Below are 72,089 nucleotides of genomic sequence, written 5' to 3' on the forward strand. Positions count from 1 at the left end.
ACCAGGGGAACTAGAGGGAGCTTCTTTCTTTCCTTTCTGAAAAAAATTGCATGAATAACAACGTCTTCAAGGGAGAGGAGGAATATGATAGGAAAACACTGATCCTAGTATGGGAAAGTGCATTTGAAGGTACTCATGGGGCATCCAGAGGATGGTGAAGCTGCAGTGATGAGTGAGGTGGCCCAGGCAGCAGGGTGGACTCCCAGGAGGGACAGAGCAGCAGCAGCAATGCTAGGAGGGCAGGGCCATGTGGGCTGGGGATGTGTGTGTTCTTGTTCAGGTTACATCATTAGAAATAGCAGAGTCTTCTGAGGCGTTTTCATTCAAGCTTTACTGAAGATTAAGAAAACACACACTTCACTTACTTTTTTCTCTCCTCTTCTTTGTCTACTTTAGAGATGGCTTTGGGAGGAAGCACATGGAGTTTGGGGGTAACCACCCCCTCAGACATCCTTTGGTGTCATCCCTGTTAGGAAACATGTGGATATAGAAGAGACAAGAGGGTGAATGTCAATTTCTAAGGGGTGGATAGAGAGAAAGGAGCTGGGGAGGAAGGCTGAGGGCACATCAGGAGGACGAGTAGGGTAAGACTAAAAAAAGTTTGAGAAAATAAAGGGGAGAGAATGTTTCAAAAAGCACATAGTGAATTTTGAATTTAAGAAACAGTTTTTTGAAAGGAAGCTATGGTTAGCAAGGTCAAATACCTCATCGACCCATCTATCATCTATCTATCATCATCTATCAATATCTTATCAGTAAATACTTAAGACATGCCTGCCAAGCACAAGGCATCATGTTAGGATCTGCAGACGATGTTCTTAGCATCTTACACTCTAGTCAAGTAAAAACGGAAACTAGCTATAAAATATTTAAATAACAGCTTAACCCTGAAGCCAAAAGAAAAAGATTGATAAACCTGACTACACAAAAAATTAAAAGCTTTAGTACAAAGGAAAAATATCTTCAGGACAAACTATAAAGGTATTTGCCATGCATATGACAGACAAAAGGACTAATTTCCTTAGTTAACATTGAAAGAATCATTGAGAGAAAAATCCCAAATGAGCCAATGTGAACAGGAAGTTCTTAAAAATGAAAGCCAATATAAAAGTACTCTCAACATAACTCATAATTAAGAAAATGTAATTCAAAACAGCAATGAGACTTTAATAATTAGCTCAGATCAACATGAACAAATATCAGCAAAATTCCCATTACTATCCAATGCTGTCCAGGGTGTGGGGAAAGACACATCCTCTTACTCTTGGTGACAGTCAACTAATACAGCCTTTTGGGAAGCCATTTTAGGACTATGGTGACATTTAAAATACATATCCCATTTGACCCAGCAACCAGGAATGAGCTCCACATGTGCATTGCAGAGGTTACCAAGTCGTACCAGAAGGGGCACTCATGGCAGCACTGTTTAAAAGAACAAAGATTGCAAACTACCTAATAGCCATCAATTAGGTAGTAATTATATGAGGTATACTGCTTCTGTACTGGGGAATATCATTTGAAGGGATGAGGTATAAGTGGAACCAGCTCAGTAGAGAACAGCATGTCTAACATTATGCCATGTGTGTTGACAAAAAGCGCGCACACACACACACACACACACACACACACATATTATATATGAATTATACTGATTTCTTTGGACGGATACATGTGAAACTAGTAAAAATGTCTATCTTGAGACATTATTTGAGTGGTTATTCCATTAAGTGAGATGGGAAATGCAGGTGCAGGTCTTTGGGTGGAGATTAAGAATCTGGCATTTGACCGTTGAGTTTAAAGTACATTTGGGAGGAAGACTGAGAGGGGCTCCCTGTAGAAAGGAAGGCTGCTATTATTTATTTCATGTTTTCAAGCACAATTTGAATTGTTTAATTATGTGCATGTATTACTTTTATTTTATAATATATTTTAAAATAAAATTACATATTAAGACAGTAATTGAGTAACTGGCCCAAGGCCACAAATGAGGAACAGCAACGATTTGTTCAGCCAACAAGGGCCAGGACAGAATGTGTCTTCGATCACTCCTGTGTACCATGCTGTTTCTCTGTCTTATAAAGTCCCTTTGTCACTGCATATTGTTCCTGGAGGTCTTTTGGAAAAAGCCCTGCCAGGTGGCTGAGATGTACCCCACCGCACCAGCCCCCTCTGTCTTGCCCCAAGATACAGCCGCGACAGAAGTTTTTTTCTGAGCAATTTCCATTTCATTGTGATCCCCAAACACCAAAGTATTGTGTTAGCCAAAGACAGAATGAATCACTAATTTACCCAATTGTGTGTGTTTGTGTGCGTGTGTGTCCATCCCAAGGTGAGTGTCACAGCTTGATGAGCGGAAGGAATCCTAAATTAGGGACCAGAAGACCTAGGTTCTAATCCAGCTCAGCAGTCAACAACTGGGTATCGGGGCCACTCACATTGCTTCTCTGGATCTCCATCACTCATCTCTAAAATGAAGGAATCCAATGCAAGTCATGACGTCTAATGATTCTCACAGGGCAGACATTCTGTTTTTTCTACATTTCTTTTCTAGACCCCAGCTCAAGCCTTGATTATATATTCTTCTATTTCTCTGTTTTACTTGTAGAACCTCTTTAGGGCTGAGCCTACAGAAAGCTGGAGTAGACGGCACTCTGGGGTGGAGAGTGTAAGCCTTAGAGTCAAGTACCCTTGAATTAAATCCCATTTTTGCTTCTCACCAAGAATGTGGCCTGGAATAAGCCAATTATCTTCTCTAAGCCTTGATTTCTCCCTTTATAGAGTACCTTCAAGGTGGTGATAAAAATTAGAGATGCTTTATCTAAGGGGCCTGGCACATAGTAGGTGTTCAATAAAAAGGGAAATTCTTATTTCCCTACCTGGCACATAGTAGGTGTTCAATAAAAAGGGAAATTCTTATGCACCAGAAAGTAATGATGGAAGAGCACGGAATGCTTACACCCTCACCTCTTTCAGGTCTTCTCTAGGGCATTTATGTCACCACCCTTTTGACTGTATGCATCACACCTTATTGGAATTGTTTGTTGATGTCTCCGTCTCCCCCACCATACTGTGAACTCTTTGGGGTCCTAGATCATGACTCCAATCATCCCCTAGTCCCTGGTACCTGGCATAGTGCCTGGCACAGAGAAGTTGCTTGATACGCCTCTGTCAAGCATGTATACCTATGTAGTTTTCTGCCATGGGTAGGCTTGAGAAGCCTGTTGGCTTTGAAAGGTAATTCTGTCTTTGGCCCAAGCTATCTTCTGGCCCCCAAGTCTCTGCTCTGATTGAGCTAACCCAGGGGGTTTCCCTATGAATGGGGGCAAGGAGGGCTCTCTGGGCAAACTGATGTAAGCAGTGATGCCTCAGCCCACTTGCCTAGTGGGGATTCAGCTGTCGTCAGCTGGGAGACTCTGCGAGAGGCAACTCGATTCATCCAGGAGATAAGGAGCCATCAGATGCTGGGGAGCATCTGTAAATGTCACTTACCAGGCAAAGAGGCTCATTTTTAATTAATTGCAGCCTCTTTTATCAATGACAGCAGGGGCCACGATATGTATCAGAGAATCACTTTAATTGCCTTTGAGAACCCTCCACAATTTGGGTGCCCCGGGGGGGCCCTTCTCGGCAGGCCCAGACATCCTTGATGGGTCCCACTTAAACATGCCATTTAGACAGCCAGTCCAGGGGTCCCACAGGTCAAATCCAAGCTTTTTTCTCCCCCAAACGGCCCTTGTCTTGGATTCTCCATTTTGATGAATAGTGCAACTACGCTCCTAGGCACCCCAGCTAGGACTCAGCCTAGAGTCTACCCCGCTTTAGGGGTATCAAGGGCCCATCCCATGACCCTTGTCTCTGTTTCAGCCTCATCCTCTCTTAGCTGAACTGTGCCTGTCTCCTCATTAGTTATGTTCCATATATATCCAGTTCCCATACCCCATTCATCCAGCTTCCTCTCCCTAGAGTATTTTCTCTCTGCCCTTACTCCCTTAGATGCCTTAACTTATTCTCTCTGCTCAGATAGGACTTCCACAAGAAGCTGCCTATGACTTCCCTCACCCCCGGTGAGTTCACCATTCTCCTCTGTGTCCCTGGACCCCGTATTATGTCATCTAGTTGTCTGTTGATTGGGTCTGTCTCCTCAGCTGGACTAAGAGCTCTTGTAGCTCCTCTCCAGGCCCAGCATCTGCTGCAAGGCCTGGCATGTAGAAATGCCTAGGTAGGGTTTGTTAGAATGGAATTAAATCCAAAATACTCATAGGAGAAAGAGTCCAAGGTGAGAGACATCTTCTAGCAAAGAAAGATGAGTTGTCAAATGCTGGGGGGCATCTCCTGATGCCAGAGGGCATGGGACACAACCAGGGAGCCCACTGAGACGATGAGTGAGCACCCACTGGTGAGAGCATTTGCTTCCCTGCTCCCCTGTCCTCTCAGACCAACTGGCCACCCTCTCAGGCAGGCCTGATGTGGGGGCACTTTGGGGGGCTCTGGTCCTCAATGTAAAAAAAACCCAGTCCCCACTTCACAGGTGGCATAGCTCTGAGACAGTTTGCATGAAAGTCCCTCTTGGGTCCCTTCTTCCTCATTGGCCAATGCTTGGAGGAAGCCCTGGGTCAGGAGTCCTCAATGTACAAACTTTTGGAGATGCTGGGGAGCTTTGGAGTGACCTAGTTTCACCTCTTCTTGTTCAAATGAGGAGTCAGGCTCTGGAGACTAAGTTCACAAGCCAATATTTGACTGAGTAAAGACTAGAACTCGGGTCCCTTGACTATGTCGGTGCTTGTCTATTATAGAATTCTGTCTCGCTCTTCAAAAGTCCCTCCACCACACCTGCTGAAGTAGCCACCTCCTTCTACCTCCAGTTCTTTACCCTGGGATGTGAGCATGGGAAATGAGTGGTAGATATTGGAGAAGAGCATAAGCTTCTGGGTCAGCTTTGGTTTGGACAATTAGCTCTGGTGCATATAAGCTCACTGTGTGGCCCCAGGCAAATAACCTTCCCTCTCTGAGCTATAACATCTCATGGGGTTGTCTGAGAAATCAATGTAAATAAAAACCTCACACAGTACCAATTCACAGTCAAGGCTTAATAAATAGGAGTTTCCCTACACCTTAAGGGAATGTGCCCTTTTGAATGTGTTCTGTCCAGGGGCAGCAGTAAATGGGTTATTACCGGGGATCAGAAGGAGAGTATGAGCAGGGCATTTAGTGGAGCCCGGCCTGGGCATGGTGGAGGGGGTATATTTCTTCTGAGACCAGGTACGCTGGGTCTCAGCACCCGCCCTGGAGACTTCTTGGATGTACAGCCTCTCCTGGTCTGGACGCTAGCAGAGCCTGGCAGAAACCGAGGCTGGCGGCTGGCAGGCTGAGCAGGCCTGCAGCGCCCCCGTGTGACCAGAGACAGAAGGCAACCTCCCAAACCATGCCAGAGACCACAGGTAAATGCAATCCCAGGCCTCGTGCCCTGAAGTTTTTTCCAGCAGTTAGGCTTGGAGTAGGAGGTAGCTAGGGTATGTCTGTGGACCGGGGAGCCCTGAAACCCACCCTTCCCCAGACCATTTCTCAATAGCAGCACTGCCATCACCAGCAACGGTCAGTCACAGCCCAGTGTTTACCAAGTTTTCTCTGGCTGTCAAGAGCCTCTATGTACCAAGCACCCACTATGCTCCATGGCACACCTGCTATGTTCTTTTCAGTGCCCACCAAATGGGGCAGAGGACCAGAAAAGAGCTCTCCTCAGCTTATTATTGGAGGGCTGCAGTTAGAATATCCAGAAAAATGCCGTTTTAACACACATTTTAAAAACATGCCAATTTCTTTTGCATGATTTTGAGTGCACTTAATGTACTCATTAAGATTTTCCTGTATAAATTTGAGGAGCAGGGATGAGGAAAGGAATCTCAGTCTGGCCCTGAGCTTGGTAGGGGTTCAGAGTGGAGACCCTGTCGACCCCCACATTCGTGGGCCAGCCCAGCCCATCACTCTGTACTAAGACTGTGTTCGCTTGTGGTTTCCCCATGGACCCTGAGCTCAGGGAATGGGCCCTGGGTCTTTAATCTTTGCAGCAGCGATGCACAGTGTGGCGCCTGGTGCATAGAAGGCACAGATAAATGACCGATAAATTGCAGGTGAGGAAGCAAGGGGGAGATGATGAGGATGGGAATAGGATTGTGACAGGTGGAAAGGAAAATAGAGGCAGTGCAAGATTAAGGTAGTGAGGAGCCCTATTTAGAAATACCCCTAAACTCTCCTGGTATGACATTAAGCCTTCGGCAGCCATCAGTGTATTAGAGCCCCCAAATTTGCTAGGCCCTCAGAGAAAGAACTAGATCAGCAGGTGAGCCATGGCATGAGGTGGTACCCAACTGGGCAGAATGGGAGCAGGGAAGTGAAGACTCAGCAAAGCACCTTGAGTAGAGCATGTGGAGGGCTGCTCCCCTCTGTCATTAGACACACCTAGTTTCAAATCTGGCCTCTGTCTCTTACTAGCTATGTGACCTTGAACACACAGCTCCTCATCTGTACAGTGGTCCACGAATCCTTACCTTGCAGATTGTTCGGACTACTCCTAATGTTTTCAATAAAGGCAGTAGTGCAGACCTCCACATCCAGTGCTGGATCCTTCTTCCTTGACACCCCCTGTATCAGCTTCCCCAACCCCCGCTCAGCTGCTGCCCTCAGCTCATGTCCTTTGAGAAAATACAGGCAATCAGATGAGAACTACCCCGTCCCTTATCTTTCCACCACCAAATCCACCTGCTTCTGCATCTTTATTCATATTTTCTCCTTCCTTCCTGCTATCATGGAAGGATTGTTTCTGCTCCCAGCAATTGCTCAGAATCTCTTGCCCTCTAGTTCTTGTAAGGACTTGGCTCCTGAAATTGTGCCCTCGCTCCTGAATTATTAATTTCTCCCTCTCTACTGGGTCATTCCCATCAGCATACCAACAGGTCTTATTATATCTTGTTATAAAATACAAAGTCCTTCCCTGAACCCCACCTGTCTCCCTCCAGAGGCAGCCCCATTTCTCTTTACAGCCCATGTAGCAAAGGTGTTCTCGGAATCTGTACTTCCTGTCCTCTGAGGGGCCTGCACATCAGCGACACACAGGGGACCAGGACTGGAAGTCTGAGCTCAGGAGGGGGAAGATTCTGGGCTTTTTGATAAGGCATATTCTACTTTTATTGTTTACTTTAAATAACAATTTCTTTTCTGCTTATTAATATATACTCAAGGTAGACAACCCTCAATCATGGAAAAATATAAAATAATAAAATAAAAATCAATCATAATCCTCCTGCCGAAGAGAGACATTTTGGTGTATTTCTTTCGAATTTTTTCCCGAAGCATATACATTTTTAAAAAATTATTTATTAAAGATGTGTGTGTGTGTGTGTGTGTGTGTGTGTGTGTGTGTGTGTGTATTACATATGCTCAATAATGGGAGTGCAGCAAGACACAGTTCCTACCCTAAGAGCAGAGAGAGGCAATGAGTAATTCTCCTAAATTACACTAAGTACTGCCATGCTGGCTGAATTCAGGTGTGTGAAGCTCAGAGGAAATAGGTGGGAGGAAAGGTGGAGGGAAGGGGAGATGAATGAACACAACTGTTCTGATAGACTGAATGAAGTTCCTCAGGCCAGAGAGTAAATTCAGGCTGGGTGGCCAGTGGCAACTCCAAGGCTGAGAGGTTGGCAGGGGCCGGATGACCAAGGTCCCCTATACCATGGCTGGGAGTGGGGACCTCCTTGTAATGGCAGTAGCTGGTCTCGAACGGGTTTGAAACAAGGAGAAGGACAAGTTCTAAGACTACTCTGGCTGTTTTGGGTGAATGTCTAGGAAAAGGTAAGTCTGAAGGAGAGAGACCAGCTATGGGGCTGTTATAATCATCTAGGCCACTTACAGTGTGACATGGGCCATGGTGGAGGTGGGGGTGGCAGGTGGAAAAATAGTGGATGCACCCAAGAGGCATCTGAGGGGGAACTCACACATCTTTAGCGCTCGACTGAATCTGGCGTGGGAGTGGTGAGGAGAAGGAAGAAACTGTATTTATTAAATTGTGGTCTTCTGTTCATGCTGTTTTATAACTCTTAAATATAACATGAACACTTTCCTAAATATCCTCTCTAATATGGTTTATAATGGTTGAATAGTCTGTAATTGCATGTTATGTACTGTCATTTAGTTAACCAAAACTGTCCCTTTGGATATCGGATATTTCCAATTTTTCTTTACAAGAGAAGAAAATCTCAGCTCGAAAGGTGGAAATCACTTATACTCAAAATACCTATGAAACCCCTTTAAATCACCCATGAAGTACAGTCTTCACTGTTTTATGTATACAGCCATGTATAGTAATGTGTGTGTATAAATATGTAATGTACAGCATCTGATAAAGAAGATATGTGCAAATATAACTTTAGACCACTATTTAAATTGCCACTTTTCTTTTAACTTTTCTGAATTTACATAAGTTAAAGGCATATCTGTGTGACTCCATATCATTCTACACAATTCTTTGAAGAACTTCTGTGGGCTGGGAGATGCCCAGTTCTGTTCCCCTCCCTCACACGCCCTTTGCCCCTTTGCCATCCTCTCACTAGAGCTGGAGGGAACTTTTCTACTCTATGACTTTGGCCAGCCATGTGACTTGCCTTGGCTAATGAAATGTGGGCAGAGGTGATGCTGATATCTCTGAGCCTAGGCCTTGAGAGGCACCGTGTGTTCCTGCTTACCCTTTCAGGCTTCTGTCTTCACCAGGAGGCAAGTTCTAGAGATAACACAGGAGGAACAGCCTAAGCCTGACCCACAGCGAGGAAATGAACCCAACTGGAGCTGTAGTTTAAAGCAGAGCTGCCTAACTGAGCCCAGCAGAGATCAGCCAATTTCCAGCCGACCTGCAGATGCATGAATGAGCATAAATAATTGTAACCTACTAAGTCTTGGTCTGAATTGTTATGCAGCAGTAACCAATCAATGCAGCGGGCATTTCTAATTATAGCAGATCCTTGAATGGGGGTTAGGGGTGTTGACTCCCGACACATTTGAAAATCTGCATGTAATTTTTGACTCCCCCAAAACTTAACTACTAATAGCCTATTGTTGACCGGAAGCTTTACTGATAACATAAATCATCGAATAACCATATTTTGTATGTTATGTGTATTATATACTGTATTCTTACAGTAAAGTAAGCTAGAGAAAAGAAAATGTTATTAAGAAAATCACAAGGAAAATACTTTTGAAAAAACTTGGATATAAGTGGGCTCATAAACTTCAAATTCATGTTGTTCAAGAGTCATCTATGGTTCCTTTTTCTGCTTCAAAAATCTCAGGTCAAATCTTGCCAAATCCCTCCCACTCCCAGGAAATCCATCCATATTTTTATTCTTAGTGGATCACAGAGCTTGGTTCCCTCCTGTCTGACCAACATCAAGGATTTTTTTTAATTGCCAATTTGACATGCAAATAAATTATCTCAAGATTTTGCAATTCTTTTGTTATAAGTGAGGATGAATATTTTTTAATATGTCTACTGGCCTATGATCTCCCTTTTGTGAATTGATTAAATAATTGTAATGGTTTATATTCCTGGGACTTGATCTTACTCACCTCTGATTATCCTGCCACAGAGGGGAACTGAAGAGTGTCTGAAGAGTGTTCTGATCCCCTCCTCAGCCCCACAGACTTAGAACAACCCTATCAGGTGAGTGCTGTTTGTGTACTATTTTAATAATGCAGATTCCTATGTTGCAACAATATATACTTTCTGAATGCTTCCTGAGTCCATCATGGTACAAGTAAAAAAGTATTCAGAACTAGAAGACCTGACTATGAGTCGTAATGACCAAAAGAAAGTCATTTTTTTTTCTACCAGCCTCAGTTTTTTTCAACTATGAAATGGGGATAATAATGGAACCTTTCATGCAATGTTGCTGTGGAGAACAAATAAGACTAAAAAAATATAATGCACCTAGCATTGTGCATACCACATAGTAAGCCCTTAAAAAAATCTTGGATTCTGAAGTGAATTTTCCCTTCCTTACATGAATGGGCTATAGGGATTGAGAGAAAGGAAAGATTTCTCTGGAGTGAGAGCAGCCAGGAAAAATTTCCTAAAAGAAGTACAATCTGAACTGTGCCTTAAAGGGCGGGGACAATTCTTGAATGGTAGACAAAAAGGAAGATATTCTGAGTGTGGAAGATATTCTGGGAGGCTAGAACAAGGCTTGGAGTCAGAAGCTGTTCTCATAGATGCTGCTGTTCTTCAGTCCCCGTTGTGTGTCAAGAGCACAGCAGTTAATCCACATAAGCTAGTATTTTATTTTTATCATCATCCTCAACATCATCATCATCCTCCTCATCACTATTATTTCCGCTTTAAAGATGGGGACACAGAAACTCAGAGAGGTTATGTGACTTCCCCAAAGCCACACAAAAATTGGTCATTGGTGCTGGGATTTGAATCCCAAATCCCACTCTCTTTTCAGCAAACTATCTCTAGCAGCCATGGAGGTGTTCCTGGGTCTCTGGCTTTAAGAGAAAACCTGCCATATGGCTGTGGAAATGCAGGAGTGTCCACCTTCAGGATCCACCTCCAATTCCAGGCCAAGGCCATGCATTTCCCAGGCAACCCCCAGCCAGGGCCTGAGTGGGAGGAGAGGGACTAGAGCCCGGCTATTCCTGCCCAACATGGGACTCCACTGAGGGGAGAGGGACTAGAGCCCGGCTATTCCTGCCCAACATGGGACTCCACTGAGGGGCAATCTCTGCTCTGGATCTCCCTGTAGAGCTGGCTGAGACTTTACCATGTCTGTGTGTTTTTCTGAGGCCCTCCTGCCCAATCCTGCTCCCTCAACCTTTTATTGTTCACAGGTGTTACCCTCAATAAACCTCTTCCAGTCTTGATTCCCTCCATGTTGGCTTCTGGTGGACCCACAGACACACCTTCCTAGTCCGTCCTACCCCCAGGCCTGGTGCAGATAGGAGGGCACTAAGAAGACTTGTGCAGAGGGCTTGGTGCAGAGGGCTCAGTGAGGCAATGCTGGGGGGCAAGGAGTGGACTGTGAAGGGCCTTGAAGGATCACAATAACACACAGCATTTACCATGCACCAGGCATTATTTTATATGTTTCCTTTTAACTTATCAGTTCAATTAATCCTCACAAGAACTCTAAGAGGGAAGAACTGTTACTATATTTTACAGACTAGGAAACCAGGCCCAGATTGGTTCAATAACTTGGTTGTCCAGGTAAAGGCCTGGTACATGGCAGTATTAGGATCCTAACCTGGGTAGTCTGGCTCTAGAACCTTCATTCTTACCTGTGCCTCTATAGCTGGATGCTGGAAATCTCTCTGGGCAGGGTAATGGTCGTCTTGTGCACAGAGGGTTCTTTGAGGGCCCCGCCCAGCCAGTTGTTCAGTGCTGGTATCTGTCCTGCTGGCCTCGTGCAGGTCACGCTGTCTCCAGGAAGGGGAAAGAGGAAAGAGAATTATTCCAAGTAGACAGCACAGCTAAGCTGTCTACAGCAGTGTTACGCAAAGGTCAGGAGGCCATGCCCAACATTCAGCAGCCTCAGCCCCACCACAGCCTGCTTCCTCGTAATTGGGGCTGCTGTCATGCTAATTTTATCCAGTTCTTCTTCAGCCCCACATCAGTCACTGACCAGCCACAGAACAAGCCTACACTTTGCGGCCATGTGCTATGGCCTCCGTGGGTCTGAAAGGGGAGCTCCCTCAGCTTAGGGCTGCCTGAGAGCTTATCAGAGGAACTGACCAGCAGAGGTACAGGTGGCAGCAACTCTCTCTCCGTTAATCTTACTGATGTCAGACAGACCTGGGTTCGAATCCCTCTCTGCTGCTTACTAGCTGTGTGTCCTCAGTCAGATTAACTTTATCAGAACGTCAATGCTGTATGACAAACCACCCACAACCATCTGTGACTACTCATTAGTTTATGGGTTGGTTGGGCAGGTAGTTCTCCTGATATGGGCCCAGCTTGACTAGTCTTGGCTGTGTTGACTAATGCAACTGTGGTCAGCTGTAGGCCAGGTGCTCATATCCTTGGGGGGCACCTGTGCTCTGCTCCACATGTTCACTCATTCTCCAGTGGGCCAGCCCAGGCTTGTTTCTATAATGTGGCAGGAATTTCAAGAGTGGGAGTGAAAGAACAAGAGACCTGGCTTGTGATGAGAAGAGCTGCAAAGTCACACTGCAAAGGCCATAAATAGAAGGGTGAGAATTGAAGCCAACCTTCCACATTACTTCACCTCTTTGCAACTCAGTTTGCACATTGATAAGATAGGAGTAATCTCACTTGTATCATGTGCTGCTCTAGTGTTGTGTTCTTTTAGAGGATGGTCAGTCAGGTGCGGCCACAAGAGGGGGCACGGGAGAGGCACAAGAAAACAAAGTTGATTATACTTACAGGTCCTCGAGAGACTGGGTCACTGCAGGCCAAGAGGGGGCCATACAGAGAAAGTGCCAAGGGCGTGGGCTCAGCCACACAGACCCAGACCTGACAGAACAAGGATTTGTGGAGAGGGCCTTTACTAGGAGTTGGCGTAGGGTACACAAGCAAAGGGTGCAAGGGGATTTCATTGGTGACTTTGAATGTTGCTAGGTCACAGTCAAGGGAAGGTAGGAAGGGGAGCTTGTGGCAGGGGCCCACCTTCTCACCCTGGTATATCTGGTCATAGCCTGTTCATGGGGATGTTGAGACAGTGGGAAGATACAAACTTAAAAACTATATATTTTAAAGAATATACATAGTAAAACATGGCCCCCATGATTTTGTTTTAAAAACTAACCTTATAAACTGTAAAAAGCTGAGCATTAAATTTGCCTTCAGAGAAAACGATTCCTTTGTATCTGGGGAACTATTTGAGTCGGGGTCTTTAGTCACAATGGAATATGATAGACGGCAAGAATGCAAATCCCGTTCAAGGAAAGACCACGAAGCAATCCCAGTAAAGAGAAGCTAAGGGCTCTGCTTAGCATTCCTTCATTTGTTCATTTATTCAGGGAGTCAATCAGAAAATATTTATCAAGACCTATCGTGTGAGAGACATCACATAGGAGAAAGGAGAAACTATATAAACACAGAACTAGAAATGAGAGAAGAATTAAAACATAAGGTTGCTGGAGTGCTATGTGAGATCAATTGTCAGGGTCATTTCCTCATAAGCCACAGTGATGAATCTGGCTCACTGCCTAAGGAACTGGGGAGCCACTGAAAGCTTTAGGCAGGGAGTAGCGTGGTTAGCATTGTCATTTCTAAAGAGCTCTCAAACTGCCATGCGGCAAATAAGTAGGTGACAGATGGAGCATGGTGGAGGGCAGCAGGCATCCAGGACAGCAGTGCTTCGGCCTGGGCCACTGTGGTAGCAAAGATGGGGAGAGCTGATGGACTGGAGAGACGTTGAGGACGTAGAATTAGTGGGACTTGGTGCCTGGTGAATGAAGGGGTTTTGGAGCGGAGGCATGATGTTTGACACTCAGTTTTTCTCTTGGGCACTGGATAGAGGGAGCCACTGGATGAGCTGAGGAACACAGGAAGAGCAGATGATGAGTCAGGCTTTAGCTTCCTGACCTTTGGGGTACCCATGTGGAGACAGTTGGTAGACTTATATATAATCGGAGCTCAGGAGACAGTTCTCCACCTTGTCAACAGTTCAGAGATGAAAACCAAAATTATGGAAAGGAAATGTTGGTTGTGGCTGAGCCACAGCCATGTCTCTGAGCTTTGTTGCTGTGATGGCATGGGTGGTCCATTCTCTGCAAGGATTTTACTACTCTGTACCTATAAACTGTTGCCTCTTCCTATGTGAAGGTGTGTTTGTGTGTATGTGTGCATGTGTATGTGTGTGTGTGTGTCTGAGAGAGAGAGAGACAGACAGACAGACAGACAGACAGACAGAGACAGAGAGAGAGACAGAGAGACAGCGCACAAGTACCAATAGACCCCTAATATGGCAGAAGGGTCCCCAGGCAGGAACCAGTCCCATAGTTCATCATTCTTGGAAGAGGTAGATCCTGGGATAGAAAATGAATATGGGGGAACTGGGCCTGAGACTGCCAGGAGGACCCCCACCCCTCTATTTCTATCTCCTCATTTTCTTTTCCTACTATCTACTGGGCAAGGGGGTAGGGGACTTTCATCTCATGCCCTTATTGTTTGCTCAGGTCAGAACTCTTTACTGAAAATGTTATGATCGAGTCAGCCAGACTTGGCTTTTGATAACTTAAATGGAAAAAAATCAGAAAATTGTTTCTGCTTTCAACTCTATTTTCAAGGCACTCATATTTCTAAAGAGGTTCATGAAGCCAGCTTTAAGAGTCAGATGGGAGAAATGGCATCTTTGTTTCAGTGAACAAATTTGAGAAATAACAAGTGCTGATAAGATCCTTTAGTTACACGTTTGCAAAATATTATATCCCAGAATCCCTGATATGGCTTAAAATATCTTCTTTCCTCCCTGACTTACCACTCCCCTATCCCAACATGCCAGAAAAAGGTGCATCATTATAAAGGGTTCAGTCAAATTGAAACAGCCAGCTTTCAAGGCCCCTCCCTATCAAGCCCCTGCAGCTCTCATGCTTGTTCTAGGATGGTGTGGCTGCAGCCTCTGAAAGTGCATTGGATTGTGGGTGGCTGGTTGAGAGCTCCCAAGGGAAGCCCCAAGGTGTCCCGCGGAGGCTGCTCTCGCACTGTGCCAGTGCTCGGCGGCAGCAGCAGAGCTTTGGCCACTCTGTACCCCAGTCCTTCCGTTGCTCCTCCTTAGGTGCCAGGCTTAGCTTTACCATTTACAATTGAGTCAAATGTGAATGATGATACATCACAGTCACGTACACATGCATCTCACTCTCCCAAATTTAATATTCACTGGAACTATTTACATTTACGAGAGAGGGGGGCGGGCAATGTGATTGCACTCGGAGAGAGTATATATCCCAGGGAAAGACTGAAAAGGGAGAGAGAAGCCAAATTCCTCAGAGAATATGAGCCACTCTATCATCTTAGTTTAATTCACTTTTTCATTCAGTAAATATTTACTGAGCCCCTATAGGGATGGATAAAATAGACAAAAGTCCCTGCACTGATGGAGCTCACATTCTAAAGAGAACTAATTTTCATGCTTAAAGTTACAATTCCTATTCATCATGCAATATGGTGCCAACTACATGCCAACCTCTTCATTTGCTGGTGAATAGCTCCGGAGCTGGAGGGAGAACTCGTTGTGAGAGATGCCACATCTCAATGATCGAAGGGATGGTCATGACTAATTTTGACTACATGTGATCTTCACTTTCTGCATCGCATTTAGATCCCCCTGTACCTTCACCCTCCCCCTGGCTATAAATTGAGACTCTAGTGTCCCTGTGTGCAGGGGAATGTGAAAACTCAGTGAAATGTTGTGTGCACTGAGCAGGCACACCAAGAAGGGATGGTGGGTATGAACCAGTGATTTCAGCCATGGCCAGTGATTTTGCCAGGTTGTAGCATTTTGAGCTTTATTAATGACTCCACCCCAGAGGCTGCTCAGCCTCTTCCTGGAAACCCCTCAGAGAGCTGAGTATCTCTGCCTGCAGACACCTTGGGGACAGAGCAGTACAAAGGCTGGGGAGGGTCATCTGCAGTCCACGCCAGCATCCTCATTGTGGTTGCAGTTGTGGGAGCCCCAGTTATTCTTGTTGCAGCTCCACAGAGTCATCTCTGTTCCACGACAGGCAACATTATCCAGCCAGATGTTTCCAGCGCCTAGATTCAGAAAAAGCAAGGAGAGAAAGGAGAGTGAGATTAGGGTCCAAGCACAGTAGCCCATTTGTGCTCAGGGGCTCTCATGTAGGCTAGATGACATTTCTCTCACATCCACTCAAGCCCAAGGTGCTGACCACCTCTGTTCTGCTTTCTACTCTTTGACAAAAGTCTCATCCAAGTATTTAATATTTAATCCATGCATGATTTGAAGTCTCCTCCTCGAGTTCTAGCATTCATCCACTACAGCTATATCCATCTTCCTCAAATGCCTTTTTAGCTCGGTCATCCCCTGGCTCTAAAGCATTCACATTTTTCTCAAACCCCCTTCCTTCTGATACAATTGACTTCAGATGAAGAGTTCAGAGGAAAACGGTTGAATTATTTGAATACCGTGTTTGCACTATAGTGTGATAAACTATATAGTCTTAATCTATTATTAAGGAAAATGTATATTTTAAAGGAGTTTTACAATCTAACTGGACTCAGATTAAAACATAAGGTGTGCACTTTGCATAGAGTAGAGCAGAGAATATTTAGGGGTGGAAGCAGGAAAAAGTGGCCTAATGCAGGGGTCCCCAACTCCTGAGCCGCAGACCAGTACTGGTCCATGGCCTGTTAGGAACTGGGCCACACAGCAGGAGGTGAGTGGTGGGCAAACGAGTGAAGCTTCATCTGTATTTGCAGCTGCTCCCCAGCGCTAGCATCACCGCCTCAGCTCCACCTCAGATCATCAGGTGTTAGATTCTCACAGGAGCACCAGTCCCTGGTGCCAAAAAGGTTGGGGACTGCTGGCCTACTGTCCCTGCCAGGTCAGCTCCTGTAGCCAAGGAAACGGTCCCAGCCTTGGGATTCAACTCCTTTGTTGGAAGTTTGAACTTTAAACTGAAAGACACGGGCTGAGTCTCTAGCACCCAGGACATCATTCCGAAACTGATTTTAAGAAGTCCTCTCTCTGATTTGCTTCCTCTTCCCTTCATATCTTCTTCTTAAAGGTGATTACAGTGCGGGCAGGGTCCAGGCCTCTAGGCTTCAGACAGCTGGAATGAACACCTATGTTTGCCTGCCCTGAGTCTTTTCTCTGTTCTTCTAGCACCAGCACCTCAGCTGTCACCCGGAGAGCCATGCCTCATAAACACTCTCGGCTGAGTGGTATTTTGGCTCCAGGGCTGGCTGGACATTGACCCAAGCCAGGCCAGCCAGAACCCCAAGCTCTCACTGTCACTCTTGGGAAGAAAGGTCATCTTTTTCCTGGGGCTGCCAAGCTAGAAGGATGTAAGCCTCTGGCCCTGAGCTGCAGAACTTTTCAGTTGCTTGAACCAACACTTTTCTTTTAAGCCAAACCACAATGAGTCGCTTGAAACTAAAGAAAGGGTGTCAACATCCCACCAGGGAGAGAAAGCCCATACTGGCCCCTCAAGGAAAGAGGATGCTGACTGAGAACTCACCAGCTATCATATTGAAAAGGGCTGTTCCCGTAGAGTAGCCCAGCATGCGGCAGAATACAGTGGCATCTGAATTGTCCCAGTCATCATCGCAAATTGTCCCCCAGGCACCATCATGGAAAACTTCAGCCCGGCCTCGGTTCGCAGAGCCAATAATCCTGACGGATACTAGGGATTCACCTGGGTGAAAAAAAAACATGTAGGAAAGGCAAGGAAGGTAGCCTAGGACTTCATGTGAATGCAGGCTCTGCCTTTTAACTTTTGGAAGTTCTATAGTTAGGTAAAAGATATCCCTCTACTTGACTGTCGCCAGAGCTGGGAAGATCCCACATTATGGCACTAACACTCCTGACAAGCAGCCTCTGTGTCCCTGGACCTGCGGGCATGATGCCGTAGGAGCAGGTTTCTCTATGGCTGGTCTTCCAAATCTGGATGACCGTATTTTGCCTTGGGTTGTGGAGAGGAAAAAAAGAAAGATTGAAACAAAAAGGGAGGAAGGAAGGAAAAGAAGGGAGGAGGGAGGAAGGAAGGAAAACTGTTGCACTGTGGCTACACATCACGAGCAGGCTTATTTAAGGGAAGAGCCCATTAGCTTGTCCCTAAAATAGGTAATTTTTCTGAGCAGCAAGCCTCTCCCCCTACCACACATATAATTTTCAAGAACAGAATTGACTCTAAAGCACAAATTGAAAAGAATAAAATTAATAATTACCTTTTTGACCTTTTTCTCCCTTTACTCCTTGTGGCCCAGAAGATCCTGCCATGAAGAGGAAAAGCACATGATTTCAAGGAAACCAGGCCAGGACCCCCTGGCCCTCCTTTGCCAGCAGTGGGGTGGTGGGAAGAGGGATGAGGAAGAGGTTGGATTCTCTCTCCAGCTGTGCTGGTGACCTGGCATCATGGGCCCCGACAATTGAGCATAAAGAAATGGGCCTAAGCCACAGCAGGAAGGATTTAAACTAGCTCAGCAAGAGACATTTAATAGGTAAGAGACATGGAGTGGGGAGCATATCCTTCATGGAAAGAATCAGTCATGGAAACTGTTTGGAGTGGCTGGGGGCATGGCTGGGTATGCTGCAAGCACATGCTCATTTGTCTGCCTCTCTGAGTGCCAAGTTGTGCCTTATTCACATCTGTATGCTCAATGAAGAGGCCCATCCCAGCTCAGAACTTATCCACTGAACCAAAAGACCTTGACTCTTCTGATTCTGAAAACTCCCAAACTCTTTACAACAGGGCCTCTCCTTCAAACCCACAAAGGAGAAACAGGCCTTACCTTTCAGTCCTGGGTCTCCCTTTTGGCCACTTGGTCCAGGGTTACCCTTAGGGCCTGCCAGGCCTGGGCTTCCCTTTTCACCCTTCACGCCTGCAGAGCCTGGGGAGAGGAGAGAGACCACTCTCTCAGATGCTCTGCTCGGCTTTCCAAGGAGCACCAAGGGCCTTGGTGTTTCACGAACGAGTTGTCCCTAACTAGCAGGTTCCATCCCATGGATGGGCTTTTTGGATGTTCAGCCAGTGTCTTTAGTCCAACTGGGAAGGAGGGGTGCTGCTTTGATCTCCCGACTCCCCTGTAAAGGCTGGTTGAGGATGCACAGATGAAAATTGCTGACAGGATTCCAGAGGTTGTTGGTCCTCATCAGACTATACAATTGCATAGAAGTTCTAGGCATTCTGGGAGAATTTGCTAGAATGTTTCTAGGCCTCAATTTCTCCTTGATGAAGTTAAAATAGGAACAAAATATCCAGTTCATGAGTTAGAAAAACTGCTCAAGCAGTTTATCTGAGAAGTGTTGCCTTAGCACTCGTTAGGGTTGGGCTGTTAAGAAGACTAGGAATGGTGTGTGGAAAGTGCCAAGCTCAGGAACCTACTATAAGCAAGGGCTCACTGAACGAGGATGATAATAATAGTCTAGTGAGAAGAATGAGGAGAGGGGAGGCTTGAGGCACCAATGGAAGATAGTGCTGGACCAGAATAGATATGGGGAAGCAGAGACCTGGCAACCAAACTGGGACTAGAAAAGAAGACCGCACAGCCCCATGGTGGCTGCACACCTGAAGCCACTACCTCACCCCTGGCTCTCCTGACATTTTTACCCTTCACTACCCATAGCCCCTGCCCCTCTTCCTATACCCCTTGGTCACTGAGTTCCTGTCATTCCCTGGGTTTTCCAGGGGAAGAATCTGGGGCTTGATTGACAGAGCCTGGAGTCTTAGCCTCACATAGTCTTGGGCCCAGGCCACTTTGAGAGAAGGTCACAGCAGTGTGTTCAAAGTCAACCAGACGAGCTATCTGAGCATGAGCCTTTCCAGTCATCATGGTGAGGAATTAAAATGAAGCCAGCCCTTTACCTGGAACTCCTGAATCTCCTTTTGTTCCTTTCTGTCCTTGAAGTCCTAAGATCAAAATATGAAAAGGGGGAGAAGATAATAAAACTTGGATATTAAACACATTTAATCTTAGACAACCTCTACCTTTTGTCTGATTAATGCAGATGGAAAGATACATTGGTTCTTCATGATTGTTTAAAGCCTCTCCAGCACAGCATAAAAGGATACAGACTGCAGATAAATGGAGACCTATGTGTTGGAGTGAAATAGCAACATATTGGACGAAAGTCTAAGTTAGACAGACAGACACTGGACTTACTGGCTAGCCTTCTTTGCCAGTGATAGCCTGACTTGGTGTCTAAATCTAATTCCATTCCTCCTTGTTGCATTTTATTGGAAAAGAATTTAGAGATATTTTGAAAATAAAGTTATAGTTATTTCCAAAAGACTGTGGAGGGAACTCACTGGCCACCAGCAGCTTTGGGGGCCCTTACCCACAGTAGATGTTTACTAGCTTTGTTGGTTTATTTCATTGTGCCCCACAGTGTGGCTAAAGATTCATGTGGCTAATGGGTCTCATGTCCAGAAAATAAAAAAATAATTACTGTAGTTATTGGTGATGATACTATTTATAGTTCTAATGCGAAAGACCCTCCCTTCTTTCCTTCCTTCCTTCCTTCCTTCCTTCCTTCCTTCCTTCCTTCCTTCCTTTCACCCATTCATCCTTTCATTCACTAACTTCCATGGAAGATCCACTGTTCCCAGAACCAGGCTTGGTCACTGAGGGATAATAATTTATTTGTTTAGTAATATCATGGTCTGTTGATTTTAAGTGCCAATATTAGTTTTAATTCAGAGAAACAGGACTCTCCAAGTCAGTTACACAAACCTAGGGAAATAAAAGCTCATTATTAATGTGAAGCAACAGTTACTAGAAGGTAACATTAGAAATGCAAACAGTTATCTATGAGTGGCTGTGCTCACCACCTTGCCCTTGACTGGTGTCCCTCCCATGGTGAAAGCCCAGCCCTAACCAAAGGCCCACCCCTTTAATGATCACTGGAAACTACAGTTATCCTCATTGCCAATTGCCTAGGGAAATTTCCTACCTGAGGAAGTTCCTGCTTTCCAGTTTCTGATTTTCCTGAGTACCTACTGTGTGCTGGTCAATGGAGGGCAGGTGAGAGGCCTGGCAGGTCTCTTTAAGACACTTGGAATAATGAGCCAAGGAAGTCCTGGCTCCTGGTAGCCTTTCATATGTCTTACCTGAGGCTGGGCATTGCCTGGAGAGTAGGGAAAGAGGGCCAAGGAGCCACGAGCTGCCACTACACACCTCAGCACCAAGGGAAGCAGGAAGCTCTGGAAGGATCTGAGAGGTCAACTGCTTTGGTCCCTTATTTTAGGGATGGGGACAGGATTAAGCCTCAGAGAGCTTTCTTCTAGGAGTTGGAGGTACCTGACCCTGGGCTTGTGTCCATCTCTGTGACCTTAAGCAAGGTGACCCCCTCTCTGAGCCTCCTTTTCCTCATCTGAGTCTCCTGGCTGCCCCAAGGGGTAGCTGTGAGACTTAAATAAAGTCCTCTGTGTCAACTGCTGAGCCTTGTGTCTGGCAAGTGCTCAATAAATGTTGCCCTGTGGAACCTGTTTGCATGTGTCTGTCTCCCCCCCAGGTAAAGAGAACCTCAGACGTGGGGTCCATAGCCTCCTCATGAGCTCTGGACTTGCTTCCCAGCAAGGCCTCCTAACTGCTGTTGACTAGAGGTCAACCAGCAGAGGTGGCAGATGTTTCCTGTGCTTACCTGCATCTGAATCACATGTGTCCAGGTTAGGGCAGTGGAACTACATTCGGAAACACATCTTTGGTTGTTATTAAATAGAAAAATGCTCCACAGCTAGACTCTTGGCCGTCTCTGTCTGCATCCTACAGGGTGCCTTATTTGCAGAAATCTCTACCTTAAGAGCTTTTCCCTAGAAGCAAGGTTCAGGGACCCCAGGCACTGTGACCTTCCTTTATTGTCCCCCTCACTTTCCCCTCAAAGAAGTACCCCTCTCCAGCTGTCTCTAAAGCATTGAATGACAAGCACTCTGTACAGACAGGAACCATAGGGAAGCCCCTATTCACTACATCCGTGGTCTTTGTGACCTGACCCTCCCCACTTCATTTCTTACACCCTCCCTCCCAACCTCTCTCCTCCTGGGGACTCAGCATCCGCTGATGCCTGCACTGTACTAGGCACCATGCCAGGGGCTTTACCTACATTGCTTTTTCCCATCTCTCAGTCGCCCTACAAGACAGAGCCATTTCCTTTTTTACAGAGGAGGAAGCCAACACTCAAGAGACATGAGGGGATTATCCAAGGTCACACAGAGAGTGGTGAAGATAGAGTTGAAACCCATGGTTGGCCTCCACTGGGCCTCTCACTGGGCCTGTAGCTGCCAGCTCACTGCTTTCTTCCTGGAGTTTCACTCAGGCTGTCCACCTGATCCCAAAGACAGTCCCAGCCACCCCTTTTTCTTAAACAAGTAATCAAATAGGAGTTTGCCTCAGAATAACCTGCATAGGGTTTGTGAAAAAAAAAACAACTTGCTAGACCCAACCCAGAGTAGAAGATTCAGTGCATCTGGGATGGGGACTTGAGACTGCATTTCTAACAGGTTCTCAGGTAATGCTGATGCTGTTGGTCCAGAGACTGCAAATACATCTCATTCAGTCTTCATGGAACAGTTCACAGCCAGCCTCCTGTGAACAGCCTTCTGGTCTTTAAGGAACTCCCAGCCCCTCCCATGTCTGAGTGCTCCCAAAACCTTCTGGCCCTTGAGGAAATGCCCTTTGATATGTATATAATGGGCAACATTATATACATAATGTTAAAACTCCCCTCTTCAAGTAGAGGAAACTGAAATTGAGTTTTGTGTGATTTCTCTCCAAGTCTCATTGGTTTCTAGAGGACCATTCGCTGAGTGCCTCGACTATATTCAATCAAAGGACTAGGAATTACACTATAAATCAAGGCAGTGTTCTGATTGGAGAGAGAGAATGGCTGAAAAATAGGATCTAGATGAGGATGTTGTAAAACTATACTAAAAAGCAAACAAATGCTAAGTTTTCCTCTTAACAACAAACAAACTGTGTTTCTCTGGGTATCACAAACTTATCAAGTCGAGAGAGCCCAGAATATTTGTTTGCAAAGTGTTTACTTAGAGAAGAGATTTCTCCCACAGAAGCAGTTCATTTAGAGAGCACATTCCTTCCTATTGTTTAGTGTTGAGCTGGTGTACTGCCTAAAATCTTAGTATGTTCCTGCTCTGACTGAAAATTGCCTATTTCAAACCCAGAGTGCTGACAAGCTGGCAGGAACCCAGATATCATTCTAGGTTACTCCTCTCACCCCACAGAGGAGGAAACTGAGGCTCAGGAAGGTCATGTACTGATCCACTAAGATCATGGGACTAAAGCACAATGTCTGGCCCAGAGGCATCATTAACAATAAACAGACTTCTTCCTTTTTGTAATTAATGCATAAAAATGAGATCTCTCTGTTATCTAGGTCAAGCCAAGGCATGGTGGTAATTTCTTTCACTTCATCCAGTGCAGCTAGATAATCTCTTGAGAGATTAATGATTTTATTTACAAAATGGGAAATAGACTAGTTTGAAAAACTGGCTTAATATAATGAAAACTGGACAAACATCGTAAGACCTCTAGTTTGGGGAATACCAATGTCCTGACATTGGAGAGTATGTATTATCTCCCATGGCAAGATCTGACTGCCACTCACCAATCACCCTTCTTTCTCCCACTTCAAAAATCTAACCTCTCCCAAAGTTCATTAACCTTTTACTTAAGGATGATCTATAGACCTGGCTGTGATGAGCCGGATTATCATTTTATGAGAAATCCCTTCTGAGATGTTCACATGGACCATTGGCTACTTGATCAAGACAAGCATTTGGGTTTTTGCGGGGAACCTATGCAAGTTGTATTAAGTTGTAATTATCACATGCCCCAAACTGAAAATGCAATTCACTACCAGGTTTACTTGGGCAGCTAGAGTTAAAGAATCATCCTTAGAATTTTCCTGGTTGCTATTTGCCACTAGGCCTGTCTGATGGAGATTCCCGTAAAGGTGCCCAGCAGATAGACAGGGACTTGATGATGGGGTAAAAATGATGCCCAGACTGTGTGCTATAATGGGGGTGGGGTCTTGGATAAATGAGGAAAAGCCATAACAGGGCATAAGAGCTCTGTGTTTCCTTTTAAGAGTGGAATAAACAGCTGCAGCTTCTGTTCTCATCCATCCTGCACTGGGATGGAGGGAGGGGTGTTGCTCATCAGTGCTCTGATGGGGGCAGGGGAACTTTCAGGCTGCCTGGGGTAGAAGATGGCCTAATGGGGTATAATGTACAAGGCCAAGCTTTGGATTGCTCAGGTCTGGATTTGCACCCGGGCTCCATCTCTTACTGTGAAATAGCACTAACAAGAGTGCTTACTTAGCTCATTGGGTTGTCATGAAAATGCTCATTGTCAAGAGCTGCTCTTATTATAAAACTCTCCCAGGATGCAGCATGCAGGGCAAGATTCCCTAACCTCAGACAGTGGGAGATACAAGCTGGGGCCTGAGGAGTCAGCACAGTGCCCTTTTGGGTAAAATCATGTTTTACCCTTAATATTCTAGCTTAGTCTAGCAATGGTGGGGTGGGAATAGAGAAGGAGGGGACCTCACTGTTTATAACTGAGGGGGGAAAGTTGTCATCTCCATGAAGCTAAGCAGGAAACTTGGGGGCGAGACAGCTTCAGGCCCCTAAATCAGACACCCTAAGAACTGGGACCAGGGAAGAAGGAGGTATAAGATGAGAAGAGGCAGCTGACAAGTTGGGGCCACTTGGCCACCATACACAGGTGGAGTCTTTGTGGAAGGTGAGACTTTGCTTGTGGCCTTCAGGTGGCACCTATATGGCATCAGGTAGCAGAGCCCTTGCCTACACTGACACAAGTTGCGAAAAAGAAATCAACTCCAAGGCTGCCAGATTGGAAGAACAGTGGCTATAGGAGCTACCCGCACTACAGCTCTTGACGACCTTCAGGAAAACCCCAAAAGTCAAAGGTCTAGATTCCAAAGCTGGCTAGGAGGTGGCCCCACCCACCCCTCTGACCAGAGCTCCTGACTTCCCCACATCCCAACCCTAGACACCAAACACGTGCCAGGAACACTAACCTACAGAGTCCTCCCTCACTCCTCTGTGACTTCACCTGCTCTGTTCCCTCTTTCTAGACTTTTCTTCCCCTCCTGCATGTGGCTAAGCTCTACTCATCCTCCAAGACTCAGCTCAAGCTCTTACATCACCCTTGCACTGGTCTGCCTTTTACTACCCCAAGCAGACCCAGGCCACTGAAATCAATCAGTCAACCACTTGTTCAATGACAACTGAGAGGACCTGCCTCTGGTGTGTGTCTGTAACACAGCTCTTGGGTGAGGGCATACAGGTTGGCTAACACCAGCATGACCTCTGCTCTGATAGAGGAAGAGGCTGTGGCACATTGCCCACAGACATCCCAGGCAGATACACAGCCCTTTTCTCACAGCCCTGCATTGCCGCAATACCTTCTGGCCTGTACTTTGCTTCCTAAATGGCATGTGGCAGTTCTTTGTATAAATGCCCACATCAGAGTGTGCCTGACAGTCTGGCAAAAGTCTACCTGCTTGTCTACTGCACCAACCTGTATGTCTGAGGACAGAAACCAGATCTTGTGCATCATAGGGGCTCAGCACCCACCATGGTAGCCTACACTTTCTAGACCACTGCAGGTGCCCACACTTTTGTAGTGACTAGATAAAATTGGCGTAGTGGTTTATAAAGTATATCAAATCAGAACGACGGTTTATAACCTAGGCTGAGTTCGCACAGTGGTCTAGAAACTGGTCTCTGGGAGCTAAGTTGCTGCAGGTCACTCCTCCCAGGCTGAGCACCCTTGGAAAGCATGCGAGAAGGGGTTTCTCAACCCCCCTTCCCAAACCCAGAGCCCTGTCCTCTGAGGCCCCATTGTAGGCCAGAAGAAGAGTGGGGCAAGGTGCCTTGCTCTTTTTGATGTTGGAGCTTTGGTCATGGTATTTGAAGCTTTTCAGAGACCCTGGGCAGAGGAAGAACAGCCCTAGGGCCTTAAGGCTCAGAGCACAGGAGACCCTCTACCTCCTTCTGGTGGGGCCTCAGGGAGCCAGTCCTCCCCTTTGTCCATCCCTGACACCCAGCAATGCTGCCCACCCACCTACCCACACCCTCTGTTACCTGTGTCTCCTTGGTGGTCCTAGACAACAGGCACCATGGTGGGCATAAGGGCTGAGCTAGTTGGATCTTCATGCATCAGTCCCTACATCTACCATAGGACCAAGGAGCTCACCTTTTGGTCCGGTGGCTCCAGTGCTTCCAGGCTCACCCTTGGCACCTGGGGATCCTGCCGCACCCGGAGGGCCTTGAAGTCCCCTTTCTCCAGGTTGTCCTGAAAGTTAAGTTATGACTGCAGGGCTAGGTGGTTGGCAGAGGGCCCGGCTGCCCCTCCCTCAACACATCTATGTTCTCAACATCTTAACATCTAATATGTTCCCTGGGCAGCTTTAGAAACCATGAAGTAGCCCTAATAGCAGGAATAAAATTACATTCTCAGCAATCTACCAATCTTTTCTATTCACTGCTGCAGTTCAGGGCTTGCAAACTCAGTAGGAACTCTGGGTTACAAATGTCCAGCTCCGACCCTGGGTGGCAGAGTAAGGTAAAACTCTACAGAGGACTATCAATTAAGCATGCTGCTCTTTTCCTCTTAGGAGGGGCCAAATTTTAGAGACCCTAGATGCTCTAGATTAATCCTATAATGAAATGAGATAATGGAGTCAGGTCCTGGACTTAACTTTGCTCAGGGGCAGTGGGAACTTGAATGATGTCCAGATTCCCACAGTTCTTACCTTGATGTCCTTTAATTCCAGGAATTCCAGCTACACCTAAAAAGAAGAAGGACATTTAGAGATTTTTTCCCCCTCTAGCTCTGCCTGACAGAAGAAAAAGAATATCACAGGCCAGGAGACCTGACCATGAAGCCTCTTACCTGGGGGGCCTGGTTTCCCCGAGTCGCCTTTACTCCCCTGGGCTCCAGGGGGTCCCATGACTCCCATTTCTCCTTTCACTCCCATGCTTCCTGAAAAACCAAGGAGTCACAGTCAGCCATGGGAGGAGGGCAAACCTGAGCACCAGGTCCCACTCTCACACTTCCCGTTTCACCCAAATTCCAAACTCAAACTCCTTGAGTTCCTACTTGGAGCCTAGAAATAGAAGATATGATGGCTGCCCTCAAGGAGCATACAACTCTGCCCCAGAGACAAAATGGAAACTCAGGAAATGTGGATGAGGTGACCTGGCCTGGCCAATGGGCAGTGTAAGACCTGGAAGCCAGACTCTCAGGGCCCAGATCAGTGTCTTAGTCCCCTTGGGAGGAACTACAGCCCAGGTTTAATCAGTGCTGGATCATTTTAGTGTCTGCATTTGGGGAATTATTTTTTAAGCCTCCCAAATTGAAATCTGAATATTCTAGACAGCAGACCTCAAATGCTGAGAAGAGAAGCTTTAAGGCATTGATGGAGAGAAAAACATTGCAGCAGCTCATTTTCCTGCCAGCATTTTAGCCATAGGCTTTCTTGGTGCCTAAGGTTTCAAATTTTCCACTTGTCATCAGCATTCAAGGCTCATCCTGACCTGTACACTTCTCAGTCGTCCTTTGCTCTCTCTTCTTTTCTGCCCCTGCTTGGTGCATATAAATTGAGGGCAGCTCCTCACAGGACAGGACTCACCAACCCCTTCTCACATTGCGAGTTTGGTTTGGGAATAAGTTGCATGGCCCTTCCCAGCTGTACCATGTGGGGCCTTCTCATTGGCAACCCACGGGCTACCTGATATTCAAGAAGCTGCTGAAGTCCCACCGTCAGTAAAGACCCACCCTGAGCAACTTCCTCAGGCCCTGGGGCTGGCTTGTTAGGGTGGAATTGGCTCAAAGTCTCCATTCTATTAATTTCCTGATACAGAACTGGGATGGACTCAGAAGGCCACCAGCATCCTCTTCAGTGAATGAGGAAAGGACCAAAAAATGGTCTGAAGAGAAGGGAGAGAAGCAACTGTCGTACAAACCCGTGTCTAAGCTTTGAGGCAAGGCTTGGGAATTAGGTTTTTGGAGATGGTTTGGACACTCAGAGGATGATTATTCCTTGACGGAAAACAAAACTACCATAAAGAACTTGGTTACAGTTGAGATCTCTTACAACAGGTACAAACAGTATAGATAGCAGTCCTTAGTCATTCAGAGTGTTCATTTCAGCAGAAGAACCAAATGTCACTTGAAAAGACTAGGAATTATTCCCTGGAGGAATTTGTTGGTGCCCTACTGCTCTGGGCCAGCCAGGGCCATCATGCTATGGCAGCTGTGTGGTCATATGAGGTTTCTTGAGCATGGCCCGGGCCTGAGTCTGTGTTGTTATGACTTCTGTGTCTCCATCAGAAGGGACAACCTTGGAAGCAGAGCAGTATCAGCGAAAAGATCAGAGTCTAGCACCAGCTGAGGAATCACAGCTGCGTCTGACTTCAGAACTTTCCAGTCAGAGTTAAAGGTGAACTATGTCCCTGGAAACTTCACCACTGTGGCATTACCTACTGGCTGGGACAAAGAGCGGAAAACCTCAGTACGACAGGGGCAGGTCGCACTTGGTTAGCCAGCCCTGTCCGCCGGGTTGGGCAAGCAGTGGCTAAGAGAGATTTTGTGATCTTGAGAGATCTTGGGAGGGGAAATTTGAGAAGAGGAGGGGAAGGTTGGAGTTCTGATTTCTAAAGAACTGAAACTGCTACATTTCCCCTCACTAACCACAGCGTTTCTGGGCCTGAGACTGGGTGTGGACTCGATATCTTCCTATGTGGCAATGGGTGAGTGTGGGATGAAAAACAGTATGGCTCAGACTCCATGAGAAAGGACTAGAGGGCAAAGGCCTGGCCATTGTTCCCTTCTCTGGGGCTGGCAGGGCCACCCTGAGAAAGTTTGGGCCTCCCTTTTCCATTGCAAAGAGACCTCAGTGTTCTACTTTGGGAGTCATCCTCAGAGGCCAACTGTCTGCCTGCTGCAAGGATGTCCCTTCAGTCCTACCTGGGAGGATTCTGCACCTTCTCTTTCCCTCCTTAGTGGTGAGCTGCTCCCTAAGACCTTCATCTGCCTATTTCACCATGGAGCAGTCTTAACTCGTTCTTCCTCCCTTACCATGGCACAATTGGTTCTCCTGAAATCTTTGTCTATTGTTCCTAATTCTTCTGCTGGGCACTACTAGAGTAAGTCTATTTTCTCTTCCACAAGTGCCTTTCTAATATCTGAGGATGGCTGACACATCCCTGCTAAGGGCTGTCTTCCTGAAGGCAAGTGTACCTAGTTTCTTATAATCTAAATAATTTCAATTTGCAGGTACAGTATCATACTTCTGTCTTATATTCCCATTATGATTAAGTCTCATTAAAGATTACTATTATTATCTTTCATCTATAGGTGAGTAAATTGAGGATCAGAGAGGTTAAGTCATTTGCCCAAGGTCACACAGCTAGTGAGCCAAATTAGAACCCAATTCTATCTGATCTAGGAATTGGAGTCCTTCACTTCCTACCTTACAGGATCACTAATACTACTATTAATAATGGTTGTCATTTATTTAGTGTCAACCACGTGGTAGAGTTTGAAAACATGATCTCTAACTCTTATAACTATCTTGCAAGGTGTGTATAATTTATTATTTTAGTTACCATTTTTTTTCTGAAATGAAGAGCTCAAATCTTATCAGGCTAACTCATGTGCTAGTCACACAGGTGAACAGGTGCAGGGCAGGGATGGCAACTAAGCCTGCTAGCTCTGCAGCCTTCATTTCCCATCTTGCACCCCAGAGCTACCCCAAGAGGCCACAAAAGAGGCCAAGTGACAAAAATATGAACACACTCAGTCATAGCCAGATCTTAGGACAGTGTTCCTCAGAACAAGCTCCCTGGACTTCCAGCGTCAGAATCATCCAGGGTCTCTAAAACGCAAACTGTTGGGGCTTACTTTCATTTTGAACAAGCATCCCAAATAGATTTTACTCACGGCCCCCAGCTTGAGAAGCAGTGCTTTAGAGAGAGCATCTGCCATCGAGGGAGGTTCTGAAGTTCCCCTTCTAGAATCAACCCCTTTGCCTTCACTGCCAGCCAAGCTCCCCTTCTTCCTCAAGCCCACCTCAGACCCCTGCTTCAGTGCCTCACTTTTCTCTCCTCCAAGCTCCTAGCACTGCCTATGTCCCCAGTTGCCACCAGTTGTGCCTGGCATAACACTGTTGCCCCTCTTGCATTGCTCTTAGCTTTTGTATTCTTGTCCTTTGCTCATCTGAACAGAAGGTACCACACCTATACTCTTGGGATGCCAGTCAGCAGAGCATATCCCTACTCCTTAGTGGATGTTGAACAGACACAGTTGCCCAGAGTGGAGGCCCAGCCCTGCAGGCTTCCCAGCAAACACTGACACACTAATATAGTCCTTACCTGGGAGGCCCAAGTCTCCTTTGTCTCCCTTAGCACCAGTTTCCCCTTTGGGGCCAATGAGACCCCCATCGCCTTTGCTGCCCTTCTCTCCTTGAGGTCCTGGGGCGCCTGAGAAGGGAATGGCTGGTGAGGTGAGCTCCCATCATCTTCTTGGAGACAAGCTCCTAGACAATGGGGGCATTCTGAGGAGAAAGAAAAGGGGTCTCCAGAGGAAGTCTGGGAGTGTGTTTCCTCATTTCTTGGTTGATCTGACAAGGTACAGTAAGACTCAAGAGAAGAGGACTATATGAGGATGTTAATGCTCTGGGACGGGGTGGGGGACACTGGGGACAGCTGGCACAGTGCCTGGGTCAATGCATCACTGATCCCAAGCAGAGGAAGCACAAACTACCAGTGGCTCCTTGCATCCCTGGAGCACCCTTGGGTCCTTGGAGGCCTGAAAAGAAGAAAAGAACTCAGTCACTCCATGGCCTCAGCTTTAATCATCTGACATTCTAGAGCTCCTTCTGTGGGCAAGGCATCCCGCAAGAGATTTCTGTCTCTCTCTCTCTCTCTCTCTCACACACACACACACACACACACACACACACACACACACACGCACATGCACATACACAGAGACAAGGGGAGTATGAGTGTAGGAGTGTATGTGCACATGTGAGCATGTGCACGAGTGTGATAGTGTGTGGGAGAGGGTTGCATAAATGTGTGTGCACACATGTACATGTGTGAGCATGTGGGTGTGCAAGTGTCTGTGAGGGTCCTTCACTGTACTATAAACTCTCTTTCTATTGTTTGTCCAGCCCCCGCATTGAAAATCTTCCTGGAAAAACCCCTGCTGAAGACTTAGAACAAGACACTCTTTGGGATCCCTTCTATTAAATTCCTCCTCAAAATTAGTTCCTCCAAAAAGATTTTCCCTGCTACCAAGATTCCTTTCTATAACTGCTGGTGTTTTCTTTCTGCCTCAGTGGCCCAGAGGCTTAGAGACTGTTGGTTTGTTTATTTGCTCCTTCCCTGTAAATCCTTTCATTCTGCTCTTTCTCTAGGCTCACCTTATTGTCCTTACATTGTTACATCTCAGTAGCCTCAGGCCCAACAGGGATCTGGAGGCTGGAGAGTCTAAGTGGAGAGTGGACTGGACTTTACAGTCATGGGCTCTGACATTTGGGTCTCCCCCCTCCCCTGGGGGTTGCAGCTGAGCTCTCACATTCTCTGCCCTGGCCATGCTGTAGCCATTTGTAAGATGGCTGGGCAGGTTTAGGCTACAGCCTTAAAGAAACAATCATGGGCTTTTCATCATTATTGCTAATTCCCCCAGTGACCCTCTGCAGCATTCTTATTCCCATTTTGTAGACAAAGACACTGAGGTTCAGAAAGGTAAGGGAATGTTACCAAGGTCAAGGTCCATGATGAAGGTAGATGGGTCAGATCCTAAACTTGCTGCCCCACCCATGAGCTTGACTCTCCCAAGTGATACTCACAGGCTTGGCCTCCTGAATCCCAAAGAGTAGATTGGAGCATCCAAACCCCTCTGGTGATGCAGAGTGCTTCCCTGAATCCCCAGCCCATCTAAGGCCTCACTCCAGGCTGGCCTCCCTCACACACAGACATCACAGGGTATTTAGACACTGAAGTGGGCTGTCTGTGTCTGCAGCCATCTGCAGCCTCTCTGAGAAAGCCTGCTATACATGTCAGTACACATACCCAGCCCCCACTTACCTGCCTCTCCCTTGATTCCCGGCAGCCCTTGGTGTCCTGGGGGACCTAGAAAGAAAAGAGAATTCAGAACATAACCCGGACAAGGAGGAGAAAGAGGATTACAGGGTCAGTAGATAAGCGGGAGGTATTAGTGGCTCCACTGTATCCCTTGGCCCCCTTCTCAGCCAGGGATGTCAGGCCCCCTTTGACCTGGAAGACCTGAGGACGAGGAGCAGACACACCAATGAGCCAACCAACAAGGTGGGGTGACAATGCCACCCACTCACACCACTGTTCATTTAACAAACCGTCACTGAATATCAAGGACCATCCAAACTATGTGGAAGGATAAAAAAGAAAAAAAAAAGAAAGAAAGAGATAAAGAAAGACAGAGCTCCTTCCTACAAGAAGATCATGGCCTAGCAGGCAAGACACAACTATATAGATGATGTCTTCTGAGATAGACCAAGTCAGACAGACCTACTCCTTTACCTGGGTGACCTTGTGCAAGTCAAATCATTTTGAGCCTTGGCTTCCTCGTCAGCAAAGTGAGATTGATACACCAGTTATTAAGGGCTATCCTGAGGTGGCTATGTGGAAAACATGTGGCAGTCTCTAAATAAATGGCATCTATTATTGCTGCCACTCGTATGCAGTGCTCTACCTTTCCAAGGGCCGCTCTGCTGTGCAGACTCGAGTCTCACAATGACTTGCGTGGGCAGGAAAGGGCTCCTTATCCTGTCTCAGTATATGCTGGTTGCTGTAACAAACACTATACACTCGATGGATTATAAACAACAAAAATTTATTTCTCACAGTTCTGGAGTTTGAAAGTACAAGATCAGGGTGTCAGCATAGTCAGGTTCTGGTGACAGCCCTCTTCCGGGTTGCAGATGGCTGACTTCCTGCTGCACCCTCACATAGGAGAGGGAATTAGGAAGCTCTGTGGGGTCTCTCTCACTCTTTTTTAAAATTTATTTTTAATTAATTTTTTTTTGGTGACATTGGTTAACAAAATGCAGTAAGTTTTAGGTGTATAATTTAACAGTAAGGCATATATATATATTGCATTTCGTGTTCCCCTCCCATAGTTAGATTTCGTTCTGTCAGCACATATTTGGCCCCTTTTACCCCATCTATCCTCCCTCCTCCCCTTCCCTCTGGTAACCACTAGTCTATTCTCCACATCCATGAGTCTTTGTTTGTTTGTCCTGTTCGTTTGTTGCTTTTAGGTTTATATCCCATATACAAGTGATATCATGTGGTTTTCAACTTTTTCTGTCTGGCTTATTTTGCTTAGCATGATTATCTCGAGGTCCATCCATGTTGTCACAAATGGCAGTATTTCATCTCTTCTTAAGACTGAGTAATATTCCATTGTATATATGTACCACAGCCTCTTTATCTAGTCATCTATCGTAGGACACTTTGGTTGCTTCCATGTTCTGGCCACTGTAAATAATGCTGCTATGAACATCGGTGTGTAAATATCTTTTTGGATATGAGTTTTCAAGTCTTTGGGGATAAATACCCAGCAGAGAGATTTCTAGATCATATGGTAGATCAATTATCAGTTTTTTGAGGAACCTCCATACTATTTTCTATAGTGTAATAGTACCAATTTGCAGTCTCGCCAGCAGTATATGAGGGTTTTTTTTTCTCTGCATCCTCTCTAACCTTGTTATTACTTATTATTACTTGTCTTGTTGATAACAGGTGTGAGATGATATCTCATTGTGGTTTTGATTTGCATTACCCTAATAGCTAGCGATGTTAAGTATCTTTTCATGTTTGTTGGCCATTTGTATATCTACCCATTTTTTGATTGGACCATTTTTGCTGCTGTTGTTGTTATTGAGTTATATGAATTCTTTGTATATTTTGCATATTAGGCCCTTATTGGAGGCATTGCTTGCAAACCATCTCATTTGGATGGTTGTCTCTTTACCTTGCTGATGGTTTCTTTTGCTGAGCAGAAGCTTTTTATTTTGATGTAGTCCCATTCATTTATTTTTGCTTTTACTTCCCTTGCTTTTGAGGTCAAATTCATAAAATCTTCTTTAAGTCCAAGGTTCATGAGTTTAGTTCCTATGTTTTCTTCTATGCAATTTATTGTTTCAGGTCTTATGTTCAAGTCCTTAATTCATTTTGAGTTAATTTTGGTGTGTGGTGATAGAGAACAGTCTAGTTTTTTCTTTTGCAGGTAACTTTCCAGTTTTCCCAGCACCATTTATTGAAGAGGCTTTCCTTTCTCCACTGTACATTTTTGGCTTTTTTGTCAAAAATTGTTTGCCCATATAAACATGGGTTTATTTCTGGACTCTTGATTCTGTTCCACTGGTCTGTGTGTCTGTTTTTCTGCCAATACCATTAAGTTTTGATTATTGTCGCTTTGTAGTATAATTTGAAGTCAGGCAGAGTGATGCCTCCAGCCTCGTTCTTTTTTTCTCAGGATGGCTTTGGCGATTCCGGGTCTTTTGTGCTTCCATACAAATCTGACGATTTTTTGTTCTATTTCTTTAAAAAAAATACCAATGAGAGTTTGAAGGGATTGCATTAAATCTGTATAATGCTTTAGGTAATAAAGTCATTTTAACTATATTGATTATTCCAATCCAAGAACACAGAATATCTTTCCATTTCGTTGTATCTTCTTCGATTTCTTTTAATAGGGTCTTATAGTTTTCATTATATAGGTCTTTCACATGTTTTGTTAGATTTATTCCTAGGTATTTTATTCTTTCTGTTGCAATTGCAAAAGGAATTATTTTTTCCACTTCTTTTTCTGACACTTCATTATTAGAGTATAGGAATGCTATGGATTTTTGAACGTTGATTTTATATCCAGGGACTTTACTGTATTTGCTTATTGTTTCTAGTAGTGTTCTTGTGGAGTCTTTAGGGTTTTCTATATAGAGAATCATGTCATCTGCAAATAGTGACAGTTTGATTTCTTCATTTTCTATTTGGATGCCTTTTATATCTTTCTCTTGCCTGATTGCACTTGCTAGGACATCCAATGTCATATTGAATAACAGTGGTGATAGTGGACAGCCTTGTCTTGTTCCTGATCTTGGAAGGTTTTTAGTTTTTCTTTTTTTTTTTTAATTATTTATTATTATTTATGCCTACAGCACTTGGTCTTCCCAGGTGGTCTCTCATTTAAGTACTAACCAGGTCCTACCCTGCTTAGATTCCGATACATTGAGCTTGTTCAGGGTGGCATGGACGTAGACCATGGACCATGGCTCTACTGGGGTGCAAACCCAGGACCTTCTGCATGTGAAGCAGATGTGCTAATTGCTACACTATGAAACCACGTCCTAGTTTTTCACAATTAAGTATAATATTGGCTGAGGGTTTGTCATATATGGCCTTTATTATGTTAAGGTACTTCTACACTGATTTCGTTAAGTGTTTTGATCATAAATGGATGCTGTATCTTGTCAAAGACTTTTTCTGTATCTACTGATATGATCATATGATTCTTATTTTTTAATTTGTTTATGTGGTGTATCACATTAATTGATTAGTATATGTTGAACCATCCTTGTGCCCCTGGGATGAAGCCCACTTGATCGTGGTATATAATCTTTTTAATATGTTGCTGTATTCGGTTCGCTATTATCTTATTTAGGATTTTTGCCTCTGTGCTCATGAAAGATATTGGTCTGTAGTTTTCTTTTTTTGTGTTATCTTTACCACGTTTTGGTATCAGAGTAATATTGGCCTCAAAATGAGTTAGGAAGTGTTGCCTCCTCTTCGATATTTTTGGAAGAGTTTGAGGAGAATAGGTATTAAATCTTCTTTGAACGTTTGGTAGAATTCATTATTGAAGCCTTCTGGTCCTGGGCTTTTACTTTTTAGTAAGTTTTTGATGGTAGTTTCAATTTCCATACTGCTGATTGGTCTTTTTAGTTCTTGATTCAGTCTAGGAAGGTTGTATCTTTCTAAGTACTGGTCTATTTCTTCTAGGTTATATGGTGTCATATACTTTTTCATAGTATTCTTGTATGATCCTTTGTATTTCTGTGATGTCTGTTGTAAATCCCCCTCTTTCATCCCTAATTTTGTTTATTTGTGTCCATAGATATTAATAAGTGTTATGTCTTCTTGGTGCATGATTCCCTTTATCATTATGAAGCGTCCCTCAGTATCTTTACCTTTTTTATTTTGAAGTCTATTTCAACCTATATTAGTACCTTTTTTCTCTGAATGCCATTGCTTGAAATATCATTTTCCACCCTTTCATTTTGAGTCTATATTTGTCTTTGGAACTGAGATGTGTCTCCTGGAGGCAGCATAAGGTTGGGTTTTGTTTTTTGATCAATCTGCAACCCTATGCCTTTTTATTGGTGAATTCAGTCCATTTACATTTAGGGTGATTATTGAAATATGAGATTTTCCTATAATCATTTTATCTTTTGCTTCTGGTAGCTCGGTGTTTCCATTGATTCTTTGTCCTTGTGTGTGTTTTTATTTTTTTTTTTTCTATTTTGGTTGGGTTTTGTGGGTGTGTGGTCTCTTTTACAGGAGCACAAATCCCATTAATTAGGGCTCCACTCTCAAGGCCTACTCATCTTCCACAGGCCCTACCTCCTAATACCATAACCTTGGGAGTTAGGAGTTCGACATATGAATTGGGGTCAGGGGGGACACAAACATTCAGACCATAGCATCTCCTCACATCAGCATGGAGAAAAGTGACTTTCTGAGAGGCATAGGCGTTGCCTGAGGTGACACATTTGGAGAGAGGCCAACAGATTCTGGGTCTCCTAGTGGCAACACCTGCACTTGTGCCAGGGTATCAGGTGGAGAAGCTTTCTATAGTCATTCCTCAGTGTCTGATGAAGATTGGGTCCAGGATTCCATGGATACCAAAATCCAAGGATGCTTAAGTCCCTTATATAAAATGGCATAGCACTTTGAATATAACCTATACACATCCTCCAGTATACTTTAAATCACACTTCCCTCTCCACTTCCCCCTCGGCTAGACTACCTGTAATACCTAACATAATGTAAATGCTATGTAGGTAGTTGTTATACTGTATTGTTTAAGAATCAACTTTTTGAAATTTTTTAAAAAATATTTTTGATCCACGGTTGGTTGGATCTGTGGATGCAGAACTGCGGACACGAAGGGCTAACTGTATTTCAGAATAGAATTGCTGTCTTTATATACACAAGAATGGGGACCGGACTGATGGAAATAGAATTGGGTACTGGAACTCCTTACTTCAGCACGGGGTCTCAGAAAAGGTCACTGTTGAGACTCAGTTCAGGATTTGATAGCTAGGTGTCCCTGACCCCTGTGTGACCTGAATAAGGGCCCATGGGAGAAGATTGTAGGAAAGACAGCATGAGTCATCATGGAAATGAACCCACCTGGAGCCCCGCGTTCGCCTTTGATCTGGAACAGCTCTGCAAGAGAAAGAGAGAGGGTATGTAGGCTGAGCTAGTGGCACACACCCAGAGCTCCCAGCTTGGCCCAGAGAGGCAGTTCCTCCAGGATGAAATTGGACAATGGGAGCCAAACACCTTGGAATATTTTAGGAAAGAGCCAGATGTTTAGATGTAACTAGTCATCTATATCCAAGAGTCGTAGATCCCTGGGAGCCCTAGAAGTGTGAAAAGGGGATTGAGACCCTGGACAGCACTTCACAATGTCAGAAGACTATGAAACCAAATCAGCTGGGCAAGTACCTCAGATTAAAGGAAGGGCTCTCATGTTAATCAAAACCAGCTCCCTCACCTCTCAGAGGAAAGAGTAACTCTCGCAGTGTCTAACTGTCTGAGCCTGGACTCTGCCTATCTGCCACACTCTCCCCTCTCTTTGAATCCAGACTTGGCCTTCATCTGCGCTCATTGGGGAGGCGTCAGCCTCTGGTGGGATCTGCCCTCTTGGAACCTGCGTCCAGCATGTGCTTCAGTGGGCACAGCACCCTGGCTATAAGCTCACTCTTCTAAGCCTCAGCTCACCCCAGACACAGGGGTCAGAGCAAGAACCCCAGGCTCCATATAACAATGCGAACCCTGCAACAGTCAGGTCACACCTAGGAGCTGGTTTTGCCCAAATTAGCATTCTTGTCTGGGACAGCCTGAGAGTGGTGGGTACAAGACCCAGAGGGGATCAAGAGAAGGAGGAACCCTGGTGTCTTCACCTTTGGCTCCATTTTCTTCTGCTTGCAGCCGTACCATCTAAGCCACTACATTTTCCCATCAGGCCCTCTCACAATTCCTGCATCTCCTGAACTAGCATGGTGCTCATCATGATTCTCTCCTAGTCATAGGCTAATGTTAGTTGGCTGCATGGTCATGTTCCTGGGAATTGCCCCAGGTTCTGCATCTTACCCATTCTCCTAAACATTCTGGATCAATCTGAGAGCTTTGTGTCTCAGACCTGGCCTTGGGCTCGTTGCTCCAGTTCCTGGCTCTTGAAGTCACATACACATGAATGCATGCAACCCACACTTCCCTCTCCACTTCCCCCTTGGCTTGGACAGAGCCCTATCTGTGGCACCCATGGGACATGTAACTTCATGCCCACCCCACATGGCTCATGCCCTGTGTCTTGGCCCCACGGTCCCATACTGGGCCAGGGTTTTGGAAGTCCCCCCTTGCCCAAGAAGGAGATTTGGGCCCAAAGATCCCCCTGCCCCTGAACAAGCAGCTCTCTCTCTCCCATCCTCCTCTGAGGAGCCCCAATCCGAGGCAAGGGGGCCAAACCTTGGTTCTTAGTGAAGTTGTCCACCTGCTGCAGCAAGTGCTTCTGCCTGTTGTGGACCTGGATCAGCTGGGCCTGCAGGACTTGCAGCCTTGGTGCATCTGCAGCCGAGTGAGGGAGGTACTCCGACCAGAGTAAGGAGTAGGATGGATGATCCTCGGAGGCCAGTGTCTCATTTTCAAAGTGAATCTCTAGGACCCAGAGCCGCTTCTGCAGAATCCGAACTGGACACCCCAGCCCACCCAAAACATCCTTTTAGGGACCTCATTAAAGCCAAATGCATTTGAGTACATCATGACATTTTTGTGTCAAATGTACATAACTTCTATGGGTCCTGAATATATAAACACAGCTCATGTGCTGTGAGGACCTAGTGTGAGTACAGAGCTCTTCCTATATCTTGCACATGTGCACTTCACACTCAGGCATAACATTACACATCCACAGAATATTCCTGCGTGGCCTAGAGATGTACCCACTGTGTCACAATCAAACATCAACTTTCATACAGTTAAGACTGTGCATGCTCTGGGCATGAATGCATGACAACTAATGTGCTGGTCTGACTTATTCACGTGTGACCTTAATAAGCATTTGACATATGTTTATGTCAGCTGGGCACATATTCTTGAGTGACTTTGGTGTCTGCTGATAGAATTGCTTCATGACCTTCACATTTGGACTGGGAACACTTTGAAAAGTAAAGTCATGTTAAAATGAACACTCTGATCAACAATTCCCCTTCCCATTCAGAGGCTGAAAACCTTTGATGTAAGTAAGATGCTCATGGCATACTCATGTGAAATAATGCTTTAGATACACATAGGCTCACATATGCATTCTCTCTCTCTCTCTCTCTCTCTCTCACACACACACCACACACACACACACACACACACACACACATACACACACAAATGATACATTGACATACACATGCACGCATGCAACCAACCCACACTTCCCTCTCCACTTCCCCTTCCTACCCCCATCACTGTGGCCACCGGGGGACTGAGAACTCCCTCCCAGCAGGTAGGCAGCCATGGCCCCAGGGCTCTCCATTCAATCTAAGCCCTGTGTCATTCAGGGCCATGTTCAGTCACCCCCAGAGGGACCAGACAGGGCCAAGACTGCTTTACCTTCCATCACCAGCAACCCAGCGCCTATGGAGAGCAGTATCAGGTAGATGACCACCATGACCATGAAGCACTTCACCCCATTTCTCTTCTTGGGCTCTGTATCTGAAATACAATGCAGATAGAAGGTGGCTACTGTCAAAGATAGGGAGAAGGGGGCCTCAACCTGGGCAGGAATCCCCTCTGTGTGGGCAAAGGATGCCCTGCGAAGTCAAGTGGAGAAGATATCAAAAGCTCGCTACCACTAAATTTTCCTCCAATCTTGCCACAGAGCAAGAAGTGTCATTGTGGCTCATTCATTTGTGTGGCCAGGCAAACAAACAATTGTGCCACATATCATAGTTGGGAGGGTGTGGTTCTTAATGCAGGTGTCACTGCCAAAGCCACGGCACAGTGCCTCACCACAGGGGGCTCTCAGTAGATGGTTAGTAAATTGATGTGTTTGTTTCAAAATTCTAAGAAGAGGATGAGTGTTCTCATTTTATAAACAAGGAGAAGGGTTTGGAGAAATTGAAAAACCTTTTAGGTTACAAGACACAGATCTGGAATTCATGTCCAAGTCTTTGTTTACTTTGTCTTCAGATTTTTAAATTATAATAGTAAAACATGCTTAATATAATTAAACAATATAGAGAACATTACAAGAGTTAATGATCTTCCCTCAACCCCCTGAGATCCTAACCTAAGAGGAACATTTGCTTAGCATTTTGGGGTACGGCCTTCCTTCCATCTCCTTTGCTCTCAGAAACTTAGTACTCATATAGTACTGGGTTGACTTGTTTTCCCTTTTAATTTTGCATAAATAATGTCATATTACATATAATACAGCACCTTACTTTCACAATGAATGATTTTTCATGGACATTTCTCTAGTTTTCTTTGCGGAAAAAGATTTAACGATTCTTTTCCATAGCGGTCTAATAGTCCTTACAGACAAAAGCCACAATTCACACAAATATTTCTCTGTTGATGAGTTGTTTCCAGTTTGGGGTGTTACAAAAGAGGCTGCAATAGTTCCACTCCAGTCTGTCCCTCACACCAGCTGTTTCCCTGTTTGGAGACATCCAAAGGCAGGGACCTGGCCTGCAGAAGGTCCTGCAGTTCCCACCACTCTCATTATTGAGCACCTACCCTGCTCCAGGCATTGACCAACGTTATCTCTAATGCTTCCAGCAATCCTGCAAGGTAGGTGTGATCACCCCCTTTTATAAAGGACAGGCTTGGGGCTTGAAAAGGTGATACAGTGGGCCTAGGGCCATCGAACTCCCAGGCCTGAGCTCACCTCACTAGCCTGCCTTAACTGCTGCCCCTGGGAAAATGCAGTTGAAATAAGCTCCAGGGCAGCCCTGAGAGGAAAAGAGATCAGAAGTGAACAACCCAAGGGACAGAGGATGCATTGTGAGCACCATTTTGCTTAGGGGTAAGTGAGGGTGAGTTTTCAGTTGACTATTGCAATAGAGGTTTATGAGCTTAGGTCTTTTTCCATCACGTGTGGGACCTGTGCTATCCCACTGACATTCTTTCCAGAATGGATTCCCTGCCCATGCATCTAATACACAGTGGTCCAGAGATGGCTCTGGCAGCACCAAAAAGAGTATGGTTTTTTTATTGGGTAGATTTTTAGTTAGTGGCACTTGTTTATGCTCAATCTAGCACAGAGTGTTCTTCCACAATACCTGCCAAATAGAGACCCACACAGCCACCTGAATGAGCTTTCTAATGCACAACCTGGTCAAGTCACTCCCCTACCTCAGCCCTTCAGGGCTGTTCACTGCCCTCAAGACAAACAGCTCCCTAGCTGGTATAAGAAGCTCTTCTGCCTCCAGCTCTCCTATGGCTGCACCTCCTGTCACATCTCCACATAGACCCTGACCCACAGTGAAGCCAAACAGGCCAGATCACTTGTTTACCTCTTTCCTGCTTTAGGCAATGTATCTTTTCTGAATATAGATCTCTCCCTCCTCCTTTTGGCATGACTCATCCTACTCATCTTTTGGGAGCACCATGGAGCTTCTCCTACTCCAAGATACATTTTCTGGTTCCCCTGGGCTGCATAAGACCCTGCTCTGCTTTCTCACTTCACTTTGTATTTCTACCTGTCATGGCACTGATCGACCTGAACTGTGTCTCTTTATGTCTCAGTTTTCCCAAATGGCCTGGAAGCTTCTTGGTCTATATTCCAGTACCAGCATGTGTTGGAAAAATGATGGCTGAATAGATGAAGGGATGAATAAGTGGCTGAAGATGTTTAGATGCTGAGCGTGTGTGAAGTTGGACTCTGCCAGTGTAGAAGTGTTGGAAAAACATTGGGAATGAAAGTTAGGACCTCAGGTATCCATACAACCAACCATCATGATGAGGATGAGTGACATACAAGGGAAGCCTTACATTTTAGAGAAGATAGTGGATGGTGAATACAATCTCATAGACAGCATTAAATTTGATAAAAACATAACATGAGATGGAAATGAAAGATAAACTGTGCTTCAGAGACATGTGTACTATAGAGGTCAGAGGTAGGTATGAGGACCAACATGGAAGATATAAATATGTTCAAACTAGATGGTAGGAACATGGTGGAAGGCATTTGAGTAAAAATAATGAGAGGAAAACAGACATGGTAGTATGGTAGGAGTAGTTCATGGATGTCCACTGAAGCCCAGAATTCTTTTTTTAAGTCAGAACAATCACCTGGCATACAGACAAGATAGTTTAGAATCTGGGAGTTTTTAATCTGTGGGCATTATTTAACTCACCCTGTATAAAATGGAGAATCTGATAAACTCTTTGCCCTCTATTCTGATCGTCTCTTAGAGGGTAGAAGAAACTGCAAAGAAATATCTACTCTGGATTGGATTTGACCATTAGGAATTATTGCTTGAGAGGCGAGAATGAAGAAAACCTCAGATGAACAAAAATGAGCTTCCCTAAAGTAAACTATGATGAATCTCAGTGAAGATTTTAAGGAAGTGGTTTTCAAAAATTTGACAGTTCTGTGGTCTGACTTGCAATGAAAATATGGCTCCAGAGGAAAATAAAATTTCAGTTAAACAGAGGGGAGAGGGAGGGGGAAGAGGGAAGGTAGATAGGGGGAAATTAAAAACATTTCTTCAATTAAAAAAATAATTAATTCATTCATTAATTAAAAAAAAATTTCGATTCAAAAGATCTCAGTGAAGATAAAAGCTGCACACAAACTCTTGATTCCCAGGCCTGCTATCTCCTAATTCTTCCACCAGTGGCAGAAGGTGGCTTGGTGCATTAACTTCTCTCCTGCTGTAACACTAGTAGAGATAAAGCAGGAGCACTGCCCCTATCACTGCCCCTATCACAGAGCTTCTGGTGAGCAGGCCCAGGGAATTGGTCTTTGCCCTGTGGACTTGATGTTTCCCATCCCTGCCCTAGTAGCACCAGCCATCTAGAGAAGTGTCTCCTGCTGCTGGCAGCACCAGCAGGGAGCAAACAAGAATACTGATAGCATCAGGTGAACAAACCAGACCAGAATAGCACAGTCAGAGTTCTGAAAACTAAATTGTTATTCAAACCACAGCCTACAATAGTGAGCCAGAATCTATGTAATAAACCTAAATAGTGTCACTATCTACTAAAATAGAAGATTTAAATAGGATAGAGTCTCCTGACATCTATACATGATGTTCATTACACAATGGAAAACCACTCATCATACTGAGAACAGAGAAAATTATAACTTGAATGAGGAAAGACGAACAACAGATGTCAGTATTATGACGCAGATGTTGAAATTATTCAATAAGGATCTCAAAGTAGCCACAACAAAATGTTTTAATGAACAATTATGAATACTCTTGAAACAAATAAAAATAGTTTTTAATCTCACAAAAAAATCAAGGCTATATAAAAGAACCAAATGGAAATTGTAGAACTTAAAAACACTGAAAAAAACTTTTTTCATGTCATTAAATGTGCTCAATCATGTAATGCATATGCCAAAAGAAAAGACCAATGGACTAAATGATAAAGTACTAGAAATTGCCCAATTTGAAAAACAGAAAATTGACAATCAAATACAACAACAACAACATCAACAACAACAACAAACATCAAACCCAACCTCAGAGATTTGTGTGTCAATAATATTCACATTATTGAAGTCCCATAAATAGTGTGAGGTTGCAAAAATATTCAAAAAATTAATGATGACTAAAAACTTCTCAAGTCTGGTTAAAGACATAAACCTACGAATTTAAGAAACCCCAACCATGATAGATGCAAATAAATCAATACCGAAACACATATATCACAGGTAAAATTCTGGGGAAAAAAATCTAGATACAAAGAAAATTAAAAATCTAAATAAAAAGGAAAACTGTTGAAAGCAGCCAAGAGAAAAATGACACATTATCTATAAAGACATAACATTTTGAATGACAGCAGATTTCTCATTTGAAACCATGGAGAACAGATGGAAATGACACATTTTTCCTATGCTGAAAGAAATGAATTACGAATTATGAATTCTATAGCCAATGAAAATATTTTTTTTAAGAATGAATGAGAAATAAAGAGATTCTCAGGTGAAGAAAATAGCAATATCTACTATTGCTAGTAGATATTGGCAAAGTGGTTTTAAAAGCATGACCCAACTATATATTATCTAAAAGAAACTAAAAATAGAGCTTTCATTCACATGAGGCAAAAATTGATATGTGCAAGGAGAAATAGAAAAATCCACAATTATAGTTGGAGACTTTAACAACTCACTCTCAGCAATTGATAGAAAAATGAGCAAAAGTTAGAAGAATTGAACAATATCATAACCCAGAAAATCTAATTAACATTTGTGGAATGCTCCATGTAACAATAGCAATATACACATTCTTTCTATAAACACATGGAATATTCACTCAGATAGTCCATATCTTGGGTCATCAAACAAACCTCAACAAAAGAAATGAAATCATATGGAGTACGTTCTCTGACAATGGAATCAAAATAGAAACCAATAACATATAGACAAGAGGAAAATCTCTAAAACATTTGGAAATTTAAAAAAATAATAACTTCACAATATTGGATGGGCCATAGAGAAAGTCTCAAAGAAAATTTAAAAAATGTAAAAGTAAATGAAAATGAAAATATATCAAATTATGGAATTCAGCTAAAGCAGCACTGAGAGATTTATAGCACTAAATGCTTACATTGCAAATGAGAAAAGACCTCAAATCAATAAACTAAGTTTTTACTCCAAGAAACTAGAAAAGATAAGCAAAGCAAACCTTAAGCAACCAGAAAAAATGGAAATAATAAAAATCAGAGCGGAAGTCAATGAGATTTAAAATAGGAATACAAAAGAGAAAATTAACAAAACAAAATTCTGGTTCTCTGAACAAAAATCGATACAATTGATAAAACTCTAACAAGACTGATAAAAATTTTATTAAAAAAACCACAAATCATCAATATCAGAAATAAAATGGGATATTACTACAGAGCCTGCAGCCATTAAACAGAAAATAAGGAAATACTATTACTAGGTTTCTGTTCACAGCTTAGAAGAAATGGACCAATATCTCAAAAGCTACCAAAACTCAACCAATAAGAAATAGATAATGTGAATATCTATAACTATTAAATTTAATTTGTAGTTTAAAAACTCCTGAAAAAAAAAAACAAACTATAACCAGCTGATTTTATTGGAGTATCCTGACAAACCTTTACAAATAATTAGCACCAATTTTACACAATCTCTTATATATAATAGTAGAGTAGAAAACAGTTCTTAATTCATTTTATGAAGTCATGATTACCTAGATATGAAACAGAAAAGCAGCACACACACACACACACACACACACACACACACACGCATACACACACAAAGAAAGAGAGAGAACCAGAGGAAAGGGGGAAAGGGAGAGGGGGAAAAATAAAAAAATTAAATGTTAAAAAAATAATTATAAAGAAAAAAATGGAAAAATAAATAAAAATAAATTTTTAAAAAAGAGAAAAATAATCAAATCGATATCTTTCAAGAAATTTTACACAAAAATCCTCAACAAAATATTAGTAAACTATCTCAAGTAATGTATATAAAGAATTTATATACTCTGACTAAATGGGATTTCCAGATGTGCGAGGATGATTCAATATCTAAAAATCAATCAATATGAGCCACCATATCAACAGGCTAAGGAATAAAAAAACATATAATCATAAAATTGATGTAGAAAAAGCACTTAGCAAACTCCAATTTATAATAAAACTCTGATAATTATAACTCTCATTATAATAAAATCCTAATAGAAACTCTTAGCAAACTAGAGGAGAACTTCCTCAACCTAAAAAAGGAAGATTTACAAATATGTAAAAAACAACATGGTACTTAATGATGAAACAGAATACTTTCCTCTTAAGATGGGGAACAAGGCAAGGATGTTTTTTCTCAATCACATTTCTACATACTATTGGCAAACATGGAAATCAAAATTGAAACACAATGGTATATGCAATCACTTCAAATAAAATAAAATATTTAGGTATAAATTTAACAAAATGTATACAAAATCTGTATACTGAAAATTACAAAATTTTGATTTAAAAAATAAAATCAAAGACATGAATAGATACAGAGACATACTATGTTCATGGATTGTAAGGATAAACATAGTAAAGATGTAAATTCTCCTCAAACTGATCTGTAGGTATAATACAATTCCTATAATATTCCAGCGAAGTTTTTTTTATAGATATAGATAAGCTTATGCTAAATTTACATGGAAAAACACAAGCCATAGAATAGAAACAATCTTTAAAGAGAATATTAAAATGTGAGAACCTAATGTTAAAGTTTATAATAAATCTAAAGTAATCAAGACAGTGTGGTATTAGTGGAGGATAAGCATATGGACCAATGGAACAGAATGAAGAACACAGAAATAGACCTATACAAATATACCCAAATGATATTTGACAAAAGGGCAAAAATAATTTAATGGAGGAAGGATAGCCTTTTCAGTAAATAGTGCTGAAGCAATTGAACATCCATCCATAAGTAAAACAAACAAACAAACAAATAAACCTTGACCTAAACTTCACATCTTACAAAAAAATCAACTCACAGTGAACCATGGACTTAATTGTAAAATGTAAAACTATAAAAATTTTAAATTAAACATAGGAGAAGATCTTCAGGGCCTAGGGCTAGATGAAGAATTCTTACAGTTGACACCAAAAGCACAATCCAAAAAAGGAAAATTTGATACGTTGGACCTCAATAGAATTAAATAATTTTCCTTGCAAAAGACTCTGTTTAAGAGAATAAAAAGGCAAATTACAGACAGAGAGAATATTTGCAACCCACATATCCAGTAAAGGACTTGTATTTTGAATATATAAAGGACTCTCAAAAATACAGTAAAAAAAATCAAAACCAAAATAAAACAAAACAAAAAACCCCAAGCAATCCAATTAAAACATTGGCAAAAAATAGGAAGAGACAATTCACCGAAGAGAATATACAAATGGCAAATAAGCACATAAAAAGGTGTTCAACATTATTAACCTTAGGAAAATGCAAATTAAAATTACAGTGAGATATCACTATTATACATCTATCAGTTTGGCTAAAATAAAAATAGTAATAATACTAATTGCTGGTAAGGATGCAAAAAAACTGGATAGTTGTTCACTGCTGGTGAGAATGTAAAATGGTACATTCACACTGGAAAAATAAATCAACTGCTTCTTATAAAACCAAACATACGCTTAGAATCCAGAAATTGTACTTGTGGGCATTTATACCAGAGAACTGAAAACTTATGCTTACACAAAAACTTTTACATAAATGATTATAGCACCTTTATTTGCAATGGCCCCAAGCTGGAAACAACCCAAATATCTTTCAGTGGGTGAATGGAATAATATTAATAAAAAGAACCAACTACTGATATACACAACAGCTTGGATGGATCTCAAGGAAATTATGCTATGTGGAAAAAAAGACAATCCTAAAAAGTTGCATAGCATGTAATTCTATCTACATAACATTCTTTAAATAACAAAATTATAGAAATGGGGAACCAATTAGTGGTTATCAGGACATAGTGATTGCTGGTGGAAGAATGAGGAGTATGTGTGGCTGTAAAGAAATAGCATGAGAGAAATTTTTGTGGTGATTGAACACACATTCTGTATCTTGATTTTGGTGGTAGTTACACAAATATATGCATATGATAAAATTGTAGAGAACTATGTTCACACACACAAGGGAATGAATGTAAAACTAATGAAATCTAAATAATAAGCTTTGTGGGTGTACCAACATCAATTTCCTGGTTGTGATATTGTACCACAGCTATGTAAGTTATCATTACTGGGGGAAACTGGGTATGGGTAACAGAGATTTCCCTGCACATTTTTTTTTTGCATCTTTCTGTGAATCTATAATTATTGCAAAATAAAAAGGTAAAAAAAAAAAAGATGTTGAGAAATAGCGATGTGACGAAGAACAAAGTCAGAACAGTGACATGAAATGATAGTAATCATGTCAGCAAAGCTGACCCTGAATGGACTCCAGGGTTAAAGTCTGTTGGGAAATGTTTAAAATTATCTTTAGATCAGGAAAAAGAGATAGCTAGATCCACTACTGGGAGACAATGTTTAATGCTAATTAAAACAACAAAACCCATAACTACACTATCTATATCTTTGGGAGTCTTCTTTGTCAAGAAGAATGTTTTTCAGACTAAAATTAGTGGGAAGAAATATCACGAAGAAAGATGTGAAACCTAAAATAGTTGAGGGCTTAGGGTGAGAGATGATATTCCACAGATCTTCAAGAACTTGCTGATGTGGAGGCAGAACTACTTCTTGAGAAACCATATATATCAGGAGAGTGACAGGAAGACTTGAGGTAGACAAATGTTCAAATTTTTCAAAAAACTTAGAAGAGAGTGCATCCCAGAAAGATATTGTCAACAAGGATAAATGTAGTCTCTTGTTCAAATTCAAATGCTCCATCATTGATGTGGGAGATGGGGCTGATAGCAGTTCATGAGGAAAGACCTGGGGTTTTCTTGGACCTTAAAGGCTCAAATGTCTTCAGAAAACTAAAGCAAATCTTCCCAGACATATATCAATACATAAAGATGCCTGGAACCATTTAATGTTGAAGCAGGTAGTTTCATTCCTCTCAGTAAGCCCCGAGGGGATCATTATATTATAGAGGCTCACAGGGATTACTGTCTATAATGGCACTCATCTAGAAAGTTTCATTTGTTTCATGATCTTTGTATGAGAAGACAGGAAGTTATAAGTACATTTAGGGAGATACTCCTTCCATTCAAACTGGAGTGATTTTGTTTCTTGGTTAGATATTTAGTTAGAGGCATCCATAACCCAAATCAGAAATCTGAAATTCACTCTTGATGCTTGCATCTCCTTCACTTGCCATGTCTCACCATTATGGTCCTACATTATAGTCCTACTAATTTGACTTTTTTTCCTTCTCCCTCCTCCCGCTCCTTCCACCCCTAATCTAAGGATGTTGCCATCTCCCTTTTTTTAAGAAATGGATCTCTGAAGGCAGGGCGTCTCTTCTCATGCACTCGCCATACGCCTCCCAGGCCTGGTGCACTCGAGGGGCCTGGCACACCCGGGGTATGGTCCATGGCTCCACCTGGGGCTCGAACCCAGGACCTTCTGGGTGTAAAGCAGACATGCTAACCACTACTCTATGGAGCCACCCCCTGATTTGACTTTTACTATTTCTCCAAACTATTCTCCTTTTTCTTCTTTACAACCACTACCTCTCATCATCTCTTGCTGCCATGCTTCTCTCTGTCCCAGCATTACTCTTTCCAGCTTGTCTTCCATCTATGGTAGTGAGTAATCTTAAATGCAAACCAACGCCTCCAAGCCCAACTATAACACCTATAAAGCTCCTTATTGCTCTCGGGATAAAATTAATTGATCCTAGTTTCAACTCCACTGAGCTACCCCAACTAATTTTGGCCCAACAATGTGGAGCTGTTTATATTTCTCTGAATATTCCTTGTGAATATATCTTAAATATATTGTCCCCTACTCTACCCCAGCCACTGTTTCCTTCCTCTAACTAATCCCTTTTATACATTAAACTTTAGAAGAGGTCTCAGTTCTGACCTTCAGGGCCCCACACCAGATTCATCTATAATGTCCTGTGCAAATATCAGTCATAGCCGATGACAAATTGTACAGAAATAGTCAGGTGATAGGTGGGCTCACCCTGCCATTCTCCTGCTACCACCGACATGACTATAGGCTCTCTGAGGCTGGAGGCCATGCTTATTTTTGTTTCCTCTGTGCATATAGTAGGTGCTGAATATGTTTGATTGGATAATTTTGCTTGAACATTTCAGTATCTTAAAAAGTCACATATCCAGAATGCTGCATTCCCTGAAGTTCCAAATAGCCAACAATTATTAAAGTCATTTGCGTGCATGCCTTCTCTCTTACCACACTATAAATTTCTAAAGACACCACACTAGACCTTTCATTTTCATAGCCCCATAAATTCCAACCAGTGATCTGTACAAACAGATGCTGAATGAGAAGAGGGGCACTCAGGCCAGCATACAGAGCTGTAGTAATTCCTGAACATACATCTTCTAGAAAAGACTGGGAATGAGAATGACTGATCGACTTCAGAAGACAATTCCCAGAGGATATTCTAGAATGGGAGATCAAAGCGCTCATTGGTGATGTTAAAGGCTACAAGTTCTAGATTTTAAAAATGCATCACCTGTATGATGCTGAGTGAAAAAAATAAAGACAACAGAGTTGATTGAATTTTTAAAACCTGAGTTTAACCTAAAAAAATTAATTATGAAGCTATGAACATATCTTAGCCAACAGGAAATAGGAAAAGCACCCCCTGATCAACACATCAGTTTTAACAGAAGTCACCTTAAAGAATTTTAAAGGAATTACATTATTAAACAAATATGAGTCATTTGGCTTCACTTTTTTAGAACTTTTTCATTCCTCTTGTTTTGCATTGCCATTTCATCACACAACTTGTGTGTTAGAATAAGACTCTAATAAAAAGGAGGGGCATATAATAAGCATTAGCATTAATCTAAGGGAAAATATTTAAATACAATTGAGAGAAATTGTGAAGCTAAAAAAAAGCACAGCGATATACTAAAGATACAGTATCTATAATTAGCATTACACAAATTCCACATTGAAGCATTCCAGAAATGTATTAGCAAGAGTCTATGGTGCAAACCTAGACTTTCTATTAACTTTTTCAGTTTTCTGTTGCCAACAGAAAGGCTGCTTCACCAACCAATGCCATTATTGGGGGGTAATACTTTACCACTGATTTCAAAGGTCTTCATTGCAGAAAACGTGGTTTGGTCAAGAGAGGCTCTTTCTTCAGTGTTAGATAAGAATTCTTCCTCCTCGAGAATTTCCTTATTTCTCATCTCTAAGCTTTATAGATGGCCAAATCTCTGAAGCCAGCAGAAATGCTTCCCTTACAAGGAACCAGTCAGGGAAAGATTGTTCCCATCTAATTACTGTAGCTAGTTGTACACCACCCAGCACTTCCCTTTGGCTCTGATTTCTGAATTTGCAAAATGTTTCCTGCCATGATCAGGACTGGGCATTTCTGAAAAATGAGCTATTCACGTGTGGAGCTCCTGCTTAGTGCAGCTGCTTGTTAAGGGGGATCGAGGTGGATTTGGGCACAAGGCCTTGAAATCATCCCTGTTCCCAGGCCCCTGAGAGCAGAAAGCTGGAATACCCCAGGAAGGATGTTTCTGTCTCTCACCTCTGCTACCCAAACCCTGCCATCGCCCCAGACCCAGCTCACTGCGCCAGGACCTCTCCAGCCCACACTGAAATCTTCCTCATCTGATCTTCTTCTGTTCATGGGGTTCATCCTTGCTTCTCAAAGTGTGGACCATGGATCGGCAGCATGAGCATTACCTGGGAATTTATTAGAAATAGAATTTCAGGTCCCACTCCATACAGACTGAATCCAAACGTATGGTTTAACAAGATCCCCAGGTAATATATGTACACATTACTATTGGAGAAGCCTACTCTATACCACCCATTTTAGCAGCTAATTATATTTCCCTTTATAGTTTTCTCATGTTCTGTGTGTGCTGTGTGTGTGCTCTGGCCCCAGTAAGATCTCAGCAACTTGAAGTGAGAAACCTTTCCTCTATGTCTTCCAGGCTGGTGCACCCTACCAGGGAGGTTGTATGGCACAGTGGTTAAGACATGGACCCTAGGAGCTCAAATGCCTGGGTTCGAAGTTTACCTCTTCCACATAGCAGCTATGTGACTGTGGGTAAGTCTCTTAAACTTTAAGTGCCTTACTCTACTCATTTGTAAAATAGGAGAGAAGGTAATAATTGTTAGGTGTATTAAATGAATTAAATAATGCACAGTGGCACCCTAGTGGGCAATGAGCACTATCATCAGCTAATGTTTTCACTGGAGATATTGTGAATCTACTGAGTGGCCTGGAGGCTGGGGGCAGGGATGGGAATACCATGGGAAGCTTCACCATCAGATCTGAATTTAAAGAGATGAGCGCAGGTTTACTGGGAGAGTAAGACAAGGCAAGGGCCTCCACGTAAGAAAAAATGGTAAGTGCAGCCTCACAGAGGCAGGATGGATTGGGGGCAAGGGAACCAAAAACTTCTGGACCATTCGGAATGTAAGAGGTGAAGAGAGGTGGCAGGAGATGAGGCTAAGCTGGCTAAGTCACTTTATTTACCCTGTGGCATAGCAGAAAGAAAAAGGGAAAAGAAACTCAGGAAAGTGAGTTACTGGCAGTGTCCCATGAGACAGAGGTCTCCAGTGGCACCCACAATTTCCATATTCAGGAAGTCTCTGGTTTTGGCTAAGGACTAGGAGCAGAAGCCAGGACAGAAAAGGTTAAAAGGAAAGAACTAAAAGTGAGAAAATAAAGGCAGCTGGTAGCTCTGGTGGACCACTCAAGATAATGGGAGGTTTCAGGGGGCTTCTCCCGCAGGAGGGAAATCCCTCAAAGGAACGCACTCACTTAGGCAACACACTGTCTCTTCTCTCTGCCTGGTCAGCAGAGGGTATTCTCATTTGTGGGGATGGGGAAGGGGCTCAGTGGAAAATCCTGTGCGCTAATTACCTAGTGCCACCATCCTTGGAGAAAACATTTAGTGGATGTCAAGTGTAATTGTTTTGGCTCTGGCTATGGGGCCAGACAGACCTGGGACCCAAACCTAGCTCTTTCATTATCTTTCTGTGTGACCCTGGGTAACTTACTTAACTTCTCTGAACCTCAGTATACAGTAATAGTTTATAGAACCATTAACTGTTATCCAGGGTTTATTAGGTGCCAGACACTGTGCTAGACATTTATATACATTACTCAACACTCACAGCAACTTGTAACTTGCCTTAGATCTTGTGGTTAGAAAGTGCCAGAATTCAAATCCAGAAGCCCCTGCCTCTACCCCTAGTTAAATCCAGGAGCTGTAATCCAGAGGTTCACACCAGTGGAGCTTTTTGAAAACGCACATGCCAGTCCCTACCTCCAACCTGAGGCTCTGGTTTTAATAGCAGCCCCATAGCTGGTTCTAATGCACAGCCAGGCTGAGGACCCCTGTGCAGAATAATGAAGTGGTCACAAGTAGCATGGAGATCCATGTGGGCCCTCGGGACTCCATCCTGGGAGGATCCATTAGGTTGAAGCATATGAAATTATTGATATTTATCCCTTTTGACCTGTGATAAATGACACTTCATAGGATTCAAGTTAATACATTCAGCCTACAGGCCATGACTAGAACAAAGCAATTGAGGCTCTAGCCTGAGGTGCATAAGATTCAGTAAACAAGATAAATAACATTTTAACACAATATTTAAAAACTGAAAGTTAATGTAAAAAGTTCATCATGAACAAATCATCAACATTTTAAATAAAGACAGGATCCCACACTGTACTTGCAATGACTGGTGACTTGTTCACCCTGGTCCCAGCCCTGCTCATTCCTCTGTGTTTCAGCATCCCTCTTTGCTAAATGGGATAACAATAGTTGCCTCGTCTGCCCATAAGGTGGGTGTAAAGATCACATGAAATAAGAAAAGTCTAAGGGTGTTTGTAAATAAAAGGGCTCTTTGTAGAATAGCATCTTCTGTCAAGCCAGCATGTTATAATGTGAAACTCCTGCATTGTCAATATTACCCTTAGAAATCTCTTAAATTTTCCTTAAAGTACAAAACACACAATTTGGGGAAATTGTGGTCTCTTCCTAAGGCCCAGCCAGACACTTCTATCTTCGAGAACACAGATTTGGCTGTTAACTTCCCTCGAGCCTCAGATGAAGTAGTCAACTCGCATTTGGGAGACCATATTGTTCAAAAAATGCAGGGCTTGGCTTTATTTTTCTAACAGAGTGCATATAGTTGGAATGGAGAATTTAAGATGTGTTCAGCGTGGCTCTGATGAAGCATATCAAGTTCTGATGTTCTTCAAAGTGACAGTAAGTGATCGCCGTACTTTATTTGACAGGGGTAATGGGGCTGGAGTCCAAGGCAAATGCGACCCCACTCTGGTAGCCTCTACAGAGCTTGACTCTGGAATTAGTGGGCCCCAAACTAGTTTAGTTCATGAGCCATCTGACAGATCACCAAGAACTCCTGAGTAACCCCATTCCAGCTTAAAATTGGGGCAACCATATTAATGCATGATATAAAAACCACCTGACATAAACTCAAATGTTCAAAATAAACAGAATCCTACAGCAAGCAGGCAAGTCAAGTTTCTGTGTCTATTCCATCATACTTCGCTGGCTGTCTAGCCATTTGTCCTGCCATCTACCTGAGCTTGCCCACAGAGATGATGCAAAGAATCTGGACTAAAGACAATATACAGGAGAAAAATGTTAAAAATTCTATCTATCGACTTTATTTTTCCTGCCAGTTGTAAATGACAGTGGTGGTCAGTATCTCCAGGCCTAACTCAGTGCCTGGTACTAAATGAAGCTTAACTACTGGTTCATTTTTAAAATAAAAAAACAACACAAATGGCTATTAACAAGTGAGTAGATAAATAAAGGTAAATAAATTGTAGTACATACCTACAATGGGATATTAATCAGCATAAAAAAAGCAATAATATGGATGAATCTCAAAAGAAACTAGACCCTAAAGAAGACATATTGTATGATTCCATTTATATAAGATTTCAGAATAAGCAAATCCTCATCTATAGTATCAGAAAATAGAGCCACGGTTTTCTGCGGTAGGAGTAGGGGAGAATTGAGTACAGGGAAATTTCTGGGGCGATAGCAATGTTGTATATCTTAATTGGGGTATTGAAAACTTATTGAACTTGAAATGTGTATATAGTGTATATAGCTTGTAAATTATACTTCAATAAAATTAATTAAATATAGTGTATAAATTATACTTCGATAAAGTTAATTAAAACAGAAATTAAAGGGAAAAGATGACAGAATCATTACTATTAGACCTTGGTCCAACTCACAGGCATCCATCCTTTGAGGGTGATGGTACCAGCCTCCCAACAATAGGTGTAGATGGGGAGGTATTCCCCCAGGTGCAGGGCATGTGAGGCACCTCTCACCCTCTTTTCTCTGTATTGGGGACCTTACTCACTTTGGGATTTCCCTGTCAGGACTGCAGCCTGTGCTCTCAGAACAGAGGAAGAAAGGGAAACAGACTGGTCTTTGGTGAGACTTTCCCGCTGACCCAACACTCCCACCCACGCCTATCCAGGGCAAAGACTGGCAAAGCAGCTGTGCCTTCCTGGGCTGATTTCGCAAATACAAATTCTGACCCTAGACACCATTCTCAGCCTTCCTGAGATTGGTAATGTTTCCACAGGGGCCAAACCTTTTGTTCCTCCAATTAAAATGTATCCTCTCCTTAGAGATAAAACAGTGAGTTATTTACTTTAAAGTAAAATGAGCAATATTATTTCTTTCCCAGAGCAAGTTTGAGGTGTTGGAGGAGATACAGGAGACAGTGGGACCACTTGGGACCCTGGAAGTCTCTGCATGTGAAGGTGTTAAATATGCACTGAAAGAAAAGCAAGAGCCGCGATTAGAAATTTTGTAGGTTTGCAGTTGTGCCAAGGATCACCTATGCTAATTCCCTTTGATCTAAAACAATTTTGCCTGAGAAATCCTGGGGTAAGAGAAAATGGAATGGAACAGAGAAGACAGGAAATTAATCAAATTTGCTAAGAAGATAGTTGTCAATTATTCCCATTCATTCAATAGATGTTTATTGAGTGCCTACTACGTCTCAGGCTCTGAGTTGGCAAGAGAAGAAAACAGACCATTATTCTGTCCAATGAGCTTGTTATTCACCCTCCCTTAGTCATGTGTTCTCAGGGTCATTCTCTATTTTGTCATTTTTAGTAATTGTAAATTCTTCATAATCACTCATCCATTTCACTCTCTGGACAGACCTCCTATCTTTCCAGCTCAATTCTTTATTGTACCATCTCCAGCAATCCTTTGCTTCTAAGACTTCTGATCTATTGTTCTGCCACTCTTCTAATCTCCATTACTCATTTCATGTCCTCTCCTATTTAATCATCTTAAAATTATGGTTAGTCATTAGAATCACCTCCTTGCTCACATCCTCAACTTTCTTGCCCCTCTTTTGCTTCATTGTACTCACTTGACAAAAACTACAATATAAGGTAGATCCGACCCTCAATGCAACTGAATATAACTGGAGAAAAACAATTTAGATGCAAACCAGCTGTTCCCCCATCTCTCTATCTCTCTTCAGGCCTCCCTATTCCCTGAGACAGAGCAATATTGAAGTTATATTAATTAATAACCTTAGCATAGTCTCTAAGTTTTCAAGTGAAAGAAAAAGTCACTCATCTCTCACTTTAAATCAAAAGCTAGAAATGATTAGGTTAGTGAGGAAGAAATGTCAAAAGCCAAGACAGGTTATAAACTAGGCCTCTTGCACCAAAAAGTTAACTAAATTGTGAATGCAAAGGAAAAGTTTTTGAAGGGAATCAAAAATGCTACACTAGTGAACATACAAATAATAAAGCAAACAGCTTTATTGTCGATATGGAGAAAGTTTCAGTGGTCTGAATAGAACATCAAACCAGCTACAGTATTCCCTTAAGCCAAAGCCTAATCTAGAGCAAGGCCCTAATTCTCTTCAATTCTATGAAGGTTGAGAGAGGTGAGAAAACTGTAGAAGAAAAGTTTGAAGGTAGCAGGGGTTGGTTCATAAGGTTTAATAAAAGAAGAAGTACAAGGTGAAGCAGCAAGTGCTGATGCAGAATTTGCAGCAAGTTACACACAAGATTTAGCTAAGATAATTAATGAAGGTGGCTACACTAATCAACAAATTTTCAATGTGTACAGAACAACCTTATATTGGAAGAAGATGTCATCTAGGACTTTCACAGGTAGAGAGGAGAAGTCAATGCTTGTCTTCAAAGTTTCAAAGGACAGGCTAACTCCCTTGTTAGGGGCTAATACAGCTGGTGACTTTCAGTTAGATCCAATGCTCGTTTGCAATTGCAGAAATGCTAGGGTCCTCTGCCTGTGCTTTATAAGTGACAACAAAGCTGGGATGACAGCACATCTACTTATATCATAGTTTACTGAATATTTTAAGCCCACTTTTAAGACCTATTACTCAGGAAAAAAAATTCCTTTAAAAATATTGCTGATATTAACAACACATTGGGTTACCCCAGAGCTCTGATGGATCCGTACACTGAGATTAATGTTGTTTTCCTGCCTGATAACCCACATGCATCCTGCAGCCCAAAGATCAAGGAGTTTTTTCAACTTTCAAGTCTTATTATTTAAGAAATACATTTTGTAAGGCTATAGCTGCCATAGGTAGCGATTCCTCTGATGGATCTGGGCAAAATAAATTAAAAATCTTCTGGAAAGAATTCACCATACTAGATGCCATTTAAAACATTTGTGATTCATGAGAAGAGGTCAAAATATCAACATTAACAAGAGTTTAAAAAAAGTTGATTCTAATCTAATTAGGTGACTTGGAGAGGTTCAAGACTTTAGTAGACAAAGTAGTTGCAAATGTAGTGGAAATAGGAAGAAAACTAGAATTAGAAGTAGAATCTGAAGATGTGACTGAATTAGTGCAATCTTATGATAAAACTTCAATAGGTGAGGAGTTGCTTCTTATGAATGAGCAAAGAAAGTGGTTTCTTGAGATGGAAGCTACTTCTGGTGAAGATGCTGTGAAGATTGTTGAAATGACAACAAAGGATTTAGAATATTACATAAACTTAGGTGACAAAGAAGCAACAGACAGGGCTTAGAGGATTGACTCCAATTTTAAACGTTCTACTGCGGGTAACATGCTATCACACAGCATCACATGCTAGAGAAGTCATTCATGAGAAAAAGAGTCAATTGATGTGCCAAAGTTCATTGTTATCTTAAGAAATTGTCACAGTTACTCCATCCAACCTTCAGCAGCCATCATACTGTAGCAAGACCTTCCACCAGCAAAAAAATTACAACTCATCGAAGACTCAGATGATGGTTAGCATTTTTTAGCAATAAAATATTTTTAATTAAGGTATGTTGTTTTTTAGACATGATGCTACTACACACTTAATAGGCTGCAGTATAGTGTAAACATAACTTTTATATGCACTAGGAAACAAAAATATTCATGCAACTTGCTTTATTGTGATATTTGCTTTATTGCGGTGGCCTGGAACTGAACACGCAATATCTTCAAGGTATGCCTGTAGACATCTAAGGCTCTATGCTAAAACTGAACTCCTGACATTTCCTCCATCTTAGTTGATGGTAACTTCATCCTTCCAGTTGTATCAATCAAAAATCGTGACATCAACCTTGACTCTTTTACCGCTCTCATTCTCTTTATCTCCCCATATTCAATTTATTAGGAAATCCTTTGGCTTTACTTTCTAAATTTATACAGAATTTAAAAATTATCATCATCTCCCTGTTACAATTCTGATGCAAGTCACCATGATCTCCCACTTGAATTCATAACTTTCTATTGGTGTTCATATTTCCATTCTTGCTACCATATAGTCCACATTCAATATAGCAACCAGAGCTATTCTTTTAAGGTATAAGTCAGGAGTGATGTCAAGGAAGACAGTAGAGTAAGAAGCAACAGGAATCTGTCTCTCCAGTTAGACAATAATTATACTGGCAGAAACAGTCTAAAGTGACTACTGTATTTTATAATGCTGGCGTTTATTTGAACATTTGTAGCTCCCAGGAAACAGCTTTGACAGGGTAAGTAGACAGGTAGATATGAGCCAGAGGGAAAAGGATAATGAACGATGAACAAGGCCTAGAAACTAGCTCAGCAAAAGAAAACATACAACCAGGGGTGTGGCAGGCTTGTGGAGCCTCCCTCAGTTCCCGAGGGTCAGAAGCCAGATAGGCAGGCAAGAGGCCTCTCAGTGCCTGGTGCCTTCCTCACCCCTTTTCCCACACAGCCACTTTCTCCTCCTGGTCCCCATTAGTTAACTGCAAATGGCCATTATATGACCTAACTCTGGGGGCACTCAACTAGTATGGGGAAAATTAGTTAACTGGAAATATGCCTACTCTCAAAATTCCCTCCTCGCAGGTGTTATGACTTCCCATCTGCAGGCACACACTGTGCATGTCCCAGCTCGGAGTAGGAGGGTCTGAAGGAATTCACACCATTTGAGATGGAAGGGACAGAAGGAGAACAAAAAAAAAAACCCTATGGCCCATATAAACCCTGACCTTCAACTTCTTGGGGCCCTCAATCCTCTACTGAGGTTTGAGGTAACTTGTCACATGGGCCCTCTCCTCTACTGAGATCCTGATTTCCACAACACAGACACTTCATTGCTCATAACAGCTTGGCTGATAAATTACAGTTAATTTCTAACAATTACAACCATCAGCTTAGTGGCAGCTACCCATCTTCTACCTGTCATCAGCCCCATAGCAGGCTGATGACGGGGGGTGGAGGGGGCGGGCAGCAAACCACATTTCTGGCATGACTTTCTAGAGCCAGAGTGGGTAATATGGACATAGTCCTCTAAATGTTAGGGTTCTGTGTTTGACTATGGATTTCTGCTTCATATTACTGAGGGAAAGGCAGGAAGGCTGTATGTCATTGTTTCAACCCTAACCAGAAAAATTAGTTACAAGAGATTTAAAGGAGCAGCATCTGTTGTTTTGGACATTCAAAAACAACCCGATATATGGTGGCATTTAGAAAGTATATGCCCAGGGAGAGGGGGAAAAAATGGTGTAGATGACAGAGGCTCTGTTCATCCCTCTGGCAACAAAATCAGTGATGGAAATAAGGAGCAGCAGCAAGGAAAAATCACCTGGGATCTAGAGGAACAAGCTGTACAACTAGGGAGAAATCCAAGAAATCACCCTGCAACAGCAGAAGGTAGAAGGTAAGGATGCAGGACTGCTCAGTCTCTAGAGGCTGAGTGGAACAGAGGTCGTGGCAGTGGCAGAGGCCTCTTAAAGATGCAGAGTTCAAAACACTGGTTATAAAGATGCTCAATGAGAACCTTCATAAACTGCTGGTGGACCTGCAAATTGGTACTATTACACTATGGAAAACAGGATGGAGGTTCCTCAAAAAACTAAGAATTGATCTACCATATGATCCAGCAATCCCTCTACTGAGTACCCCAAAGATTTAAAAACCCATATCCGAAAAGATATTTGCACATCGATGTTCATAGCAGCATTATTCACAGTGGCCAGGCCATGGAAGCAACTGAAGTATCCTATGATAGATGATTGGCTAAAGAAGCTGTGGTACATATATACAATGGAATATTACTCAGCCATAAGAAGAGATGAAATATTGCCATTTGCAACAATATGGACGGACTTCGAGATAATCATGCTAAGCAAAATGAGCCATACAGAAAAAGTTGAAAATCACATGATATCACTTATGTGTGGGATATAAACCTAAAAGCAACAAATGAGCATCACAAACAAACAGAGACTTGCGGACGTGGACTATAGATAGATGGGAAAAAAGGGGTCAAATATAGAGGGGTAGAAGGGATGAAGTGGGTAAAGGGGATCAAATATATGGTAGCTGAAGGAAATTAGACTTTGGGTGGTAAACACACAATAGAATATACAGATGTCCAATTATAATGTACACCTGAAAATTATATAATTATATTAACCAATGTTACCCCAGTAAACTTAATTTAAAAAATATAAAGATGCTCAATGAACTTTTGGGAAGTGTAGATAAATTCAGTGAGAACTTCATAAAAAAAAACATAAGAATGGAAATTATAAAAGGGAACCAGTCTGAAATGAAGAGTACATTATCTGAGATGAGAAGTATATTAAATGGAATAAACAAAGGAATAAATAAAATGAATAAAGAAAAAGATCAAATGCCCTATCTAGAGGACAGGAAAGCCAATCAGGACTCTCAATCAGAGTGGCAAGAAAAAAAATTCCAAGACTATAAAAATAATTTAAGGAGCATATGGGACACTATTAAGGGTCCGAATATCCATCTGATCGGTGTAACTGAAGAAAATCAAGATGTTGAACAGCTGTTTGAAGAAATCATGATGGAAAACTTCCCTAACCTGGTGAAGGAAATGGACATAAAACCCCAGGAAGCTCAGAGAATTCCAAAAATCAGGGATCCAAAGAGGCCCACACCAAGACACATCATAATTAAAATGCTGAAGGTTAAATACAAAGAAAGAATATTAAAAGCAGCAAGAGAAAAACATAGTATTTATAAGGGCACACCTATAATAATGGCAGCTGATTTCTCAAAAGAAACTCTGCGGGACAGAAGGGCTTGGCAAAAAGTATTTGACAGGATGAAAACCCAGGATCTACAACCAGGGATACTTTATCCAGCAAAGCTATCATTTAGAGTTGAAGGACAGATAAAGAGCTTCTCAGACAAAAATAAGCTAAAGGAATTTATCACCACTGAGCCAGTATTACAGGAAATGTTGGAGAGATTTCTTTAAGAAGAAAAAACATATATCAAAAACAGGAATGGTAACAACTACAATCCTATCAATAAGTACCTTAAATGGAAAAAAATTAAGTGCTTCAACCAAAAGATAGAGTGGCTGAATGGATAAGAAAACAAGACTCCTACATATAAAAAGGAAAGGAATGGAAAAAGATATTGCTTTGATGGACCTAGAAGGCATTTAAGTCAGACAGAGAAAGATAAACACTATATGATTTCACTTATATGCAGAATCTAAGGAATAAAAAGAACAACTAATCAAAAACAGACTCACAAATATAGTGGACAATTTGGTGATGGACAGAGGGGAAGGGAGTTTGGGGGACTGGGAGAATGTGGTGAAGGATTAAAGAAGTACAAATTAGTAGCCGATGGATGGTCATGGTGATGGGGAGCATGGCATAGGGAATGCAGTTAGCATTAATACATTGACTAGGTGGAGGGTCAGGGGAGGGAGGAGCAATTGGGGGGATTGTTTTATGAACTATATAGATGTCTAACCAATGCACTGTATACTTGAAACTAATTATAATAAATAAATTAAAAACTAATATTTAAATTTATTAAAATATTAACTCTTTTTGTATAGAAACAAGGAAGTCTATGCCAGTGTTTATACAAGGGCAGAAAGAAAAAAACTCAGTCCACTAGAAATAAGCCAGCCCACATGTGTACCAACTTCTCTGAGCTGATGGAAACATCTGAAGAACTTAGCTCTGCCTGGTTGCCCAGGAGGTGGGGGCTTCCCTTTGCTATCGGGCATTGCAGCAGCAGTGGTAGGATAGGGCTGAGTTAAAGCAGCAGCTGGAACCAGTGTAGGTGGAGGCCAATGGCGCCTGCCTTGCATGATAAGATATTAAGTGGAGAGGAAAGAGAATGGGCAGGCCAGGTTAGAATCCGGGTGTTGTCACTTGTGGTTCTGTGATCCTGTGCCAGTTACTTCATCTCTCTGAGCTTTGCTTTCTCCACCTATAACTACTCAGCATTTTTGGCTGAGGATTGCTACCAAGATTGAAAGGGTTTAAGGGGTAGAGAAAGTGATAGTTTTACTATTCCCATTTAGTAAATGAGGAAATAGAGGCACAGAAAGATTAAATAACTTACCAGGGTTTGAATCTCTGTCATCTAACCCCAGAGCCCACATAGTAACCCTTATACTTGTCTGTCTGTCTAAATTTTAAAAGTTCTCATTCGTAGCTACACAATTTCATGGATGTATCACCTCCTGGGAATGCTGTCTGTGTCTCGAGATTTTTCACAGAATATTTTTCATTGCTTTGGTAAAGTTGTCTGAGTTCAAGATCTGGCTTTCAGCCTTGTAAGCCCAGAAAACAGCTCCTGTCAGCACAAGGAACACAGGCTCATCCCAGCTGGTAACTTGCAATAAGGAATAACCACCAGAGGATCCAGAACACTTGAGCCAATGACCGACAATGCTCATGGTACTTGGAAGCCAAGTCAGAATCAGAAGTTCATCTGAAAAACGTGCTAGCCAAGATGTGGAAGCAACCTAAGTGTCCATTGATAGATGAATGCATAAAGAAGATGTGGTACATATATATAACGGAATGTTACTCAGACAGAAAAAAGAATAAAATTATGCCATTCGCGACAACATGGATGGACCCAGAAGGCATTATGCTAAGTGAAATAAGTCAGACAGAGCAAGATAAATATAATTTCATTTATGTGTGGAATCTAAAAAAACCAAAATAAATGAACAAAATCATAGATACAGAGAAAAAAAATGATGTTCACGGGATGGGAGGGGAGTTGGAGGATTGGGTCAAAAACGGGAAGTGTTTAAGAAGTACAAATTGCCAGTTACAAAAAGTCATGGGGATGCAAAGTACAGCATAGGGAATGTAGTCAATAATATTATAATAACTACATATGGTGTCAAATGAGTGATCACTTTACAAGTTATATAAATGTCTAATCACTATATTGTACACCTGAAACTAATATAATATTGCATGTTAACTGTAATTGAAAAATTTAAAAAAAGAATGAAGGGAGTTACAGAAAAAAAAGAAAGAAAGAAAGCATGCCCAGGAATAAAAAGAAAAACTCAAAATTTCCACCTCCTGAGTAGGGAAATACCTCATTTTTCTCTGCTATGTTTTTCTCTTTTTGGTGAATCTCCTTTACTACTCACACAAAGCACTTCACTTCTGAAACTTCTGGTTACCAAATGTGTGAAGGTTTCCCCCTACACTAATTACTGGGACACCAGCCAGATATGCTACAATTTAAATTCTGATACTACCTAGAGATAGTGTCAGATCCCACAGATTAATGGCTTAGTCCCACAAGACTCCCCTCTCCCCCTTCCCGCACCCACACACTTCAGATGCCAGTCACAAACCCAGGTTATCAACTGGCTATATTAGAGGTTCCCAAGACCTCCTCCTTGGGTTTTATCAATTTGCTAGAGTGGCTCACAGAACTCATAGAAAAACTTACGTTCACCAGTTTATTAAAAGATATGATAAAGGGTACAGATGAACAGCCAGATGAAGAGACGCATAGAGTGAGGTCTGAGAGGGTCCTGAGTGCAGGAACTTCTGTCCACCTGGGATGTGTCACCTTCCTGGTATGTGGATGTATTCATCAACCTGGAAGCTCTCTGAATGCTACACTATTTGGATTTCACAAAGGCTTTCTCATGTAGGCGTGATCAATTATAAACTTCACTTCTAGCCCTTCTCCTTCATCTCGAGGATGAGAGGTGGGGCTGAAAATTGCAAGCTTCTAATTATGGCTTGGTCTTTCTGGTGACAAGCCTCCATCCAGGAGTCATCCAGGAGCCTACTCAGAATCATCTCAGTAGAACAAAATATGTTCCTAGTATACTTATCATTTAGGGATTTACAAGGTTTTTAAGAGCCTTGTCTCAGGGTTGGGGTCAAAGACAAATATTAGAAGAGTAGATACTCCTAGTGTTCTTATAACTTAGGAAATTACAAGGATTTTAGGAGCTTTATGCCAAGAACCCAGGGCAGAGACCAATATATATAGATATGTATATATTTTTTCTGTTATCTCACACCAGGGAAAGAAGCAGGTTTAGAAAAGATCTGAGTAAACCTTAAACTTTCACCTCAGGCTGATCCCCAGCACATAGACACACTACAAAAATAATGAAAACAAACAAAAAAACCTTAGCAAACTTCATGGAAAGAGGAGAATCTGATTCACAGATTTACCACATTATGAGATTTGTTAAAAACAAAATTCAACCGAGTAAATTTGAACATATAATTGGCTTTATTAAGCAATTCATGAACCGAGCAGCCTCCCATCTTGGCACTAGAAGGACAATCAGTGGGGTTGTGTGAAATGGAATATCTTTGTAGGAAGAGTGGGGCAAGGGAGCTATTAAGAAAAGAAAGGATTATTTTTAGACAAGGACATCTTTTGGAGGGAAGGAAATGGCAAGGGTTTTTATCATGCAGATTGCCTCTTAATTCTTCTGGGGATGGGGGAGAGGAATGTAGAGAGCCTTGGTGACAAGTTACCTCATTGGTGTTGACCAGAAGATTCCAGACTGGTTGATTAAGGTTATATTTCTGGGGGAGGTTGAAATAGCAATTAGGTCAGGTATTAAATCTAGGTTTGATATCACTGACTTTAGCTCAAGTGATGACATTTTGGGCCTGTGGTTTTCTCTTTAACAAGTTACATTTTTGATCAAACTTTCTGCTTAACTGAGGGACGTGATCCAAAATTAAGGCATTAGTGTCACTCTCAGCTACCATGCTGCATGATGAGGCATGATATTTTTGCTTAATCACTATGATAATTCACAGGCCACGGTTCCAGGTTCATAATCCTTAGTTCAGTCATTCTCTTCATTCCCTCTTTGATGTTTCAGTTTTAGGGAGAACATTTGCTTGATAGTTAGCAGCTGCAAATAATCATTTAAAGTTTCTGAGAGAATACAGCACTAGGGAGATTATAATGATAATTATAAGCAGGATAATTCCCAATGTTAGGAGTGCACTTCAGAGCCCTAGTCCTCAAGACCCAAACCAATCAAAGAAAGATCCTGTTGAAGAAACCATCCTTTTAAGTCAAACGGTTTACTCAATGATCTTATCTGAGTTTCAACTTCCCCAGAAAAGTTGATACAGGGAACTAATGGAAAAACTAGATTGAAGAAGAACAAGTCTTAATTACATGAGACCATGAACCAAGGAGGATGCCCAAAGCTGTCTGAGTCTATGCATGCCTCTCTCAAACATGACATCCCAAAGCCTTGGTAATATAACCAACGCTATAGTAATTTTTTCCATATTAATTAGAATTCATAACCCTCAGAAACTTTAATTTTTCATTAAAAACTAAAAGTGATTATGAGCTGTCATATCAAGATTCTATAAATTGGCAAAATCATGATTACATTTCATGACCTCCAGAAACACAGGCTCTTTTACTGACATTATATTTTATAATATTTAGAAACATATGCTTCCTCAACAAAGCACAAAACATTTTATTAACAAATCCAAATTTATCTTTTAGTTTCTATGTAATAAAAAGCTAAAAGTAAATAAACCTATGGTCAGTAATTAATGATTTTGCATTTTATTTTATTTGAAAATTATCTAGATATTCAATGGCTATCCATCATTTAATTTAGCTAGCAAAACTTTTAAGTTTCAAGTTTCAGCAATTGAGGAAACTACTTTTAAGTACACATAAAATTAAATTGTTGCTAAAGAGTTTACCTAAAATTTTTTTTATTTTATTTACATCTACTTAATCAGTTCTCAACAATTTTGTTTAGATTACCCGTGAAAACTTCATGAGACATCAGACAAAATCAATTATTTTGCCAAGCTATTTTTCCTGCTGACAAATTTTGTAACAGAAAAAACATGAACTTATTTTAGTAAACCCAGGTAAAATAAAAGTATCAGATAAAGTGTTCGTAACGCTAAGAACAAGTCTTTTTAAATTAATTAAACCAATAATTTAAGTTAGCTTTAATGCCAAATATTTTTCCAGAACCTGAAAAACATTCGAATTATTTTTTGTTATTTTTCTTAATTTATATAAGTGCTTAATGTACTTAAGCCAATTAAAAAGAGGTCTTCACAAACCAAATTTAGTGAGACTGACATACGTACACATATATGAACAGATGCAACTGTTGCTGGAGAATGGGGATCCTCTCCTGGTGTGTTGTCCAGGTTCTTGATGACTTGAACAAAGAATTGAGCAAGACACAGAAATACAATAGAAAAGAAAAGTTTTATTAAAAGGGAAAGTACAATTCTAGATGTGGAAGCGGGCCTGAGCAAGAGAAGCGTGGCTCAAAAGGCCTGGTAACAAAGACTTCGGGGGTTTTTATCCCTATTTGTTAGGGGTGGTTACTTTGAGTGAGCTTCCTTGATTGACAGCTAAGATTGACAAGACTCAGTGATTCATCATTTTGCGTTCTGCGCATGTTTGCTCCCAGAATTCAGTCTGTTATGATGATATTAATGAACTTCCAGGCATGTGCATCATATTATAATGATGGTATGAGGCTCAGGTGAGTTGAAAGTTGTTGGGGTCTTCATCGCACAGGTGTGAGTGACTGGCTTAAACTGGTACCTAAACCTCTGCCTACTGGTTTCTTTGTATGAGTTAAAAAAAAAATGCCTTCTGGCTTGCTTAATTGTAGGTGGACCCCTTCTAGGATAGGATGACCTCAGTGTCATTGCATTCAGACCCAGAAACCCCTTACCTAATTTTCCTGCCTAACTCTTTTATAAGAGCCATGAACCCTCTTATTATTGGTATGGATGTTGAGGGACGAGAGGTCTTTTCTTCTGGATCTTCTTCCTGCTGAGAATGGCCGTAGTCACTACCTACAGAGATTTCATAGAGCTCTTTCCCTTTCTGCCTCAGTCAAGGCAGGGTCTTGGGTTTCCTGCTGAAGTGCCACCTCAGTCCCTAGACAAGGAAAAGAAGATACAAACTCATTATTTAAATCATATATCTATTAATTTCTATTATTGATTTGCCTATTAAGCGAGTAAAGGGAAACAGGCTTGGTTAATATGTTTCTTAAAGAGTAAAAAAAAACCTTTGGCCTAAACCTCGGACTCTAAGGGCCCTGTCTGACTTAACACCATTTCTGCTTAACCCTTATGATGACCCTTATCAATAGCCAGAGGATCTGAGTCGCCAGGGCAATTATCAGGATTTGAGGGAGAGGGCTTTTTTCCAAAGAAAGGAGGACTGAAAACTTAACTAGGTTTACTAAAAAGATTAACTCTGCAAGAGATGCCCCATTTTATTTCCTGCTAAAAGATTAAGAATTTTATAAGTGATGTCCCCTCTCACAACCAAGACCAGATAGTTTTGTTTGAAAATTTTAGCCATTAGATAGGTAGAACAATGCAAAACTCATTAGTTTATACTTAACAGTTGAAGTAAGTTATGTTTATTTGTTCAGATGGCTAAGGCTTTTACTACTTGTGAAAATTACTTTTAAGACTTGTATTTGTCCTTGAGAAATAATTTTAAAGGAGGCTTGGAGCAGGATGATAACATTTAGACAAGGGAGCCTGTTGCAGATTTTGGCCCGTGTACCCAGAAGAACCAAGCGACACTCAGCGGACTAAGAATCAAAGGAAGTTTATTTATGCTGGCAGGCTCCGAAGAGTCACTCTCCAGAGTCTGAGTGCCAAACAAAGGCAAGCAGCTGGATTTATACATTGATTATTTCTGCATACTTGGCGGTCTTTCGTTTCGCGTGCACGGGGAAGGTAGGTTTCCAGAGAGAGGAGGTTGGAAAAATTCCTCTGGGACAGTGTAGCCATCTTAGATTTCTTTACATTTCCCATATCAGGGAGAGGGGCTCTTAAGGTGGGCTTAACAGAACAACCATTAGAGTTTTAAATTGTTTTAGCTAAGTTGGTCTATTTTATTAAAAAGGCAAAGGAGAAGAACCAAAATGTTTGTACACGTAACCAGCTGGAGTTCCCAAGGAAGGGACTTCAAATGAAGGTCCTATGTTGAAGAAAAATTGCCCTGAGAGATGGCACAGCAGAACAAAAAGACAAAGAGATATCAATTGCAAGCCCCATGTAATTTTCTGTGCTTCTGACCCACTGACTACAGCTGACTCAGTTGCAAGCCCCAGGTAAATTTCTGTGCTTCTAACCTAGTAGATACAGCTGTCTGGAATCCCCAGTCTATTAGACTGGCTGCCAAATTCATGTTGATATGGGCATCTTCCAGGTAGCAAGAACCAAAGAGAATATTCTCCTAGGTCAAACTCTTGACTAAAGAAAAAACTTTATTTGATTTAACCCACAGTAAATTTCCTTCTTATGACAAATGACACAGAAGACAAGACGAAGAAAAGAAATAACAGAATATGCAATAAAAATGAGTACTTATCCATGAGTGGAGGTGGAGAATCATTGCAAAATGCTTACCCTGCCTCTTCCCAGAGCATTTCTTACAAGTGTTAGAGCTGTGAAAAAAGCCCCTTCCGAGAAAAAAAAAAAATTATTCTTCATGTGTTAGTAAGTTCAGTTTTTCACCAGACAGGAAGACCATCTTGAGAGAGAGAAACAAACAAACACCTTTATGCAGTAGTGAATCTCTGAGGCATTAGCTACACAAGGAACTGGGACAATCATCCTTGAGGCAATAGCTCCCTCCCTAAACCCCTTCTAATTTCAAATAAAGGTAGTTAGCCTCAACCAAAAGAAGGGAAGTCCAGAGCCTGAGAGGAACTTATAATGGAGGAGGCAGCAGTCTTTGGAAGCAATAAGAGCAAAAGAGGCTTTGTAGGTAACATACCTGGTTCCAGGAGATGTTGGTCCATGAAAATGAGATTGCTTCAGATCCCACTTCTGACACTAGATATCTTAACCTAAAAATAAAAGACCAAAGTTAGAGGTAACAGACATTTATTTATTTATTTACTAAAAATTTTTTTTTGAGTGACATTGGTTAATAAAATCAAATATACAATTCAATAATACATCATATATATATTTCATTGTGTGTTCACCACATTTGACTCTTTTACACCTATCTACCACCCCCTCCTCCCCTTCCCTCTGGTAACTACTAATCCGCTGTTAGTGTTAATGAGTCTCTGTCTGTCATGTTTGTTTCTTGCTTTCAGTTTTATATCTCACATATAAGTGAACGCATATGGTTCACAACTTTTCCTGACTTATTTCATTTAGCATGATAATCTCAAGATCCATCTATGTTGTCACAAATGGCAGTATTTCATCTTTCTTATGGCTGAGTAATATTGTATATATGTACCACATTTTTATCCAACCATCTATCAAAGGACACTTTGTTTCTGTGTCTTGGCTACTGTGAATAATGCTGCTATGAACATCGGGGTGCATACATCTTTGTGGATAAATGTTTTCAAGTTTTTTGGCTTAATACACAAAAATGAATTGCTAGGTAATAAGCATTTATTGGAGGTCAAGAAAAATAGCTATTCTGGAAGATTCAGGCAAAAATCTAAATAGTGTTCTGATTATGAAGTGTAGGCAAAGTGTTAATGAGAAAGAAAGAAGAAATAATTACACAAATAGAAGGAAGGGATTTCTATAGATGCAAATAGCTAAGTTATTCTTTAGCTATACATGATGGTACTAATTCTAAAGGATGTCTTTAATTTTCAGTACTGTAGTCAGGATATCTTCTTTCCTGTTGAGTCTACAAACGGTAGTTTAGACTACAATGTTGCTATAGCCCCTTCTAAAGGTTATTTTTCCCAATTCAAACATTCCAAAGCTTTGAGTAAGACATGCAAGGCAGTTCCTCTAGGATAGCAGGTCTGACTCCATTTTGAAATGGCTCCCTTTTTATCATTTTCCACAGTATATTAAAATGTTAACCTTTAAAAACCTTAATTTCCAGTGAAAATGAAGAAGTAAACAATTATAAACAGTCTTTTATATTCGTATTCTGTGACTTGGCAAATTTATAAATATTTTTTATAATTTCTAGAAACATACTTTTCATAGAAAATTTCTCAGTGTGGCATAAAACATGTTTGCTAATTGACTAAATTTTAGATTTAGTTCTTCTGCACTAGGAAGCCCAAAGCAGATAGACCTATGTTCAATAATAAATGTTTCAGTATTTTTTTATTTAGGAATAATCTTGATATTTAATAACATTCCATCATTTAATTTACTTTTAGCAAAACTCTAAAGTTTAAGGTAATCCTAAAGATTTAGGAAACTCTTTAATATCATAAAACATAGTTTGCTAAAGAATCCACCTAAAAACTCTTTTTCCACTTAACATCTATTTAATTTACTTGTTTTCAAGAATTTTGTTCAGATCACTTATGAAAATTTCATCATACCAACTTATTTTTCTTACTGAGAAATTTTATAACAGAAGTAACAGGAATTTGACTAGAAAACCCAGGTAGAATAAAGTTGTTTATCTGCATTATATTCAATGTTGACAACTCTAAAGACATGCCTATTTTAATTAAACCAACAAACTTCAATTAGCTTTTATTTATTAAAGATTAATCCTAATTGTGTGGACTTGAAAAACATTTGAATTAGTCTCTATATTTCTGAGTTTTAGAATACCCAATTCTTACAAGTGCTTACTTTCAAACCAATTAATTTTAATTTATTAAATTAATTTTAATAATACCATCCAGAGGTTAAAAAAAAAAATCTCACATACAGATAGATACACAGATACAGAGACATTTTACTTACTAATAGCTGTGGAGAAGACACCCAAGATTTCTCATATGCTCAATGTTCAAATATTTCCTCCCCTCTCCCTCCCCTTCCCTCTCCTTCTTTTCTAGTGAGAAACATTTGCATTTCAAAGATTGGCTCTTGGTTCCTAGAGAAGATGGGGTAAAAATCTAAATTACAAAATCATCCAGGAGATATCCAAGTTTTCTCTAAGATGAAGTTTCAGGGGCATATTTGTAGGACAATTCTGTTTCCAATGTTCCAATATCTACAAGCATTTTGAGATGAATATGAGAGGTTTGGAGGATTGACAAAAAGTAATGACACACTCATCCACTTATTTTCCGAATGTTTCTTACATTTAGTTTATGGGAGGAGGCCCCAAAATAATTCCTGGCAGGCTCTGAATATCAGGTTCCAATTTGGCCAAATTTCTGATTATAATGTTATTAAATCTTTTTTAAATGTCTTGTGAGGTTTTAGCTAGAACAAACAGTAAATATTTTTGGCAGTATTAAACGACCCTGCTAATTTATTTGTTTGCCCTAACTATTTAGAGAAATAATGTATCTACTTAACTAAAAAAAATCCCTGAGTTTTATAAACTCTGGGAGGGGCCCATATGAGGGAATTTAAGTTGATATTGAAGAATTTGAATGGGGTTTTTGAGGATATTCTTTT

At 42.0% G+C, this 72,089-nt stretch overlaps 1 protein-coding gene across 1 annotated transcript; it reads right to left on the minus strand.

Annotated features, from left to right (window-relative positions):
* Nucleotides 1-15,483: 15,483 nt before the first annotated feature.
* Nucleotides 15,484-51,166, minus strand: MARCO (macrophage receptor with collagenous structure). The gene is made up of 15 exons (XM_039872688.1): nt 51,014-51,166; nt 39,676-39,777; nt 38,539-38,760; nt 37,198-37,233; nt 31,831-31,875; nt 30,500-30,544; nt 30,109-30,216; nt 26,627-26,716; nt 26,487-26,522; nt 25,928-26,026; nt 19,552-19,596; nt 18,479-18,577; nt 17,915-17,959; nt 17,206-17,382; nt 15,484-15,760 (listed from the first exon to the last, which is right to left on the minus strand). Exons 1-15 carry the CDS (start codon nt 51,120-51,122, stop codon nt 15,630-15,632), a joined length of 1,389 nt encoding a protein of 462 aa, XP_039728622.1. The 5' UTR covers nt 51,123-51,166; the 3' UTR covers nt 15,484-15,629.
* Nucleotides 51,167-72,089: the final 20,923 nt, after the last annotated feature.

This window comes from Pteropus medius, unplaced genomic scaffold (assembly GCF_902729225.1).
Source record: "Pteropus medius unplaced genomic scaffold, Ma_sr-lr_union100, whole genome shotgun sequence".
NCBI classification, from domain to species: Eukaryota; Metazoa; Chordata; class Mammalia; order Chiroptera; family Pteropodidae; genus Pteropus; species Pteropus medius.

What these genes read in the sequence shown, in the direction of transcription:
- MARCO (XM_039872688.1), bottom strand. Translation starts at nt 51,122, where the DNA reads ATGAGAAATAAGGAAATTCTCGAGGAGGAAGAATTCTTATCTAACACT. An exon ending in GGGAATCAAGGGAGAGGCAG is followed by an intron (nt 30,545 to 31,830) that starts GTAAGTGGGGGC and finishes TCTTCTTTTCAG; the next exon opens with GCCTCCAAGGACCCAAGGGT. An exon ending in TGGAATTAAAGGACATCAAG is followed by an intron (nt 26,027 to 26,486) that starts GTAAGAACTGTG and finishes CTTAACTTTCAG; the next exon opens with GACAACCTGGAGAAAGGGGA.